Source organism: Chelonia mydas, chromosome 4 (assembly GCF_015237465.2).
Source record: "Chelonia mydas isolate rCheMyd1 chromosome 4, rCheMyd1.pri.v2, whole genome shotgun sequence".
In the NCBI taxonomy this organism is placed as follows: domain Eukaryota; kingdom Metazoa; phylum Chordata; order Testudines; family Cheloniidae; genus Chelonia; species Chelonia mydas.
In genome coordinates, this window is record NC_057852.1 from 113,548,189 (window position 1) to 113,620,277 (window position 72,089).

The following is a 72,089-nucleotide window of genomic DNA, read 5'->3' on the forward strand; positions in this document are numbered from 1 at the left end:
TCCCATTCAGATCTGAACTGGAGAGAAAGAGAAATACCTATTTAATACCTAGATAGATATGTCAGCTGGGGAAACAAAAAAACCCAACAACAATACAGAATTGAGGGTGATGAATATATCACTCCAAAAGCTAAGCCTATGCTTGCAAACCATCCATTTTATAAAAAGTGCAAGATTAAACTAAAACCCACGTGTGACGGGGTATACCTAGCCCTTATAGGCTCAGGCTGGAGGCCCCACGGTCCTACCATACCCTGCCAGGGAAAGAAGCAGCGAAGGTGGGTCCTCCAGGCCTGCCTGGAGAGGCTGCATAGAAACAGCCAATCAGAGCCCAGCAGGCTCAGATAAAAGGAGCCACAGAGCCTGAGCAGCTCAGTTCCTGGCTGGGGGAACAAGAGAAGCAAGGAAGGGTGTTCCTTGCTGGTCACAAGAGTTTGAGAGAGAACCAGAAGATGGGTTCTGGTGATATTTTACACTCAGAAAGGAGGAAGAGGCTCTGAGAACTTCAGCTCTGAGATAAGGGTGAAGAGAAGGGAGCTATGTGGGGAAATTCCCAGGGAATGGCATCAGAAAACAGGAGGGAGCAGTATACAGCAGCTGTATATAGAGTCCCTGGGTTGTGACCTGGAGTAGTTGGTAGTTCTGAGTTTCCCCATCTCCCAGTACTGGATTGGCCTAAGCTCCAGGAAGGGGACACAACTAGTTTTATAAAGTCTAAGAAAAGGGGCTAGATTTAAAGGATCCAGAGACAGGACTGAAGACAGTGGGGGCAGACAGTTTCATTGAAATATTTGCTACCTTCCAGAAGGGGTTCATTCAATTCTGATTGTGTGACTTAGCCTGAGGGCTGAATCACTGAAGACCCACCTAGTAAGGTCAACAACCTGCAGGAGGTGCCTGTGGCAGGAGAGCTTGCAGCATCATAACCAGCAGACAGGAGGTACTCATGAGAGGTGAGTGTCCCCATCACACCATAGAACAGTTTGTGAAAGAGTTAAAATTATTTGAAAAGAAAATCCCAATTATGCTGCAATGTTGTTTGGAGAATTTAGGGGTTGTTGTCAATGTAAATGTACCTAAAACAGTGGGTAAACTCCATGGTGGTGATGGAGAAACTATACACAGAAGAGCTAAATTTACCAGCTCTTGGTAGTTGTTGATCAAACTGGACTAAGAAAGTTCAATGTTGATCATGTTTAATATCTCACAAGGGAAGTACAGATTCATTAAGACCAAGAAGGATTTCAAAAGAAACCTCTGCTAAGTTTTGTGGGGTTGTAGCCCTGGTGGATATGAGGATATTTGGAGCTGTGGTGTAGGAACATGCTACCAACTGAGGTGCCATAATCTAGAGATTTAGGGGAAAAGGAGGATCAAGCTAAATCTGGACAAGTGGATCATCAGAACAATTAAATAGAGTGTTTTCACACCATTCTCTTAGCTTAAGGTAGCAAACCTGACCCTGCAAAAATCGTAGCTACCACTGAAATGAGGCAACTAGAGAGTCTTGATGATCTAGACAAGATATTAGGGCTGGAGACTTACCTTGGCAAGCGTATACTACACATGGAGAAGTTTTGGTACTTCTAACAAATATCTATAGAAATACTCAGTGTCATCGGGATGCCGTGCACTAATGCATTGCCAGTGCAGGCACTTTGACATCCTTTAATACTATATAACGAAAGAGTTAATAGAGGAGGAGGTTGGTGTGTCTAAGCATTGACCTGGAGCAGGTGTAATACAAGGAGGGAAGAAGGTGGTTCCAAATCTGTCAGATCCACACAAATAAGCTATGTACAGATACAAAAAGGTATACGCTGTCTTGTTTGGTTTTGAGTACTTCCATCAATACATACTGGAGAAAAGTTAGTGTGGAGTCTGGCCATAAGACTTTGAAGGCAATCATGAAAATCCACTATAGCAGCAAACACCACAGTTACAAAGGAAAATGTTGCACAAGAAAAAAAATGCATTATCATAGTTAATCTCCTTCTCTGGTTTGTATTTGTTCCCAGCAGGGCATGACAATATGGCGGAGTCACTTGAGGCAGAAGTTTGCTTAGTCATGTGCAGTTTGGTTGTGTCAGAAATTAACAGAACTAAGAGTTGTGGCAAAGCAAGCTCTCCAGTTATCTGAGTCAGTATAAACTAGCCTTACTGGTTCACCAAAAGAATTAAAAAATGTCTGCTACAAGTAACAAGGACATTCTGAGAGCGGTTAGTGATCTCATCTTTGCTGGGGAAAGACTAGTTCTTCAGTGATTATTAAATAAGAAAGAAAGACCAGAGTCAGTAAAAACAAAACACTTTGATTTTACTCTTGTCATGTTAAAAAAATGACTGAGCCACTTTCATTCACAAAAAGAAAAGGAGTACTTGTGGCACCTTAGAGACTAACCAATTTATTTGAGCATAAGCTTTCGTGAGCTACAGCTCACTTCATCGGATGCATACTGTGAAAAATACAGAGGATGTTTGTTTTTATACACACAAATCATGAAAAAATGGGTGTTTATCACTACAAAAGGTTTTCTCTTCCCCCACCCCACTCTCCTGCTGGTAATAGCTTATGTAAAGTGATCACTCTCCTTACAATGTGTATGATAATCAAGGTGGGCCATTTCCAGCACAAATCCAGGTTTTCTCCCCCCCCCCCCAAAAAAAAAACAAAACAAAACAAAAAGAAACCCCCACTCTCCTGTTGGTAATAGCTTATCTAAAGAGCTGTAGCTCACGAAAGCTTATGCTCAAATAAATTGGTTAGTCTCTAAGGTGCCACAAGTACTCCTTTTCTTTTTGCGAATACAGACTAACATGGCTGTTACTCTGAAACCTTTCATTCACACTTGATCAAAAATGTACTCTTAATCAAGGACACATATCAGTTCTTGAGACCTAATATTGTGTGGCATTACGTGTCCTGATAAGGGTTTGTCAGTACTCTCCATCCATGTTAACTAGAGCATCATAAGTCTGACACTGTAATTAGCATGTCAAATTCATTTAATGAGCAGTACTCTTTTGCTAGGATTTTTCCTAACAGAAAGAAAACATTCCTGGACTTTCTTTCTTGTCTGGCACAGACGCCAAAGCAGAAATGTTCTGTTTTGCAACAAATTCTCACTGTTACTTTAAGGGGCAAAAATAAATGTGTTTCTGAAACACTTTACCGCTTTTAAAGTGCTTCTGCATTTTAACTTGCCTCAGTATGACAAAATAAGAGGATATCTTTAAGTTTAGTAAGTCTCCTTTTCCTGTGTACATTAATTTATTTTACAGTCATTTAAAAGTGACTGTGTGGCACTCTATATATTGTTTTAAAAAAAAGATCACCCCTGGTCATGTCAAAAGTGAGAATAATTGACCCTGACAGAGAGGGAAGTAGTAATTGGAATGAGATTTGTTTAAATAACTGTTTAAATTTTCTTTCCTTACTCTCCCGATTATATGCACTATAAAGCAGGATTTCTTTTTCCTTGGTTGTTTCACAGAGTACTTTCTGTATGCAACATGCCCAGTAGCATAACTCAAGTAGGGAGCTCAGCTACATTTTGAATTATAATGTGAATGTAGCTCCCCAACGTACAAATATGCCATTCAGTTGGTACTAACACCATGTCTCCAAAATATGCAGTAGTATGAAACAGGACATGCTTAAAGCATCATAAAATATTTTTAAGTTATTATCATCCCTTTATTCTGAATGGTGGAAAGGAAAATCGGATGCAACACTTAAGGAGGAAAAACATACTTGGAAACTCAAGGTATGAATGCAGTTCATGTTCTGCTAAACACTCTCTACACTGTTAGCATCCACAAACGAGTCAAGTTACTATTTTTTCTTAGCCATTTCCCTCTCTGATATGTGTTGTTCTCAAAGATTACTTTGTTCCAGGCCATAACAGGTGTTCTAAATGATTTTAGGATATAACTCTGCCCATTACTCTTCTTGGTATTTTCCCACTGGTTACAGCTACATTATACAAAGAGTAAAATCTCCGTGACACTAGTACCACAAATCACATCTATCTTAAGGTCATAGTGCTTGATTCTGATTCAGGGCCGGCTCTACAGTTTTTGCTGCCCCAAGCAGTGAAAAAAACTGCCGCCGCGGATGGCAAAAGGGAGAAGATGCCGCCGATTTGCCGCTGCGACCGGCGGAACAGAGAAGCTGCTGCCGAATTGCCACCACCGCGGACACTCTGCCACCCCTTTCTGACTGCCGCCCCAAACACCTGCTTGGAACACTGGTGCCTGGAGCCGGCCCTGCTCTGATTGCATTTACACAAGAGTAAAGCTGCTGATTTCAGTGGAGTTACTCATGATTTATGCAGGGGTAACTGACAGTAAAATCAGGCCTAATGGATTTACATCAGTGTAATTCCAGGTTAAGTGCGATTAGAATTAGACCAATAGAATCTATAGATGGAAGAGACGTTTTATATTTTCTTCTTTCTTCTAAGGCTGGATGGGTTCCTTGTTGAACACTTGTTAGCGTTTTGTCTGGTCTAGTTTTAAATATATCAGTGTATGAGAAGGCTTATACCATGTCACTTAAGTGATTATTCCACAGACTGGTAGATCTCATTCTTAGGAAGATTTCCTGAATTTTATCCTAATTATAACTAATCAAAGTGTGTTTATATTTCAACAAAATTTCAAACAAAACAGAATAAATGTTTACATTTTCATTATTTCTCCCTTTCCCTCTAATTTTTCAACCAACTATAAAACTAGTTTTAAAATTTCAGAGAAATGTTGATGTTAAAAAGGGGAAACATATTTAAAAACACTGACTTCTCTCTGCCTTTTGATGACCACCTCTAATCCTATATTTTTCTTTCCATATTTTATCGCATTGCTCCTACATAATGTCTCTCCTACATTTGTGTTGCACACTCTTCAAACATGTATAGATTGAGAACGTCCCTCCGTTAGTCACTGCTTAGTTAAGTATATGGTACATATTTAGCACTTTTCATCTTAAATCACAATTCATTCCCTCCTTAGTCCTGAATATAGACAACTTGTTTTATGTTTTTCTGGTAATGACGAGGCAGATACTACTCTAACTACTCTCTGTGCAACTCCTCAAGTGGTATAAACAATCATCATAGCTCCATTGATTTGATTGTCACTGTAGCAATTTACACCAGCTGAGGATCTTCCCCATTGACTTCAAAAGGCTTGCAGGGATGTAAATCAGGCAGGATTTGACCTGAGGTGCCTAGAAAGGTCAAGTGACATTTGCTCTGAAATAATGTGAAATCAAACTTTTCTTCATTGTCACTGAAATCTAGGCCCACATTTCCAGAATAGCATGTGCAAAAATTCCCACAGAGTTTGCTGGTATTATTATCATTGGTGGGCTTCAGAAATGTGGGCCTCCAATGTCCTGGTATTTATTTTACACAGCAACAAATCAAATTAGGCAATGAAGTCAAGTGAACAGAGATTAGGAGTAAAAGCAAAGAACTGCTGTGTGCTGTTGTGAACATTTTTTGAGGACTTGCTATGTGCCTGAGTCAAAATTTTCAAACTGATTTAGGTCCCCTCAGTTTTTGGGTTCCCAAGCTGAGACATGGGCCCACTGAAGCCGGTGGTAAAATTCCCATTGACCTAAACAGTTAGTTCCACTATTCATATCTCAGGTTTTAACTAGATATCTGAATGCAAAATAAATTTAGTGAGGAGTACACAAACATAGGAATTGCAGTACCAAATCAGAACCCAGCAATGTCTGAGTTGCTACAACTCTCTTCCAATGTGCATTACCTTGCATTAGTCATCATTGAATTTCATCTGCTTTCATAGTGCCCATTTACCTGGCTTTCTTAGGTCCCTCTGAAGTTCCTCACGGTTTTATCTAGTTTTGTGTCTTGTGAAAATGTTGCCATCTTGTTACCCAGAGTTTTCAGAACCCAAAGCAATGGTAACTTAACTGGTTTCAGAGTAACAGCCGTGTTAGTCTGTATTCGTAAAAAGAAAAGGAGTACTTGTGGCACCTTAGAGACTAACCAGTTTATTTGAGCATGAGCTTTCGTGAGCTACAGCTCACTTCATCGGATGCATAGCATATCGTGGAAACTGCAGAAGACATTATATACACACAGAGACCATGAAACAAAACTTCCTCCCACCCCACTCCCCCGCTGGCAACAGCTTATCTAAAGTGATCATCAAGTGGAGCCATTTCCAGCACAAATCCAGGTTTTTCTCACCCTTCCCCCCCCCCCCCCCACATACAAACTCACTCTCCTGCTGGCAACAGCCCATCCCCCTTTGAAACCCCTCTTTATAATGCGCATGATAATCAAGGTGGGTCGGGGGGGGGGGGGGTGAGAAAACCTGGATTAGTGCTGGAGGTGACCCACCTTGATTATCATGCGCATTATAAAGAGGGGTTTCAAAGGGGGATGGGCTGTTGCCAGCAGGAGAGTGAGTTTGTATGTGGGGGGCGGGGGGGGGGGAAGGGTGAGAAAACCTGGATTTGTGCTGGAAATGGCTCCACTTGATGATCACTTTAGATAAGCTGTTGCCAGCGGGGGAGTGGGGTGGGAGGAAGTTTTGTTTCATGGTCTCTGTGTGTATATAATGTCTTCTGCAGTTTCCACGATATGCTATACATCCGATGAAGTGAGCTGTAGCTCATGAAAGCTCATGCTCAAATAAACTGGTTAGTCTCTAAGGTGCCACAAGTACTCCTTTTCTTTTTTTTTTTTTTTTTGGTAACTTAACTGTTTCTCTCCAGGCGGTGCCAGTAATAAATCAATGGGGATACAACTCCTCCGTCTGATAAATGATTGGTACAAACAAGAGTTCTTTTATCTAAAACTACTTTTTTATTAGGTCTCCAACATGCACATACATATATGCTATAGCAGTAGGTTCAGAGCACACAAAACATTGATAATTACCCAAAGTCTGAGATGGTTTTGAGAGATCAGCAGCCAGGCTTCTGGGGGCTCTCCTTCCATCCAGCTGCTGGGGAGCTTAGGTGTCAGATTTTTGCCCAAAGAAAAGCTTCTTCAGACTGCTCTGAGATATTTACTTTTACCTAATCTTTTTTATAGCTAACTTAAACAAAGCACACAACTCATAGTGACTCCTAGTGGGTCGCTATAGTAACCCCTAGTAGGTCACCAATCCTCCTAAGTTCATCAAATAACTGATTATCTCCTATCAAAGCATTTCTAGTCATAACAATAAAACTTATATGTCAGGGGCACTTAAAACCAAGGTTAGCTGTCCAAACATTCCCTCGATTCTCATAGTACATTAAGTTTTTGTCCCATCCTCCCATTCTGATTAGCAGAACTGCAAGCAGGCAGCTGTTTGGCCTTGCATCTCAGAGCCCTAAGATATTTCTAGCTATGTGGTATTTGGTTTTCCTCTAGCAGAGGCTGGACAAACAAAATGGCTAATGGCAGTAATGTCAAGTTCTGAGGTTACAGGAAGTAATGTCAAGTTCTGGGGTTACAATCTCACTGCTCACCCTCTTTTTCATGTCATGAATAAATATTAGAGCTTGTCAGAAAAATGGGAAGTAGTTTCTATGAAAAATGTTGACTTTCAAAAAAAGTTGAGAAACAATCATGTGTGGCCAAAAAATGAAAAACGTTAATTTAGTTTCAATTTTAGTTCAGAAATACCTCCACTGTGCCTCATGAAAGTTATTGTTCAGGAGCCTTATGCTCTTATTCTTCCTCTATGGGTCGGGCTCCCCAGCTGTAGTACCCCTCCTGTGATACACAATGGTCTCTTTTCAGAGTAACAGCCGTGTTAGTCTGTATTTGCAAAAAGAAAAGGAGGACTTGTGGCACCTTAGAGACTAACCAATTTATTTGAGCATGAGCTTTCGTGAGCTACAGCTCACTTCATCGGATGCATACTGTGGAAATTGCAGAAGACATTATATACACAGACACCATGGAACAATACCTCCTCCCACCCCACTCTCCTGCTGGTAATAGCTTATCTAAAGTGATCATCAAGTTGGGCCATTTCCAGCACAAATCCGGGTTTTCTCACCCTCAGCCCCCCCACAGACAAACTCACTCTCTTGCTGGTAATAGCCCATCCAAAGTCGTGAAGACAGTGGTCACTTTGGATGAGGCACCTGTACTACAACTGCTATGAATGTCAGCCTCCCAAGAGGTTCTTAGCTTCCCTTCTCATAGCATTATAAGAAATGGCTTGATTGGCACTGGTGTGTTGCATGTCTGTCCCTCTTAAAAGCTGAAGTAAGCCCTGAAATTCAGGAGCTGCTGGCTTATTTGGGCCAAGGTGCCCAGATGTTCGAATGTTTCCAATTTGGACTAAATATGTCTGGTGTTTTCTATGCTACAGATTGAGAATTCAAGTATAAAATGACACTGATTTAAATGGGTAGTTGCAGCGTAAGCAGCAATTGCAAGTGCAAGAAGCAATGATATTGTCTAACAGTCAGAACTGTTTGGGAGTCTCATTTGTTTTTCATTAGTTACCACAACAGTTTGAGTAAAATCCTGTTCAATCTCAGGAAAGAGTACTTTGGAAATGTTAGTCTGTTATTCTTTAAACAAAGTTCAATGGCTATTAACAGAGTACTTGTTTATGATCTTCTATAAATATTATGTTTCTGTACTTCTTTGAAAATGTGGGCTTTTTAATTTCATTTTTATTTTAGTAAAACCTGTAAAATTGTGACTCACTAGCAGCAGAGAGCCAAGACAGGATATTTCTCAATATATGGGCAAACAACATTTTTATGTATTTTTGTTACCAATCATATAAAAAACAGATTATTTTTGTAAATGGCTCCATAGGCCTCTGCCATAAAAGTTATATATAATTTTATCACGGTTTTGTGGGATTCTGGTGCCCATTACTTAGGAAATGTGAACTCTCGTATTCCTGAGCAAAGTACGCATTTAGTGTTCAGCAAAACCCACCCTTTTCATACACAAGTGACCACCTTTCTTCGACCCAGACAAGGGCTTACAACCAAGAAAGAAGGCTTAATTGGATGAAAAGAGAGCATGTGCTGCGATAAGGTTCAGATTCAACAGCCAAAAAGGAAGTTGCAAAATTAGCCAGGGATAAGTTATAATGTTTTTAATATGGGAAATACTTGGGTGAATATTCAGGTACAATAACCAATGAGAGAGTCTACCTCCCCATACATTTAAATACTCCACACATACTCGTGCCTTAAATTAGATTTTTGTGAGGGCCTTTAGTATTTTATTTGGATTATAAAGTGTATAATGTATATGTCTGTAGACCTCAGTAAGCTTTGTAAAAGAGAGATTTAATTGTTTATGTAGGAGTGTTGTCAGGTACCTTAAAAATGTAAGCTTGTTCAAACTTTTTTTTTTTTACCAACTCTTATACAGGTCTTAATTGAGAAACTGCCATTGAAGTCTGTGGGAATTTGTTCAATAAAGGAGCTCACCACTTGATCCAAAACTGTATGTTAATTATTTATCTTTTAGAAATTGGGTTTATACATTATGTTCTAAACTGGATTCAAAGAGTGATAATATAAAATGAAAAAGAGATAATGTAGCAGAAAGTATAAGGAAGTCCCTAAGAGGGATGGGCAAACTGCATCCTGCGGGCTGGATCCAGCCCACCAGCCATTTTAAGCTGGCCTTTGAGCTCCCGCTGGAGAGCGGGGTCTGGAGCTTGCCCCACTCCAGCACTCCAGCTGGGAAGCAGGGTCAGGGGCAGCTCCACACGGCTCGGCTCGTGGAAGCAGCCGCATGGCCCACTCTGGCGCTCTAGCTGAGGAGCATGGTCAGGGATCACTCCATACGGCTCCCAGAAGCCATGGCATGGGCCCCCTCTGGCTCCTCCATGCTCCAATGACCCCACATGTCACTGCTTCCGGGAGCCGCTTGAGGTAGGTGCTGCCTGGAGCCTGCACCCCTGAGCCTCTCCCCATGCCCCAACCCCCTGCCCCAGCCCTGATCCCTCTCCTGTCCTCCAAACCCCTTGATCCCAGCCCGGAGCACATTCCTGCACCCTAAACCCCTCATCCCCAGTCCCATCCCAGAGCCCACACCCCCAGCCAGAGTCTGCACTCCTTCCCACACCCCGACCCCCTGTCCCATCCCTGATCCCCCTCCTGCCCTCTGAACCCCTCGGTCCCAGCCCAGAGCACCCTCCTATACCCCAAACTCCTCATTCCCAGCCAGAGTCCTCACCCTTCCCTCTCCGCCCCCCAACCCCGCATCCCACTCCCCCAGCCCGGAGCCCCCTCCCGCATCCTGAATTCCTCAGTTCTGGCCCCACCCTGCACCCCCAACCAGAGCCCTCCCCCTCCCCCCACACCCCAACACCAATTTTGTGAGCATTCATGGCCCACCATACAATTTCTATTCCCAGATGTGGCCCTCAGGCTAAAATGTTTGCCCACCCCTGCCCTAAGAGCTTGTATGCAAATGCTAAGAGCATGAGAAAGACACAAAGTCAGAGGAGTGGTAAAAAAAAAATGGAGAAAAGTGATGGGTGAGCAGCTAAGCAAAATATGCCTGAGGAATTTGTCTTGGGGGAAGAAATGAGGTATATATTGATTGACTAATTTTTTCATCCTCTCATATATGAAATTGCTTTTATTGCTGAGTCTCTGAATAGGTCAGGTTTAAAAATTATGGTCTTAAGTACACTGGATTTATGACTTATTATAAGAATCTGTTCACTAACTCCCCTTCTTTTGTCCTATGACCACTTCAACTTGAATGGTCCCTTACAATATGTGTACTTATGCTAAACTATCTGTTCAATCCTGTATTTAGCTGTGACACTCTGATTACCTTTCCCAGACCTGAAGAAGAGCTCTGTGTATCTTGAAAGCTTGTCTCTCTCACCAACAAAAGTTGGTCCAATAAAATATATTACCCACCTTGTCTCTCAGGTTTAAAGAAAGTGAGACAGTCTATTACAGTAGTATTTGCAACATCAGTATATGTCGTAGATTAGAAATATATCTTTAAAAGTCAGTTAGCTAGATGAGATGCAATGAGTGATCTAGGGTATTAACCAAAGGGAAATCAGCCATAGGAGATAAGACCACTATCTATCTAGAGTTAGAAAGGGTTTGTATCTGATCATAGTAATGCATGAACTAGTGAGGTGTTAAAGGTGGGGAATGGATTAGGTATAAGAAGAAGCTTCTAGTATGTCACCTGAGTGCCACATCTGGAAGGACAGACTAGAGCCATCACTGACCAAAGTCAATCAAAATACCAAATGGTCTAAAAGGGATGGTTCAAGAAGATGTGCAATGTTCATGCTTCTACAGGAGAGCTATATCTGCATGAAGTACAAGGTGGCTGTCCCTCTGTAGCAGAAGTACAAAGACTTGAGTGTGAGTTGAAGACAATGAGAGTCATCACACTGTTGAACTCCTCTGGTTACGTGATCTAAGAGTCACTGGCCGGAGTCACACAACAGATGGAGACTGTGAAGAAAAATGAAGGAGATTGAGAGGGGTTCAGAAACGGGATAGGTAGGAAGCAAAAGAAGAGAACTTGATGCTTTGTGTCACCATGGCATTTTGGAGAGATTTAGATCTTGTCTACACTTAAAAGTTTTGCCACTTTCACTGTGCTCATGTAGTTTAAGTGGTAAAATTCCCGTTATACCAGTATAAAAGTGCTTTTATCAGTATAGTTCATTCCAGTTTGGCAAAGTGAAATAAACTATACCAGTACATTACAGTACTCTAGGGCTTTTACCAGCACTGCCATGTGAACAAAAGATCAAACCAGTAACTGACGTAGTGATGCTGGTAAAACTTCTAAGTGTAGACCAGGCTTTAGTCCTAGGTGATCATGGAGAGAAGAACTGCAAGAAATGGAAGTAGGAAATGAATGCACTAGGCCTTGTAAATGCTAGCTTCATATCCAACACTGACTCACTGCATTGCTTAGCTATTTTTTTCCCCATATGTAAAATAGGAATGATAATAATATAGTACCCACCTGTGGCTTGGAACACTTAGAAGCCTGGAAACATTAAATCAGAGCTATTTATTATTAAATCAAAGGTTTTCTAGAGCCACAATAAGTTCATATAAGAAATAGAAGGTCTCCACACAGGCTGAAATTAAATTCAGTACAGGAAGCTCACAGAGGCGCTAGTTAGGCCCATGTTAGGTGGGGCTTAAGTGTTGCCTAGATTTGTGTGAATCTTCTGGGCTGGGCTGAATTTCACTCCAAATGAATTGATAAAGTTGAAGTTAATTTAATTTTGAGACACAGCTCATTTTATGACCTTTCACTGTCGCCCCATTCAAGTCACCACTGTCAGAAGACAGGATACTGGGCTAGATGGACCATAGGTCTGACCCAGTATGGCTGTTTTTATGTTCTAAGTTAATTACATGTAGCAGTACCCTACCCCTTGAGGGGTGCTCGTGACATTTTGTTTTTTTGTTAAGCTACGAAATGTTGCTATGCCTAGCACCCACTCTTTGTCTGGCACCTTACAAGCCAGATATTATAGAAGTTTGAGCTTTCTTAAATATGCAATGAATACATCTTTATTTTTCTCTTGCTAAGTTAATAAAACAGGATGTAAAACATTAAAATTCAGTTTGGTTTTAAAAACTTTTTGAAAATCATGAGGCACCCATTCAGACACTCATTAAATTATAATTATCCCATTGCAAGATACAGTACTGTGCATGATTAGTTCAAATTACATTTGGCTTCAGTGCTTGACTCACGCACTGGATAATCTGATAGCCAGTTCTGGGACTAATCTTCATGTGCTAACAAATGGAAAATGTTTTGCTGTTCAATTCTGTTTAATGTTGCTGGAAATTACTTCCAGGACATATGATGCTACTGAAGTTTTCACCGGGTTTTTTGTAGCTGCAAACATTTCTGCTTTCTATATTTTGTTACTTATTCCTATAGGAGCCCTGCCCCTTTTAATGTCTTAATGTTGGAATGAAACTTGAGCTGGCTGGATCATGAAAAAGTCTGTTCACAATCAGCTTGCTGAATTTAGAAACTAGATTTTGATTCAGCTTGTTTGTATCCTGTATTGTTTAGCATTCACAAATATTTGTGTGGCTGAAGTTTGGTCCAATACACAGATCATAGCAGAGATTCACTTAATCAGGAACAGAAATTGATTTAGAATGAAATTCCTGTATGTGCTGAGAGCCAGCAGAAGGCCTAAGAACCGTTTAAAATAGAGTGCAAGTGGTGCATAGGTTTATATTAGCTCTCTGCAGAGGGGTTATTTTTCACCCTTACTGAATTGAAATATGTTTCAGACAAAATAGGAGTAGTTTATAAAGGTTAAGTCATCCAATGAGAACAGAAAGAGTACCATGAGGCGTAGATTACAAAACTCAAGGAACAATTCCCTAACTTAAAATAATCAGCTGAAAAATAACTATGGATGGTTCATGAACAATCCATAGCTCAGATATGTTCATTGAAACACGCATAGAACATACCAATTAAAGGACTTAAGATGCATTTTAGGCTATAACTCTGGTATGTACTTCTGAACTTGATGTTTTTATAAATAAGTTCAAATTTTCCTACACATTTCTCTGCTAATAATTGTAACACAGCTCAGGCATGTTGGACTTTTTGTATTGTTTTTCTATCTTATATTTACTGGATACCTGAGATGCAGTGGGTTTGAAACTTTTGTTTTGTGTGGCGTGGTACTGTTTAAGCGATTAGTGATGATTTTCAGCTTGTCTGAGCACAATATTCTGTGTCATTGATAAGTTATTTCTCCATCTGGATAGCTGCAATTATTCAAAAAATCTGAATACAAGCTCATCTTCCTTTTACAGCGACCAATTAAAAGTGGTGAATCAGAGAGAAAAAAATGGGGAAATGCAAAAACATTCAGGGACACTTAATTGGCTGAAGGGAATTCCCATCTTTTAAGAGCAGACAGATCCCATGATAGACGCTTTAACTTTTTTCTTGATCCCACTAACAATTGCCATGCTGCTGCTTGACTGGTAGTTATATGCTTCCACAGAGTCAGAACTGAGTTTTCTTTGGGCTTCTCTTCACTACCAGGGAGATCGATGCTGCTGTTATCGATGCAGCAGGTGTCAATCTAGTGAAGACCCGCTAAATTGATGGCAGAGAACTCTCCGGTCGACCCCGTTAATTTACTCTTCTTGGGGAGCTGGAGTAAGTCCACTAGAGAGCGTCTCCTGTCGATGCAGCACAGTGAAGACATCGGGGTAAGTGAACCGAAGCTACGTCGACTCCAGCTACATTATTCACATAACTGGAGTAGCGTAACTTAGATCGACTTACCTAAGTCGAGAAGACAAGTGCTTTCATGCAATCACATTTGCCCTCCTTTTTAATACATTCTGGCTTCAAGAAGAGGGCAAGGTGATGGCTGAAAGGATTCAGTGACACGATTATCATATGGCAGGATACAACTAAGTTCTGCTGGAATCTTTTGGACTTATTGGATCATGTAGCAGGACAACAGTGCCAGAAGCTTCAGCTCTCTCCGGTAACTCAAGAGGATCTGCATGTGGTAGTGCTACAGTCTAAGGCAGTGATCGGCTCCTGACAGAGCAAAAGACAGAGATAAATAGATCATTGCAGCAATGATTACATGGCTTTGAAACAGATCTTCAGAAATTGTCCTGATTGACCCAGAATCAATCCCCCCTCAGTTCTCACACTCAGTCTTGTCTGAGTTCATTCTTAATCTCAGAGTCAGCAGTGGTTCTGTAAGTTTTGTTTGTGTTCACCCACTTCCGTATGTGTTTTATGCATACTTCCCCCCCCCACCTTTGGGAAGAAGGGTATAAAGAAGTCAGAAGTCCATTTCATGTATAAATATAGTATTTCATTTTTAGAGATGATTAAAATAAATAGTCTAATAAATGTCAGATGAGTTATACATATAGCCCCCACTTCTACAGAGACAGCTTTACACTGTAAGGGAATTCTTGTTTTAGTAAATCCTGAGCTGAGCTCAGAACTGACTCCTACATTGACTCATAAGTAAGGCTATGATTCTGTCACAAAGGACAGAAATTCCATGATTTTAAGAGATGTGTGTGATTTTGGGCCTCTGCCCCAGGCAGCAGGGCACGAACTGGGCTTCAGCCCTGAGCGGCGGGGCTCGGGGGGGGAGTGCTACCTCCACTCCCTGACTCACCTCAGTGGGCCACCCAGCCTGTGGGTCAGTGTCAATGCCTCCGTGTTACACTGTAATATTTTATTGTTAAATTGTTACACATTTTGTTGCTATTTCCAGACTCTAATTTTGTACATTTTTAGCATGACTGTTCCATGAATTTTGCCTAATTTTACCATGACTAAATTGTATTGATACTCATAAGTAATGGATCCAACTTTATAGACCTCTTGGCTTCACCTCCCTTTCATATGTAGCCATTTAGCTCTCTTCAACCTTCAATACTTCCCTCCCCCGCCCCAGAAGGAAGGGGTCACCAACACCAACCCTCCCGGAAATCAGATACCAAACAAAAATTAAACCAAAACAACAAACTAATTTTGCAGTTTCTCTATTCATTTCAAGGGAGAAACTGCAATGCTGCATTCCCAGCACCAGGTGGTGGTACTGTGTCATGATACGAAAGGCAACACACCCTCACTTGTCCCAAAATGATACTCACTAGCATGCACATTTAGGGTTTTTTATAATAAAGGGAAAGAAACCCACTCTGTAGTTTCTCCAGTGTAGTTGGTTCTCCTTTATCTTTTCTGTTGTGGTTTTATAGTTTATAGTATATGGTTTCAGTGAGGTTAAATCTCTTCACTTGAGCACTCTCCTCTTCAGTGGTGGATTGCTCCATCACAACGCTGGACAGGTTGACTCTATTCCATCTGAACAGGAGGCTTGATCCTAGCTCCACAGAAATGAGTTTCAGTTGATTTCTCAGATTGATGCTGGACTGAATTAAGCCCTTTGAACCTAGAGGAAATTTCTCCTAATCTTGGTATCACTAACTCTGTGGCAAGCAGTGCCCTAGTACATTTTTACATCTTGTAATTCTCCCAGTTGCTGGGAAATGCCTCAGTAATTTCCATTTTGGCTCTTGCAACATTTCACTTTTTACAAGAGGTGATCTGTTTCAACAACACAACTCTAGACTCAGGGAATCAGACACAAGACCTTGTGTATGTCTAGCAGAGGCCTACACACTTCCACATCTCCCCCAAATTAATGTGAACTGTCTAGTTATCTTATGTTTTAGAGCACACTGTAATTATAGCCTGGTTTTACAGAGGGAAATTTTGTTTCCTTGAGAACAGAACTGTCTTATTGTATCAAAGCTGACACCAAGTCTCATTACTGGTTCCAGTGAAAGAATGCAAAATCTGTTCAGTGGTCATGAATCCGTCTAACATGAGCCTTGTGTATATGTTCACAACTAGATGGACTTGGGCAGATATGAATCCTTACCATATTAAAGGCCTACAAAGTTATGCAAACCGCTTCTCATGCAAAATATCCCAGTCCTCTGTTGAATAGGAAAGTCAATGTCTAGTTTGAACCCTAGCTTCCCAGTCTTCAGAGTAGGAATATGGCTGTTATATTTTGGCATTAAAAAAATTGCTATCTTCTTGTTTTCTCTTGGCAACATCACTATTTAGAAGAGGGGAAGCCATTGCATTTGTGTGGATTTTTTTTCTGTAATAAATAATCTGGTTTAATCCTACTGACTTTATTTAATGCAGTGACGGTACAACAGGCAGTCTCCATGCTCTGGAAATCTGGGTTAGAGGTTGACCACACAATGAATGAATGATGGAATGAAGCACAGTCCATGAAGGGATTAGCCATGATTGTACCACTACCCATCTGTGCTATATATACACATGATTAGAGTAAGGTCAAATAGGGCCAACTTTTCAGAAACAGACTCTAAATGTGTCTGGAATTCTGCAATAGCATCTATATATGCAAACAGAATTTGTACATTCAGATTGGAGAGACAGCTAAATGCCTAACTTGCAATAACAAACTGTATTTGTGTGTACCTTTTTGTACAAATAGTTCTGCATGCTTCACTGTGTATGAAAAGTTAGAAGCTGTTTGTTTTAAAAAAATTAGACCCCAAAGTACCATTTTAAATGTGTAATATAGATGGTGCCAACCTTGCAAAGGGTTCATGACTATTGGCCAATCCAACCCTCGTAGGTGCCAGCCAACCAGTAGGCATCACTCATAACTGGGCAAGGAGCAGCTTTGTTTCTTCCTGGCCTGCCAGTAAGGGCTTTTGGGATGGAGGAAGAATAAAGTAGTGATCTTGATTTTGCTTTTTACTCCAACCACATAAAGTTTTCTAGTGCTTTGTTCAATCCAATTTTAAAGCACCCCAGAGATAGGGCTGTGACCAAAGAATCAAGCCCTGTGGATGGCTATTCCACAACCCTAATAGTTTTCACCATTAGGGATTTTTTTCTTGATATTCAGGATATTCCTCTTAAGTTCTTCTTTGACCTCATTACTCCTAGTTGTCCACTTCCGCCACCTACGACCCTTGTGCATGTTCCGTTCCCTTGTAGCCAAAGATGATTTGAGGTACACTGAACATCCAGAAGTACCCCACAAAAATATTAGCAAATTTCCAAATATATGTAAAGATGACTATTAACATGTAAACTTACTTTGAATGCCCTCTGTCAATATAAGCCTTCAGTTTCCCATTCACAGCCTTTGAATGCCATATCAATCAGTATGTGAAGTCCTCAGGCATTAGACTTCTCTCTAAAGATGGTGTTTCAAGAATTATTAAGTATTAAAAGGTTAAAAACTAAGAAAACAGTAGCAAAAGAGAGAGAAAAAGTTCTCCCATCAGGCCAATTGATTCTAAGGGTAGGGTCACTGAATGTAGCATTATTTCTGCTGGTCATGTTTCTTTCCTACCAGAGCTCCAAAGTAAGCTAACTGTGTAAGCAGGATTGAAATACACAACCCCCTTGTGACTGGAAGCAGTAAAGCATTCTCCACTTGTGGTTTTCTTCAAATGAGCCTGCATGGAATATGTGTTTGAAAACAGTGAAACTCTTTATTAATCAAGTACTTCACTTGCCATGCCAGCATAAAGTTTCATTTATGTCAAAACTCCCTTTAAAATGGTTTGGAGTGGTGTCTTGTACTCAGAATTCAAAAGAAGAAATATTTTTGGAATTGTAAATAGAATAATTGAGGCAAATATTTGCACCATTTGAAAAGCTGCTGTAATCTCTTCAGTCTTCTGTTCTAATTCAGGCATTTTGTTTTGGTTTTCTACTGTGTGGAAATCAGCATGCTATCTAAGTCCTCATGTAAAACCCAGTGTTTAAATGAGCTATTAGAATGACTAAGGAAATGATGCTGCAGACCCTACCCAAACTAACTGGCAGATGAGAGATTTTATTTTTTCTTAAGAAACATGTCACAATAAAAAGAAATAATAACTTAATAGAGACATGATAGAGTGACAGCTAACGGGGAAACTCTTCCAGTTTAGTACACTGTTAACTTTAACAGGTTTCAGAGTAACAGCCGTGTTAATCTGTATTCGCAAAAAGAAAAGGAGTACTTGTGGCACCTTAGAGACTAACCAATTTATCTGAGCATAAGCTTTCGTGAGCTACAACTCACTTCATCGGATGCATACTGTCATCCGATGACATGCATCCGATGAAGTGAGCTGTAGCTCACGAAAGCTTATGCTCAGATAAATTGGTTAGTCTCTAAGGTGCCACAAGTACTCCTTTTCTTTTTGTTAACTTTAACTCTGCAATTTTCCTAGATTCCAAAGGCCAGAAGGGACCTTTGTGACCATCTAGTCTGACTTCCTGTATAACACAGACCATAAATGTATTATTGATAGAGGGCCAGGTTTTTCTACTCTTAGACATTCTGAGCATTGGCACCTTCCAATCCAGCATGAGTAAGGGGCAGTGTGTAGCTGTCCTAGGAGTAGGACGAGAACCAGATCACAACTCTGAGAGACACAATCTGGGCCTGCTTCCCCAAGGGGAGGTAAAATGCATCAGCCCTTTGCTAGCATAACTTACTTCTCCCTCCATGCCAGGTCAGCTGTGCTGCTCAGCGTGTTGGAGGGATGGAGACAAGGCTGCTCATACCTCAACTCCCTTTGCTCAGGGTCTGGCAATGTGGGCAGGAAGGGGTTCCTTATCTTTCCTTACTGCTTGGTGTGGGTGCAAAGCTAGGCTCATAATTGAGCCCTCAATGAGTAGTCCCATTGAAAGTAATAGGGCCACTCAATGAGTCAGGTACTATTCAACCCTACTAAGGGAGGCAGAATCTGGCCGTCAGCTAACGGAATGTCTTGTATACTTGCATTTATGGATTGTTTTCTTTTTCAGTGGCTGAAAAGGCTCCACTGCTGTCTGTTTATTCACCAGAAAAGACCTGCTGTTCCTTTGACAGGTACAGAAGAAGTTATTTTTCATGATGGTCTGAATAGTTTGTTTGTTTTACAAAAACACTTCACCCCAAAGCACAGGTAGGAATTATCATTCTTTTTATGCTTGTTCAGGTGCACTTTCTGAATTAGATACCCAGACCCAGCCAGGATACTAATGGAGTGATGACACTAACCCTACAACAATAGAGAGGACCTCCAGGAAACTACTCACCGAGGGGCTAAGGTGCAGGTAGGAATGTGCTTTTTAAGAGGGTTACAATTTGAAACATTCGGTGAAACTGACAACACTTTATCCCACCTCTGCACACTTTGGCTACATAAATAAACATGTGTACAGTATGGTATATCAGACCTTCTAGATGTAAAGTTACAAAGACCTGTATGTGGAAAACTTCCTGAAGACGAAATAGGTTTGCAGCAGAATTAGCCTCAACAGATATTTACTGAACAATTCTGTTATTGTGCAATTTTTTGGTTTATAGGCTGCATCACTAATCACATTTTTCAGAAATAATGCCTATGTACATTGTGCGTGTTTAGGTGGGATTGTGTACAGCAGTTCCACAGGCAAAATATGAAGTTGCCTGAGCAAATGGGTAACCGCAGCCTGTTTATGAGAAAGCAAAGGTACGTATAAAAAATAACTGTCGTAGGACAATGGCTGCATTAATGAAGGCTGAAGGCCCCTGTGACTTTCTCAGAGTATCTGAAGCATCATTACCCATGCAATTCATTTGGCAGTCATTCCTGGGCTTGTGCATCCTTCTGATTAAGTTCCAGTAGACCCACGTTGTGCCCCTTTGTTGATGTTGTTGCTGCACTGCAACTGTACCACACTCAATTACTACTTCATGCCCTTTGCCTTATTGAGGTCCTGATTCAGCAAGGTATTGAACACGTGCCTAACTTTAAGCATGCGAGTAGCCCCATTGACTACAATAGAACTACCCACATGCCTAAAGACAGACACCTGCTTCGGTAACTTGATGAACTGGGGCAATATATACCTAAAGACTACAAGCATGAGTGGATGTGACCAGTGGTTCATAGTTCTTTGTGCCGGTAGAGATGGTGCTGCTTCAGACTCTTCACGATAGTTAAATTTAAAATTCAGGATGGATCCTGCTCCTGCAACTTTAGAATGCCCTTCTAGAGCTGCCTTTGTTTTTGAATGTCTGAGATAAAGGTTATTGCTCTGTAGCAATTTGAAGTAGTCTGGAGAGAGGTATACTTACTGGGCAGTGTCCCTTTAATGATTTTAACTTGTTTAGCTATTGTTTTGTTTATATGACCTCTCTTTAGGTAGCGTCATGATAACGTCAGTTACAATAGAGGTCTCATTTTAGAATGCTCCAAGACAAATAGTCCAAAATATTCCGTTCCTTCTGCGGCTTTTATGATGCATTCCACTGCAGATTGAGACTGAGGTGGTAGCCAACATACAGAATGTCCATTTAATTTCCTAGACCTTAGAGCCAGTCTTTGTGAACTTGCCAGCTCTAGCGCTCTGCTTAGCAACCACCTTGATTGCATCATCAGCCATGATACAGTATGTCTCACGCCAGGCATGGCAAAATGACATACAAGAGAATAGAAGACAAAGAACTGTTAGACAAATGAATTATCCTGTGACCAGGTAGTAGCATGGCTGGAGTTCAGGGGTGAAATCCTGCCCCAGTGAAGTCAATGGCGAAATTCCCAATGACCTCAGTGGGATCAAGATTTCATCCCCGATATTTAGCACCTTCTTCCAATTAAGAATTTGGATCACTCTTCTCCTTAGCTCTGCACATGGGCAATTTTTCACTGTCCTCTCTCTCATTCTTTTTTATATCACCTCCTCAAATCTTCACTTATTGTAGTCAGGGAATTTTATTCTGATGGCTAAATGCCATCCAAGTAAGAAGTGTTCAAAGTTTGCTTAGAAGGAAGAAGCTCAGAGGTACACCTTGGATGAAAGATTTTTGGAATTTTACAAAGTAAAAGATTTGCAATTAAACAGCACAGCTCAGTAAATTGCTTAAAGTTTTTAATTGAGTTGCTTTTTTTCCGGTTAATCTGGATTTATAACCCACAATATAGGCACCACACAGAAACACCTCTCTAATCTTTACAAAATTGTAATTAAAAAACCAAAGTGCAAAACCAATGCAATAGCCACAGATCCTTTGTCCAGTATCTTCTCATTGTTACCTTGTGTTCCCCCTGTCCGCTTTGTATCAATCTGCTGTCTCTCATTTTATATTTAGATTGTGTGCTCTTTAGGCCAGGAAGCCCCTTTTTGTTATGTGTTGATATGGTGCTTAGCACAATACAGTCCTGTTGCCTGATTGGGCTCCTAGCTGCTACCACAATATAAGTATGGTCAGACAGATCATAATAGTCCCTTCTGGCCTTAAAATCTATAATTATAATAATGACATGAAAAGGAATTGAAAACACAGGAGTAACACTATACACCCAATTCTAATCTCAGAAAGAGCTATGTGAATTACCTTTGGCATATGTATTCAAATAAAAGGTGTTACAAGGAGGAGGGAGAAAAATTGTTCTCGTTAACCTCTGAAGATAGAACAAAAAGCAGTGGGCTTAAATTGCAGGAAGGGAGGTTTAAGTTGGACATTAGGAAAAACTTCCTAACTGTCAGTGGTTAAGCACTGGAATAAATTGCCTAGGGAGGTTGTGGAATCTCTGTCATTGGAGATTTTTAAGAGCAGGTTAGACAAACACCTGTCAGGGACGGTTTAGATAATACTTAGTCCTGCCATGAGTGCAGGGGACTGGACTAGAAGACCTCTTGAGGTCCCTTCAAGTCCAATGATTCTATGAAATCATCCTCTGAGAACAGAATTGAGACTTTGTATAATTAAGAAAAAGCATTTTATTATATCCAGTAATATGACTATTTACAAGGTACAATGGTGACTTAGTGGCACAAAAGATACATATATTATTGTTGTCCAACGTATATGCCAACAGTGGCTCAGTCTATACTTTTTAGGATTGTGATCATTAACTGTTCTCACAGGGAAGTTTGCAGATAGCGAGATCAAATTGGAGTGCTGTCACTTTGCAATACAGCATCATTAAAACATGATACATTATCATCACTTTGCAATGCAGTGTCCTCCTGTTGTGTTGCAACGTCAGAACAATGCAAAATATCATGATGGCACGAAGAAATGTTATGGCATTGCAACAAGTCAGCACAACATATTGATGGTGACATTGCATGAGTTCTGAAAGTTATTCTGGGGCATCTTTTAATATCTTGGCTAGGCAGCGCTAGCCAAAATGGGATGCACCCTTTAAAAAATGGGACATGGCAATTCTACTTTACAGTGTCACGCAAGTTTACTTCTCTCAAGACTGGGTCAGTCCAAAGTAGTACATAGTAATGTAATGACATGAGTTACACTGAAAGGACCAGTGTTTGGTGTCAAATTACGCATTATGTTAGGCCTTAAGTTCTCTGAATGTTCAACATATCACCATTTTAAAATCATTTATGTGGATCATTGGATTTCCTGTTTCTAATCCCTACAAGCATTCTGGCAATCCTCATAACTAACAGAAACCACAGTCCTGTTCTCTACTGGCATCACAAATTCGAGAGGCCACTCAACCTAAGGGCAAATTCCCTATTAGCACGGTTTGTGTCTGTCCACAGTAAGACAGTTTAAAAAATTGCTGGCATGGATGGTGATGAAGGTGCTCAGACACTGTGTGAAATGTGTCAGCAGTTATGTCATCCCCTGGAGGTTCAAGACCAGTTCTGGGTTTGGGTGTTTGTAGTTACAATAGGTCTCCAGAAACATGTTTGGAAGAATAACTCTGCTCCAAAAGCATTATTTGGCATTCTGCCTGTGTTGCTTTACAGGGACAGATGGACAATGTTAGGGCTGCGCTTATATTCCCAATGGCTATAAATCCCTGAGAAGAATATGCTGATACAACGGAAACATTACAGATTTCATTAAATATATACATTATTAACACGGTAATTTTCAGTTCTATCGTTTAGGTTAACAGTAAATATCAATTTGCAGGAGAAACAATACATTAGTGGTAGATGTCTCGACGCTCTGAACTTTCATGGGAATCTACGTTAGGGATGGATCGTCAAGGAGCTCAGATGTGCTACTGGAGCTCTAGGAGAGCACAACTCCTTCTGCATAAATTCAAAATTTATTTTTAGAAATGCCATGAAGTATTTGGAAAATAATTCTAAGTTTTTGTAATGCAGAATTGAAAGCCTAAAGGTGAGAGTTTAAAAAGTGCCTAAGTGATTTAGGAACATGGGGGGGTCTCCTTAAAAGTCAGTGAGACTTTTAAATTACTTAGGAACTTTTGAAGCCATCCCCCCTCTAAATCCCTCATTTATTGCTTAAATTATAGCTCTGCTCTAAGAATTAGCTTTGCAAAATTGGTATTGTGGTGTCCACATTTTTCTCTTGGAATCTCCAGATGAAATCTGCTTTTTGTACAAGTTAAAAGATACTTTTTATTTTAACCACTTGCAAACTCATGCAGAAATCTGAAAGTCATTGTGGGCTCACTTTGGCTCATGAATCACTAAAAATAAAGGTTCTGCAATTAGAACTTGCCTTACAGTTTTGTGGATGCACAATCCAGAATATAATATAATCCATCCTATATTTCCCCATTTATTTATTTTAGCTTGAAATAATAATTAAAATATATCAAGGGAATGAACGCTTGTGCTTATGCAGGCACAGACATAACTGAGTGCAACCCATAAGTAATTTTGATTGACAGCTGGATCACCTTACTATAAAGAGGTAATTTTGAATGGTAGCCTTCACATAAATATTTTGGTGTGTTGTAAGTGAGGTACACTAATTATTCTGGAGCAGTTGAAGGGAGAAACAGTCTGGCTATGTTTGAACACCATTGCTTTTTGTAGTTCTTGCTGTGTTCTGCTACCACGATCAATTGTAAGGTGAACTTTGTTTTTGTGATCAAATGTTGCTGTTCAAGAGTGTGCCTATAATAAATGAATTAGACAAGGGTATTATATGCTGTGCTTATATCAACTGGTTTCTCTTCCAAGAAAGAAAGAAATCCTTCCTGGAATCCAAATCTTCCTGACAGTTCAGAAACTGTGACAGTGCTTACCTACCTCACAGGGCTATGGTGAATAATAATTAGTGAATTAATTAATGTTTTTAGAATGCTTGGAACAATAAATATATAGTAAATTCTTTGGGGCAGGAACTGTCGCTTGTTTCTGTGTTTGTACAGCACCTAGCACAATGGGGTCATTGTCCATGATTGGGGCTGCTTGGCACTACTGCAGTATAAGTAATAACAATAGATAGTAAATATTATTTGTTAGTAATAATTTTGTCATGGACCAAAGCAAAGTTGCTACGCTCATGGTCCTGTAAATGACATAACAGATGGAGAAATAGTCTTTTTACTGCTAACTATCTGTTTCAACGTTTATATAGTGTCCGTCACAGCAGTACAAGAATGTCTCCAGGGTATAGGAGTGCCAAAGAGCATTTAAGATACAAACTTTCAGGATCTAAGACCCAAACCTCACACTGTGATGGAGCCATCTATTTCAGTTAAGATTTTCTCCAGAAGCTATCTGCAAGATGAACAATAAGCCTATGAAAACAAAGGTACTGACACTTTTCAAATAGGCTACAGAAGAGATTTTTTGCATCTTTTAAATGGACTAGTGTGATCTGACTGTCCACAGGAATTGGCAGCCTGATAGAGGCAGTGTAGTGCTTACACAGAGTCTGAGAGTAGGCACTACCCAGAAAGTGTCTCTGATTAATGGGGTGAATACTAGCGCTAACATTTAACTTTTCATTCAATCTCCCCTGGAAGCTTGGCTAGTTCTCTATATCCTTAAAAATGAAATATTTATCACAAACAATAGCAGAAATATTTTTCAGGATGAGGATAGATAGAAATTTCATGCACATTTCTTGTCAGCCTGCAGTAATCATAAACTATGGTCGGGGGAGAGGGGGCATTTTAATGAGACCTCTTCATTTCTTTTTTTGGTGACAATAATTAATACTTCTATTGCTTAAAAATACTCCTTCACCAACTCTTACTCAGTACTGGTTGGAAACTGGTAACTATAAGGGTTGGAATTAATTTGAATTATGCCTGGGATGAATTTGGCCCACGATGTTGCAAAAGACAAAATTCTGGCTTTTATAATTTGTGAACGCTGCAGCCAAAGCCTTTCTCTGTGCCTTGCAAGTAGACTGGCATATATATATGATTCTAGAGAACATTACCGCAGAATCAGGCAGACGCTGGAATGGTTCAGGATGGATATGGTAACAGCTTGTGGCAGGATGGCATAGAACATGTCAGCAGTCATCCAAGTAAGATTAGCAGATTTGGGCATCTTTTCCAAAGCCAGACGTGCAAGTTACATGTAATTAACCATGTCTCATATGATATTAAAAAGAATAACTGAAATCATTTGTGGAAAACTATACATGTATAATTAAAATTTATAAAAAGACTTTTCTACATGTCCACATTTTTCTTGCATTTCCTTTTGTTTTATGCCCTGACTACAGCAATTCTACAATATTATCCAGTGGAAATGTTATTTTAGGATCTTTATATTGTACTATCAAAAGCTCCCCCCTCCCATTATGAAATACTGTGACTAGAGAATTTTTCATATTGGCAGCCAAAGCACTTGCTCTCAAGTGACATGCTCAAGAAACTTCTGAAGGGGCACAGACGGTTGAAACACAGATTTTTCGCCAGTATAGTAATTCTTACAGAGTAGTTGCATAGAGATACAGCAATTTAATATGCCGTCGTCTGTTTTTTAAAGAAATGTCACCTTAATTTATTGATATTTAATACGGTATGGTGCATTTGTTATTTCCACATTTCCTGTTTTGTCATCGGTATCATGCCCTCCATACTTTAGTTAGAATTTAGCTTATCTGTCAAAATGCTTTGGATGCTCATAAACAGGAGGTGTCTGCAGTACACGTGCAACAGAATAAAATAGCAGCATGTTCATTTTAAAATGCAGACACATCATATCATGAAGCCATGCGCTCCAAAATGCTAAATGAATGTACATACAGGGGCATCATGATATCATTTATTATTGTGGTGTGATTCAATGAGTTACTTAATGACTTGGGGCCAAAGTCTGCAGTCGATAATGGAACAAGACTCCCATTAAAGCAATGGGAGCCTTGCTTGATTAGGGACGATGGCATTTGTACCTTAAAAAAGAATAAAACTTTTCATTAGGTCCAATTCTTCTGCTCAGCAGAAGCAGAAGTGGCTTGACCAAAGTGACTTCTGTGACCCTTCAGGAAACAAACAAGAGGGTTTTAATCTTTAATCACAGAGCATACCTGGACATACGCATTTGAGAGACATCATATTAGTTTTACTTTCATAACACATTGGCTTAAATGTGTCCCTGAATTTTAGGAGCATGAATACTTATTTATTTATTTTTTTACAGCTGATGTTTTCCCTTATAGAACAAATGACCGAAGGGCACAGCACAGAATTCAGACATTTCTTCTAATATCTGATTAAAAAATGCAGTAAAACCTCTCAGAAATTGCATTGTTAATGGACCAATATTTCCCCCTAGTGGTCATCTAAAAGCAATGCCCACCAACGTTAATAAATCATACCGTCATACTTTACAATGGTGCCTTAGGGTCAAATTCAATTTTAATAAAATCTTCTGTTAGACTTCTGTGGCTGAAGTGCATTCGTGGTCCCACAGGTCGCCATATTTGGGGTCGATCATCATATTTGGGGTCGGGAAGGAATTTTCCTCCAGGGCAGATTGGAAGAGGCCCTGGGGGTTTTTCGCCTTCCTGTGTAGCTGGAGAATTCTCTGCTCCTTGAAGTCTTTAAACCATGATTTGAGGACTTCAATAGCTCAGACATAGTTGAGAGGTTTATCGCAGGAGTGGGTGGGTGAGATTTTGTGGCCTGCATTGTGCAGGAGGTCAGCCTAGATGATCACAATGGTCCCTTCTGACCTTAATATCTATGAATCTATACCAATTTTTAACTTCGTTGAGGATATTTGCAAAACCCTGGACAGTGCACCCACCTGAAATATTATTCACTGAATCTGTCCCTGAGTGTGCAATTCTATCCCCCCAGTGGTAGCTGCAGAAGGACAGAACACAGTAGATTCACTGCACAGGACCAGGGTGACTGGCTGTGCAGAGACTACACTAGAGGGCCCACAGGCTCTTGTGCACTGAAAAAGAACCAGGGCTCTCTAATTAGTTTAGTCAGCTCTGTATTTAAACACTGAAGGGTCAAATGGTTTCTAGGATCCTTTAAACAGACCCACACCACCAAGTAGTAACACCTTGACATCACTACCTCCTACTTAGCTAATGAGTCTGAAGTTAGGTTCGCCCCCTCAGTCAGGGCATGCAAGTACAATCCTGCTGCCCCTGCCTCAGACAATAAGGATAACAACATTTCATTACCCGTGCACTCAATATGAAAGTGAATTTTAACCCGAAACAGCCAAAACTGATCACTTTGGCAACACAGGTCTGTCTGATCCCCTAGGCAGAGTAGGTGTGTCTGTGCAAGTACAGTCTGCTCCTGAGGTCTTTTCCCCCCAGTTCATCATTAAAGGTCAGGAGAGAGCTCATTCAGACCCAGCTTGCACTCCCATTTGAGAAGCTGGTTTGCATGTGAAAACTGTTAGATGGATTGCCAGCTGTCTGAAGCAGTGTGTTGGTGACTGAGCAAAAGGGAGGAGAAAGTGGTGTTGTGTATTGGATGTGACCCAGAGAAGGAGGTCTGAGTTGTGTGTGGAGGAACTGGATGAATGCAATGAGCAGTGGTGCGTGTGCGTGCATGCACACGCAAGTGTGAGTGCCTTGGTGAAGGAAGTGGGTAACTGGTGGATGCTCCTTGGATGAATAGGGTGTGTGTGTGTGTGTGGAACAGGTGAGTGGAGTGGTTGAGTGAAAGTGGTTTGGGTGAGATGAGACCTTGGAGTATAAAAGGCTGGGGGTTTTTGATCAGACAGTGTTGAAAATATTTTTCAGGCTTTTGTATGTGTGTAACTAGAAATCAAGCATGTTTAGACTGCTCCTCTTCTGATGATAGCCCCTTGGTATTTAAAATAATGTATTTTGCTATTGGGCTGATGTTGTCAGACACTACTGTATTATGCTGTAGAAGAGTCTTCCAGGGGAAGAAATGGAAGCCGCACTGTATAAGAAATTGAAAATTAGACAAGACAAAATCTTTCAAAATTAGTTCCAAAGAGAGGGGTCCAAGCCTCCAAGTTTGGTTCTGAATCTGTTAGGGGTCTTCACATTGAGGTTTTAGTCCAAAACAGTCTAGTGGTTGGGACTATTTGCAAAGGTCACCAAACTGGATCCAGACTTCACCAGATGCTCAGATGCAGGGTTTTAGCCCAAGCCCACATTTACATTATATGTTGTAGAGAGCAATAGTGCACTGTCAGGGGGATAGAGTAGATAACCACTTGATTCTATGGTTTACTGATGTTAGTTGACATTTTATATATTTTCTCTTAGCTATCATAATTAAAAGCCACTTATGTGAAACGCTGCTATACACTTGCTTCATAGACTATTGGCTAGACTGAGACCTCTAAACCGTAATTTGTGTCTATTCCTCTTTCTCAAATATAAAACCCCATAAATCTGTCTTCTTTAATGCAGTCAATGAACTTGCTCCACTTAACACTGTACATGCTTTCCCGTACTTCTGAGAAACACAGTGATGAACCTGAAGTTAGGAAGTGAATTGGTCATCATCTTGAAAAGCACTGACACTTCTGGCTGGTTCAATGTAAATTTAGGAAAATTTACCATGTTTTTATAGGGCCTAATCTTGGTAACACTGAAGTCAGTAAAAGGAGGATTTGGCCCATAGACAGTTTCTATGGTCTGTTAATTCTCAGATTTATGCTTCAGACATTGCCTGTAGTGCTGGAAATTCTTGTTTTGTTTTCTACCACTTATTTCCTTTTATTCCTCTTTCTACATCCTTTTTATATCACTAAATGCAGTTTATAGTTTGTCTTCACATTAAAAGCCCTGTTCCGTTCAGTATAGCAAGGGAAGTGCTAGAAAGCATTGATGTGGAATACTGTTAATTTAAAAGACAATGGAATTATAATAATTACTGTCTGTAGTAAGGCACTATCTACACATAATGGGCATTTCAGCAAATTGAGTAGTCTCTTTATATGGCTGTAAATGTAATGTCTTCGATCCTTCCTGTGATGTATGTTTGTAACAGTCACAACCGGGGCTTCAGTTCAGCCGGAGCTGTCTGGAATGGAGCTCTGGTAAATATGTTCAACCCCCCTGAAGTTTTTATAGCTTTGGGAGTCGGGGGGGAGATGAGGGGTGTGCAGGGTCTGAGAGATACTGTTTAAGAATTTAAGCCCTGGTCACAACCAAGGAGAAATTTAGCCTTTCTGATTTTTTCCCCTATACAATCTAATTATAACTAATTTACTTTTTCAAAGGCCTCTCTTCTTTATGTGGTACAACTGTTTGTCACCTACAATAAATTCTATTATAAGGCATTTTTCTGTGACTCTGTTCCACTCTTTAGATTTGCAAGAGAAAAGATATATACAGTGTATATCTAACACTGGAAAAACAAAGCAAAAGAATGTAGAAATATGTAGCCATCTGGCTGCTTGTCCACTTTAACACAGGTTATAAGGGTCACTGAGACCCCTCAGAGTGCTGTTGATACCAAACTCTGAAAGGAAACACTTTATCTGATCCCAACAGTATACAGATAAATGCACTCAGAGGTGTGTTACATCTTCACACACGGTAGCTGGTGACAAACCAAAGGAAACCTCTAGCTATTTCAAAATGCTCTTTTCACTGGAAACATGGTCACCATCACTTCGTGGTTGCCTGTGTGTTGTGGCCTAGAGATGGCAAGAATCCTCCAGCCTCCTTCTCCTTTCCCTGTTTGTTAGTTGGGGTAAAAGATGAATAAAATATAAAGCATGGATACATCATTATAAAAATTACACAACAACCATAAATCAAAGTGTGATAAAGCTTGTTTGATAATGGCGTTCCTACTCTGACATCAACTGGATGCCAAATTAAGGACAAGCTAAAAAATAGAAGTATAGATATGGCAGAAGCTGCAGGAAGAGCTAACCACCCTGGGTAGAATCTCGTCAAAGACCCTAGGCACATACCGAGGGTGGCTTGCCCCTGCCTTTGCTTACGTCACCACAGTTACACTTCTATCTTCATCTAACAAGTCAGTGTGAGTCACTAATAACTAGGGCCCTACCAAATTCACATCCATGAAAAACATGTCATGGACTGTGAAATCTGGTCTTTTGTGTGCTTTTACCCTATACTTTACAGATTTCATGGGAGAGACCAGTGTTTCTCAACCTGACCCAAAAGGGAGTTGCAGGGGGGTCACAAGGTTATTTTAGGGGTGTTGCGGTATTACCATCCTTATGTCTGTGCTGCCCTCAGAGCTGGGTGGCCAGAGAGCGGCGGCTGTTGGCAATACTATACCATGCCACCCTTTACTTCCACTCTGCTGCCTCCAGAGCTGGCCAGCCGGAGAGTGGCAGCTGCTGACTTAGGGCCCCACTCTGCAGGCAGCAGCGCAGGAGTAAGATTGGCAATACCATACCATGGCATCTTTACTTCTGCACCATCTTTACTTCTGCGCTGGTGCTGATGGTGGTGGTGCTGCCTTCAGAGGTGGGCTCCCAGCCAACAGCCACTGCTCTCCAGCTGCAGTGCAGAAGTAAGGGTAGTAGTACCGCAACCCCCCCCCCGCTACAATAACCTTGCACCCCCTGCCCACAACTCCTTTTTGGGTCAGGACCCCTACAATTATAACATGGTGAAATTTCAGACTTAAATAGCTGAAATCATGAAATTTATTACTTTTAAAATCCTATGACCAAAATGGAGCATGAATTTGGTAGGGTCCTACTAATAACCTTTCTCAGTTTCATAGTTTCCACCAACAAAATCTAACCTTTTGTAAAAACTTGCACAATTTTTAAAATAGCTGTAAAATGTCATGATAATGAATGTATGCAGGGTTGTTGTAGCCATGTCAGTCCTAGGATATCAGAGAGACAAGGTGGGTGAGGTAATATTTTTTATTGGACCAACTTCTGTTGGTGAGTGAGACAAGCTCTTTGTAGCTCAGAAGCTTGTTTCTATCACCAACAGAAGTTGGTCCAATAAAAGATATTACCTCACGCACCTTGTCTCATGCAAATGAATACACACTTTGAGTGAGTCAGAAATTTGCAAACCATTGACAAGTAAATGAAACACAAAAAAATCTGTTCAGAAGTTATTTTGTTTCTGCAGCAACTCTACGGCATTTTTCAGAACAGTCATACATTTTATCTTCTTCTTTGTCTTACTTATTATTGGCATTACTATAGCTCCTAAGAGCCCAGCCATGGATCAGTACCCCTTTATACCAGGGCCTGTACAAACACAGAACAAAAAGACAGTTTCTGCCCTGAGAAACTTACAATCTGAGTATAAGAAAAGAGACAACAGATTGATACAGCTAAGCAGCGGGTTACAAGGGACCAATAAAGCCGTATTGGTCACCATGATAGGCACTAATGTCAGCAAATTTCTATACACTAACTGCTGAGTGGACAGAGTGGTTTCATTAATCTACTGGATGAAGTCTAAGTTTAATGGAGCTGTTGACATTGCATCTTGACTTGTTTCAATGTGCACAAATGAAGATAATTTGCATGCAGACTGGGACAAATTCACAGGTGACATAAAAGGCAGTGTAGGTTACCCACTGGAGGTCAGCGTAAGCCCGTGTAAAGTGGTTACCATTACAATCATTTTGCTGCCAGTTACCACAGGGTGATATGTAAGGTATTGTTATTATTTATTGTGCCCAGAGACCCCTTCCAGGCTAAGGCCCCTAAACACAGAGAAGAAGGTCCCTGCTCCAAAAAGCTTGTAAGTGACATATAAAGATTGTGGGTAGGGGGGCGGGGAGAGGATACTATCAAATATTTAAAATTTATATATAGATATATAGATTTGTTTTCTGTTTATAATTATAAATGGGTTCAATGTCAACTATCGCCATCTACCTCTTTAGCCATCATTAACTTTTGATTTCATGTAAGTGCAGCAGCAGAGGGGGGTCTTGGGCCGAGATGTAGAGGAGTGAGGAGTAGCCTGATGGATCAGTTCAGGGAGGGCGTCTTATATGTAAGGGGCAGTTAGGGTTGCCAATTTTGGTTGGATGTATTCCTGGAGGTTTCATCACATGACATAGTCTTTAATTAAAGATTAATGTTTAATTTTTGGAGACTCGAGGACAATCCTGGAGGGCTGGCAGCCCTAGGGGCAGTGTGGAAGAAGGTAAAGGCATATTTATTTGAGAAACTGACAAAAATGGGCAAATGAAGCTGTTATCATGAGGAAGATGAAATGTTACAAGAATGTGTAAGCGGAGTGGGGGTATTATTGCAGTCACTTCCCTAATTGCAGTGGCTCAGATATCACTGTTTTGTAAATGTTAGTAAAAGCTGACTTTATAATGGCAGCCATGGTAAGCAAGTTGTCATGCTGTGGACGGGAAAGATATAGGGTTGCCAACCCTTCTGGTTTCGCCAGAAGTCTCCCGGAATCTGGCTCTATCTTCCAGAGGCTACTGAAGCCATAATGGGAGATTTTAGGCACTAAAAGTCCAGCGGTGCAGCAGAGCTAAGGCAGGCTTCCTGCCTGCCCTGGCCCCGTGCTACTCCTGGAAGTGGCCTGGAGCAGGGTGGCGGGGACCAGGGGTCTCCACATGCTGCCCCGCCCCAATTCTGCAGCTCCCATTGGCCATGAACTGCAGCCAATGGGAGCTGCGGTTGTGGTGCCTGCAGGCAGGGGCAGCGCACGGAGCTCCCTGCACCCCCCCAGGGGCTTCTGGGATGTGCTGGCTGCTTCTGGGAGTGGCATGCAGAGGGGGCAGGTACTGCACAGAGCTCAAGGGTCCTGCTTACCTCAGGTGGCTCTGGGTCAGTGGTGCAGCTGGGCTTAGGCAGGCTCCGCCTCTGCAGATCCCGTTGGCCGCAGTTCCTGGCCAATGGGAGTTACAAAGTCAGCACTTGGGGTGCATGCAATGCGTGGAGATCCCTGGCCCCCTAGGGGCCACAGGGATGTGCCAGCCGCTTACGGGAGCGGAGTGGGGCCAGAGCAGGGAGGAAGCCTGCCTTAGCCCCGATGCACCACCAACCGGGAGCCACCCAAGGTAAGTGCTGCCCGGCCGGCAGCCCATGCCCGTCACTCCCTCCCACACCCCTGCCCCAGCCTTGAGCCCCCTCCTGCACCCTAACTCCCTCCCAGAGCCCACACACCCTCCTGCACTCCAACCCCTTGCCCCAGTCTGGAGACCCTTTCTGCACCCAAACTCCCTCCCAAAGCTTGCACCCCGCACCCTCTCCTGCATCCCAACCCCCTGCCCCAGGCTCAGCCTGGAGCCCTGTCCCATACTCCGAACCCCTTGGCCCCAGCCCAGAGCCCACACCCACTCCCTCACCCCAATCCCCTGCCCCAGCCCAATGAAAGTGAGTGAGGGTGGGGGAGAGCGAGAAATGGAGGGAGGGGGGATGGAGGGAGTGGGGAGGGGCCTCACAGAAGAACAGGGCAGGGGCAGGACAGGGGTTTTTGGGTTTGTGCGATTAGATAGTTGGCAACCCTAAAGATGAGGGTAGCGGGAAAAGTGGGGGATGTCAAAAGGCACAAGATGGAGTGAGGTCTACATCCCATCTATATCTTCTACCCTATCATCATGTAAATTAACCAGTTAGGGTTATATAGGGATTAAGGCTGACCTAAAATGAGGACTTTGTATTTGTGCAAATTGGTCTGATTTTATTAGTCAAACAAAATTAAAGAAGGGAGAGCTGTTTGGCTGAAGAATTATTGATAGGGAGAAAAGCTCCATGGAACTTTGGTAGTATACACACAATTGAAACCAAAGGGGTTTGTGCTCCTAACTTCCTTTTGAAAATCCTGTCATGTGATAACTGTTAGTAAATGGTGACTCTTTCAGTGGTGAGCTTAGTATATTAATTTGCCTTCCAGGAGAATATATATATATATATAAAACTGAAAGTGGGAGACAACCAAACAAGGCCCTTGTCAGTTGTGGATTGCTTGGAAATATAAAAGGGCAGAAAAAATCCCAACTACAACATCCCTTTGGGAAATATTAACAAACATCCATTAGCAGGCATTATAGTCCATCGGATGAGGCACTAGTCTTGGAGTTAGGGGGACTGGATTCTAAACCAGGCTCTGCAGCTGATCTGCGGTGTGACCTTTAGGCAAGTCACTTCACTTCTATTTCCCCTTCCAGTCTTTGTTTTATCTATTTAGAATGTAAAATCTTCAGGGCAGGGATTATCTTTTGCTGTGTTTGTACAGTGTCTAGCACAATGGGGCTCTGATCTCAGCTGGGGCCTGTAGGCACTACTACAATACAAATAATAAATAACATTTTTTGCACCCACTCCCCCTCTCCACCCCTACCCACCTCCATCCTCCTGAAAGAGTTATTGCTAATCCAATGGATTAAAGCCAGCATTAACAAATAGATCAGAACCAGAAACAGGTACTACAGAGAAAGGAGACTTGTAAAGAGATGAGCCAGGGAAGTATGTTCATGATTTGAAAATTGTCTTTAAGAGGAAAAATTACAATAAAATCTTGAACAATTGGGAAGTAACAAAGAGCATGTGAAAATAGCTTTAGATACAAAAGTAAGTAATGGGCTACTTGGAAAGTTTGAATGAATACTGTGTAAATCTTTGTGTTCCAATAATGTGCCTCTAAGAGTGCTAATGGAAATAGCTAAATGAATCACTGGCAATTTTTTTTTGTACAATTGTATAGAACTCAGGGAAATACCAGTGGAATGGAGGGAAGTGAATGTGCTGCTGATTTTCAAAAAAGTAAAGAAAAATGTTAGTGTTAATTACCACCAAGTGAATTTATTCTCCGTGACTACTTTGAAAGTTGAATATGCCAAGGAAGGAGTATTTAGAATGGTGCAATGGGGTGTCATTTGGAGTAATTGGACGGGGAAAATTTAGGCTGCATATCAGTAAATGCTTCCTGGCTTTCTGATCTATTCCACAGCTGGAAGTGTAGAAGTTGTATCACTTGGGGACATTAATTTTAAAGAAGAACTAGAAAATGTACAATGGGGCAATCCTTCACTGGTAGGGAGATGAGGCAGATGAATTTAAAGGTCTTTTCCATTTCTACTTTCTCTGGTTCTTTGATAAGATATATCTTTTTTATTTAAAATAAATTAGATTTAACAATCAAGGCAATGTATGTCAGATACATAAAGCTCTTTGTGAAATAGGCAATCTTTTTTCTTGGGATAAGTACAAATGTAATTTAAGAAAGTTAAATTTGGAAAAATGTAATTCAAGTAACCCATCCAATAATCTGGGTGGACACACAAAGAAACATAGGCACAAAATTGGAGCCATTGCTGATTGCACTCAGACTGCACCCATTCAGACATCTAACCCTCATTTGGTGCAACCATAATTCAGACAATTATGTGTACATGCAATTTATGGCTGCAGTCATTATATAAATGGATGCAATTGCGGTTGCCATCTTTGCATTTAATTCTACAATTTATTACAATTAATTGTGTACCTGCAATATTGGAGGGTGGGTTAAGCCCCCTCCCTCCCTACAACTTACTAATTATATAGCAGGCTTGGTAATAATATGTATAGCTAAAGGGGAGCAATCAGACACATCTACTAGAGTTGTCTGTTTCTGTTGAAATGGGAAGGAAAAGGAGAAAAGCAGCAGATTAGAACAACGCTGTTTCTGTGAAAAGTTACAGTGTGTTAAGGGTGCTGTTCATAACCAGCCATGCCTGCCTGGTGATTTGATTAAACAAAATCTTTTCTAACCGAGGTAGCCAAGATCCCAATCATCTCTTGTTAAAAAGGCATAAAATGAAGGTTAGCATGAAGCCAGCAGGGCTCGTGTGATGGATTCTCTTGGCTCATCTTGAAGTGCTCCAGTGAGGTCTGGATTGTTTTGCACTGTTCAGGATAATTTCTTTTGCCACTCATGGAAGCCTCAGTGATTTAAAAATAATAATAGCACAAATAGAACACATGACCTCTAACCCATTCCCCTTTGATTAAGTCTCATTTTATAGCAAAACTATGACTAATGTCTCTTTCTTTGCCTTCAAGAAACTATCATATAATCTGTCTATTATTCTTAATATCCTCTTGCCCCAATAAGACATGTCTGTTTTGTTTGGATTCCCCTGAATGGGGTGAATATTATATCTATAACCTACTGGAAAGCATTTCTGCTTAGACATATTGGCAGTGCTAATTTTGTTTTTACAGGTGTTTGTACTTGGAAAGGGGTTAGCCACAGTCTTGAAGGCTCTACCGCACTGGTACATCAGAGGAGCACAGTGTGCTGTGGGTCCTGGAGCTGTTAACGGTAGGCAGGGAGAGAAGGCTAAATTAATCATTTATGCTTTATTTATACTTTCTCCTACTTGTGGAGCTGGACAAGCGGATGCCAGTTTTCCTCAGTTAAGGGTTGTCTGTGTGACATGAAGTTTGATAACTGGCAAAATATAATCACAAAATGTTATATTATAAACCAGAGAGAAGGAAATATACAGAAATTACTAGCAAGCAGAGCTGCTTCCCTATTTCTGTCAGCTCTACTGACTGAGAGTTAAAAGTTTTTGGTTGGAAGAACCTTTTGAATTAAATGAAAATGACCAGTACCAATATTTTTGTTCTTATTATCTTTGTCAGAGAGCTCATTTTTTAAAATTTTGTAAACTCATTTTGTTTACAAGTGGGTTCTTGTAAGCAACCCACAGCAGATTCTTGTAAGATTCTGGAGTGGGACAATGTTTATTTCCCCGAATCAAGCTGAAAAGCAGAGCAAAAATAGACAAAACTAGGTTGTTTTAAAAGCAAAGCCTCTAGGTTTTTTCAGATCAGCTAAGCCCTGTCCAGAAAAGCAACCATATGCAGCAAAGCACTTAATCACACACAACTTTAAGCATGAGCTTAAGTTCCATAAAAGTCAATGGGATTTAAGCATTTGCTCAGTGCTTTGCTGAATAGGAAGGGACTTGAACACATGCTTACGTGCTTTCCTGGATTGGATCCCCAGGGATGAGATATCCTTCTGTAACAAACTATGCTCAAGATGAGCTGAGATCACCAGACAAGCTGTTCATGCTGAAAGAATTAATGAAGCATTATGTGGAAAAGCAGATAGGCATCAGTCTATCTTGAGTGTACTCACATCTAGGATTTTAATTGCATATAAGGATTGATCATCTGGAATGGTTGAAAGAGCAGGGAACCAAACTGAAGCCGTGAAAGGCTCAATCATAACATCAGATGCAAAAGTGGAACAAACATTTTAGTATGTGCTGGTACATGTCTATCACCTTTCTCTTCAGCCGGGGCTAGTCTGTAGTAGATTTGTCAGTAGTGGCTGAAATGCCTAACCAATTTTTCGATTTCAGTATGCATAGGCAATGTACAAATACTTAATTAAAGACAGTCACTGCCCTGAAAAGTTTGCATTATGATCGGACAATAGAGGCAAGGGGTGGGGGAATACAACAACATACAAGCAAAAGATGGGAAACCGAGTCACAGAGAAGTTAAGGGACTTGCCCAAAGCCACACGGAAGTCCATGGCAGAGCTGGAATTCAACGTGGGCCTCCTGAGTCCTACTGAGTCCTTAACCATAAGACAATCCTTCCTTCCTAGAAGATCATAGGGCCTAATTCTGATTTCATTTAATGCCAGTGCGAATCAGGAATAACTTGTTTGTAGTCAATGGAGCTACACCACTGCACAACTAGTGGTATCAACGTAAAACCCAGAGTATTTAAATATGTGGACTGGCTCGCAAAATGATTGCAGATGTAGTGTTAATGGGGTTCTAGAGCTGGGCAAAATTGTTTCAGTGAACAGTAAATTCACCAAAAAATGCATTTTCTGGGGCTGAAACTATTAGCAAATTCAGGTCCAGTTTGGCAAATCGTTTTGGACTAAAAGATTTTTTTTTTAATCTGAAATGGTTTGCTTCGGCCATTTTGAAATTGCATGTTTAGACTTTTCATTTCCAAATGTTTCATTTTAACCATTTTGTTAAACCATTTCCACTTTTTTTATTTTGAAATGATATTTTGTTTAAAAATTTCATTAAAGTTTTTGGGGGGTGGGGGGGTTGAATGGGTGAAAAACACCTGAAATGAACTCAACAAACAAAAAGTGGTTTTAGGTCAAATAAAACATTTTGTTCAGCCCCAAATATTTTGTGATTGGTTTTTTGTTTTGGTGAGAAAAAAAATCAGTTTTGATTTGGCCCCCAAATTGCAAAATCAGTTATCTCTTCAGCTCTGTGATAGTCCCTTTTCTGGCTGGACGTAGCACATCCTAATTCGTGTTTACTACAATTGCATGCACAAACTGGGTTGCTGCATGTAGAAATGATCTGTTAGATACCTTCCTAATTATCTGTATACAAATGTGTGTCTACTTGCACAAACATTGCCATGCAAATCAGGACTAAATGCTCATGTCTCCATAAATGTTTGATAGACAAAAATGTGGATCTACCTTTGATATAAAAATCAAGACCTTGAGTTCTATTCGCAGATCTGCTGCTTGAGTTCTATTCCCAGATCTCCATATGGTCTTGAGTAGGCCACTTAACCTCTTGATGAAGCTGTAGTAAAATAATATATATTTACGTACCTCACAGGGGTATAATGAGAATTAATTAGCTAGTATTTTCAAACATTTTCAAACTGGAAAATCATATAAAAGTACTAACCTATTATTTTAGGATGACTGATGGCCTGGTCAATTATGTGTATACTGAGAACATTTTATAGTTCACTTTCAGAAGTGATGTGTTCTGCAAAAGTTTAATAATAGAATAGCAAGAGAGGGGGAATGTCAAGAACACTTCTAACCACTCAGTATCTTGATGGACATAAAGAATAATAATACAAAAATGTATCCTCAGTGTAATGTCATAAAGACTTCATATTGAAAGAAAGATCAGATTTTCAGAGCTTTCAAAATATAGAAGTGTTTCAGCAGAAGTATACCTCAGGCTTTCAGGGATGAAATGGTGCCATGCACTTTACTACACACTCCTAAAAGCGCAAAATATATGTTCTCAGGCAAATTTACTTAATTTTCCACTCCCTGAACTCTTACTTTTCCACTGCTGGAAACATCCTTGTTTCCTCTAACTAATACAGGATATGGACAAGAACTATTATGACAATGAGAAGTCTTTAAAATATGTTGGTTGATTACCCACTCTGCCCAATGACTATGACACTTGATGACTTTTTGTGTTCAAACAGTTTGCTGAATTTCAAGGGGTCTCTATGATAAGGGTTACTTAGGTTGTCTGTGGAAGACATCTAGACTTAGTGGCACTGTCTCTGATGTAAAGGGAATAGTTTATTCTTTAGCTGTAATAGATTGTTGAAGCATAATTTCCTTTTACAAAAGTTGTGTTGACTCTTTTGTGATCATCTATGTGAATGATAATTCTATTCTTCACTATACTTTCAGCCAATTTTCCTGAAGTTAGGCTTACTGGCTTGTACTTGCCAGGATCACCTCTGGAGCCTTTTTAAAAAATAGGTGTTACATTAGCTATATTCCAGTCATCTGGTACAGAATCTGATTAAAATGATAGATCATGTACCACAGTTAGTAGATCTGCAATTTCATATTGGAGTTCCTTGAGAATTCTTGGGTGAACACCATCTGGTCCTGGTAAACTGACAGGATGTAATTAGGAATAAAATATGACCTCCTCAGATGATTGCAGTACTCCACCTCAAGCAGCAAGACTTGTTCTTAGATTTCCTAAATTACATACAGATGATGGTCTTTAATTGTCATTATGTCCCCTTTTCCTGACTTTACAGAAGCCTGTCTGGTAGATTACCTTACACAGGTGAGAGCAGCAGAATCCTATTGGAGACGTGTTGGAAATATATGAGTAAGATGGATCCCATGAGCAGAAAAAGTGGCTAAATTTGTCTGATAAATGATTCATCACAAACTACTTACTGGATTGAACAAAGAATGAGAAAAGGCACTCCAAGGAGCAATTCAATGTTGTCAGGAAGAGGGACTAGATGAATTAATAGGTCATCTCATATCTTGATTATGGTATCCTTCCTCTTCTGGCCTTGTCAAGTGCAATCTTGTCCCCATTGAGTAAAATCAGAATACTACTGCCAAGATCATCAATAATGATAATAATGTTAGTAATCTTGAAAATTCCAAATCATGGTCTACAGTCTTGAAATTTAACTTTTGGTCATAATGCCTCTACAATTGTGTGCCTCATTGCCACTGTGCTACACACAGCAGCACTGTCAATATGACCTCTCCATTCCAGTATTTCTGGATTCTCACATAATATTAATGGCATTGACCCTGTTCAGCATTGCTTTATTTTAGTTTAGAATTTTGATTAACAATGAATTATATCCAGGAGCAGAATTTTCTAGATCACAAACCCATTCTGGGTAATATTACCCTTTAACTTCTTATCCACAAATGTAAGAATGTGTGTAAAAATCAACAAATTGTAGTGTGTAAAATCTCTTATGTAACATATCCAAACTCTTGGTAACTGGAATTTAAAATCCATGTAATTCCCAATGTGAAGATTTTTACTCCCTCCAGCAGCTGCTGGAACATATGATTGCCCATTCTTATTCTTGAAGAATAAGCTACACTGGGAAAAAAGTAATCTCACGACTCCTAGAACAATTAAACCTGTCATTTGTAGTCCACTGGTCTGGGTCGTGGTTTCAGTGTTGCTGAGCTGTCATTTTTAGGGGTATGCAGTCTTAGGATTTAACCTGGCAGTGCGGAAGGTTCTCAGTCAAACTGGTGCAGCTGTTTTATTAACACATTCACCACTCCACTGACCCCCACAAAAAAGCCCAAACTACAAAAGCCATGGATATTTAAAAAACAAACAAACATGGGAATCAGGAATCCATGACTCCTGTAACATCTGTGACACACATGCAGCTTTATTGTTATTTATCTCTATTGACCATACTTCCTGGATGCTCATTTCTAACACCAATTTCTCTGTCATGGAGTGATCAGCCCCGGTTCCTTACCAGCACTGTCCTTTGGCATCTAATTTGCATTCATTGCTCTGTCTCTCAAATTTTGCCCTGTGGCAAAACTCTCTGGCTTTGTCACCATAAACAATGTTTTCACATATTTCCAATTATATTAAAAAATCCCACTCACCTACATGAAAGAAATGTCTAGGCAGCATAACCAAGCACTCAAAAGTTAGGAAATGCCAGATTTACAGTTTCCCTTACAACCTTAGTTCTGCCTTCTTGTGTGTCCATCCTTTGCACTGAATGAGGGAGGGGTCCATGGGGAAAATGGCATTTGATCATATAACTGAAGACTGTACCATAATTCATATAAACCAGGGGGCAGAATTAAGGTTGCATGGACACCTATAAAGCATACATTTCCTGACTTTCGAGGATGTGACTTTGCAAGCTAAATGTTTTTATAATCGTTTTTTAACATAATGTCCTAGGGTTTTTTAAAAATAAAAAAGGACAAATCTATAACTGTAATGCCTCCCCCATATTATGTGGCATGAGCAGGTTTTGAACCCTGAACATTCTTCGCAGACTTCTGCCCCTTGAGCTACACTGGCTAGCAATGTAATACAATGGCTAGCAGCAAGAGAGGGGGGTTATTCTAGAAGTATGAAATGGTCTGATGGGGCTATATAGTGGGCCTGGGGGGCTTATCAAGAGGAATCTAACCCTAATTTCTACCCCTCCTATCTTCCTGAAGAATGCAAGTGAAAGAAGGAAATTGGTGATTTTTAACAGTTTATATATCAGCAGGAACTAAACAGAATTTAATGGGACCCAAAAAATAACACCTCGCGCCCCAGTATCACAGGCCTGCTGCAGACAATGGAGGTGTTAGAGCATCTCAAAAATGGTCAGGAGAACCTTTCCCAGTGGAAAGTGTTAAATAACCTAAACATAGGGTCATTACCGGTCCCTCTATAATAATTCTGGGCTTGAAACATTTAGCAGATACCTACTAGCTAGAGCAGAATACAAAATATTGGGGTGGGAGTGTGAAGGGCTCCTGAAACACTGCTTTAGAACCCCTAATTCCTTCCAGTGGGAAGCGAGAGGGGACTGCGTAAAGGGGAAGAGGATGCTCCATTTAGAAGCAGAAAGGATTTTACTTCCAGGTGTATGAAGCAGTTTCCCTGGGATATGGTTTTTACATGTAATGTCATGAGTTGTGGATCCGCATTAGAGCTGACTGCCTTACGAGGAGTTAAGGGGACAGTTTATCCCATTGCCCCATTACTACCTCGACTCCCACCCCCAGTTTCTAATCATCATTAAATAATTATCCACTTAGCTCTGACAATACCCTTGGCTCTGTATAGCATGCAAAAATTTAAAAAGACAGTGCCAAACCTACCTAGCTTACACTCCAAAAGGTGTATATATAATAATACAATATATATTGAGACAGTGTGCACAATTTTTTTGTTCTAGTTGAAACTAAACCTGTGGAGCTCTGTGTAGGCACAAGTGTTTGCTCATATATGTACAATTGCATGATAAGTGCTTTTGTTATAAGCTCATTTTTAAGGGCTACACAGAAGTAGCTTACTATTGGTTTCTTTTCAATGTTCTCATATCCTGTAAAGTATACAGTATGCTATATTGTTTATTTCAATATGACTATCTATTGCACGGCCCCTATTAATTTTATTTAAAGACAACATTTTATAAGCTTAGCAATCTACTGTTTCTGAAATCAGTGGCGGGTCCTCTCAGAGTCTTCATTCACTTATACTTACTCCTGATTTGCACTGGTGTAAGTGATTTGTGAATAAGGCCCCTTATCTTCAGCATGGCAGCAATCTCCACTGTGCAATTTTTGCAGTTCTCTTAGGAGCCAAGAAGCTGGCCAAAACAAACTCACTCTTTAAAAATTAGCATCAAATTTTCAATGTGCAAGAATAAATCCATTATAGTTTAAGCCAAGATAGAAAAGTGCCTGGCCAGTGAATGTATAGTTAAGGGTCTGTCTGCATTTCCATTAGAAACCCTGATTATTGATCTTTAATAACAAATGTGTATTAAAAATGGCTATGAAAAAGTAGCTGGTGCATGTGGTTAGTAACTGTTTTTATAGCTTTAGTACATAGTACCAGCCATTTCTTCTTTCAGGCAATTAGTTCACATTGTAGACTTATCCCATATAAAACACACTCATTTATAAATTCCAAGAACACAAAAAAAGCACTTAAAGCCAGTAAGTGTCTATTGTGTTTTCCTCACCTGCCACTTGAAAATGACCAAAGCAATTATGGAGCTATAGCAATTAAAAAGAAATTGCTTCTGGGTGAGCCCCTGAATGCCAAGTTTCACACTGTAGAATTTTTTTTTTAATGTATGAGTTTAACTCTCTGAAATTAGGTGGCTGTAATGGAAACTCTGGGTGATCCTTAACGATAGTGGCAATAGTGGGCAAGCCTATATAATGAGTGCTGCCTTACAGAACATAGGCTGTGTGATGCAGGGGCACTAAAAGGTAAAAGGAACAAGGCCTTGTTTTCATCCAGACAAAAATCTTTTGTAGGATGAGGATGGAAAGCTGTTTAAATCTACTAGCACAAACATAGTCTTTGTGTTTGAAAATGGAATCTAACACCAGTCACGGGAAAGGAGTCATGAATGAAACTCCACAAGATGGGAGGCAAGTGAAGGCTCAGGAAGGGGGAAAGCCCTAGTAGGGCATTGACAGGCTCATGGGTCTAATTCCCCAACATCCCCAGTGCCCAGGCTCTACTCAGACTTGGGACCGGGTATCTGGGTTTGTGGATTTGTGCCTGATTTCTGGATTTTGACTACCAGGACTTGATTTTGCTCCCACTGATGTCTATATAAAATTGCTATTGACTTCAGTGGGAGCAGAATCAGACCCTTAGTTTGTAGCAAGGTAGCTGATGTTCTTAGCTCAAGACTAATTCACATTGGTTCGACAGAAATCAGAAATTAATCAATCTATGAAACCAGTTACCGTGAGAACTTGTAGGTTCAGCTGGGCAGAGATCTAGTAAAATAATTTTCAAAGCAGCATATTCCTGGAACTGGAAGGAATGAGTAGGGAGTAGGCCTGATAAGCAGATCTCTTCACGAATCAGATGGATACACTAAATTCTAATTAAGTTTAAATAAAAAACCTCCCCACAATTTCCTTCTATAAGAGTGTATGGTCCAAAAGTTTGTCAGATAAATACAGTTGGCTTGTAAGATAGAAACATGTAAGTCAAGGCCAGATATCATTCATAAATGTGCAATTAATCTGTTGATCTGGAGAATTGATTGACTTGTTTGGAATAACTGGATATTAAAACTGTATATAATGCTGATTTCTGCCTGTAAATGAGTATGCTGTCCCTTCAAAACATGCCCTTGGTCCAGCACTACCGTTTTTCTAGTTTGATCCAACAACTGCCTTTAGGGAGTTGTATTAACCAGGGCTTTTGGGTTGTAGGCATCACAGCAAGGAATGGCAAGGGAGGGAGTAAATAGGCCTCTCCCATTTCTCAGCACAGGGGAGAGATCAAAATGGTAATGAGTTTCTCTGCAAAGAGTACTTGGGAAGCAAGAAGCTGTGGATTTCTACTGAGGAAGAGACTAACAGGGAGGGGAGCTCTGGGTCTCTCCAGTAAAGGAGCCTGCCTATGATCCTGAGAGGAGATTCTGAAACCTATGTGTGATTACTCTGTATGAGAGAGGGAGAGAGTGCACCTACAGTGTTTTGTACAGAATGTCTCTTACAGCCACTGGACCAAATTAATCCTTGCTAAACAGGATTTACATCTGGGATGAATTTGCCCAATGTAAACTCTCTGAGAATTAAAGAACTGTCATTTCTGAAACAAGAGGATTGTGGGTTGGTTTGTGTTACCGTGACACCTTCCAAGGCACCATGTTCAAAGGGATGGAGGGTAATCCTGGAAGTAGAAATTCAGTGCAGTTCAGCATAGCATTTTATGATGAAATGAAGTGAGGATTACTTGCCGTACCTGACAGTGGTTTGTGGCATCTCTAGGTTAAAATGATAAGGGCCATATTCTCAGCTGGTGTATGGTATAGCGCCATTGAGCTCAGTGGAGCTACACCGGTTTGCGCGAGCTGACGATCTGGCTCTTTAATCTATAAAAATCCCCATATAGGTTTAACATTAGAGAGGGGCCTTCTTGGTTAGGAAAATATGGATGCATTTGAACTTCCAGAGAGACATTGTAGGCAGGGGTTAATATAACGGGGAGTGGGCGGTGCACAACTCGCCCTCCTATCCTTGGTTTAGGGAAGCTGTTCTCCCTTACACCACCTCCTCCTCCTCTCTGGCTGGTGCAGTGACATCTGCCGGCCTATTTCAATCTACTTTAACCACTGTTCTTATGTTGTCCTGGGGAATAGTAGGTAGCCCACTTTTCTGAACCAGCAGTAATACAGGAAGAAGTGAACATGAACCCAATTAAAAGAACTGACTGCTTCATTCAGAGCAACTTCTTTATCGATGTCACACAGCTTCTCTGTAAGAGCTCTCTTGCTGACAGCCATTCCAGTCTGTCTCTGAGTGTTAAGTAAAATCTCTTACACTACTAGGCATTTGCTTAGTGAGGATATGAGAGAGAGTAGATTTTTTTTAAAATCTGAGAAACGCTTGATGTGCCCTATAAATTAGGTTTGCTATGTACAAACCTTATAGTAGTCACAAAGCTATTCCAAAAGTTCAACTTTGAATATGAAGGATAACCACATCTAAACATTGTAGATCGACAACTATTTCTATCAGATGATATGACTTTGCATAGTACCCACATCAATTCTGTGCATTTCAGGGGCCATATCCTTTATTAACTGCACTGCAGAATGTAGATAAGCTGTTGGAAAAATTGATCTTACAGCAGTGTGCAAAATAAATTCATAAACCATGCCCTGTAACCTACTATATAGCAGCTACAATGTTTTTAATAGATCTTATATTTAGGAATGTTGGCTGAGATTTTTAAAGGAGCCTATGGTAGTGAGGTGCCTGTAGCAGGGTGGTCCTGAGAGGGTTAAAAGCCAGCCCTGGGAGAGGGCTGGGGCTGAGAGCCAATAGGAAAAGGCTGGGAGGCAGCCAATCAGGGCCAGGCTGGGCCCTATAAAAGAGCTGTAGGGCCGGAAGGCAGAGAGAGTCTCACTCTAGCCTTAGAATGAGAAGGACCTAGCTGCCTGAGAGCACAGGGTATCTTGGGCAGAGCAGTGCTGGGGAAGGGCAAGAGGAGCTGGGGAGCTCGAGCCTGGCAACTCCCCAGGGTGAGGCCTTGTTAAAGGCCGGGGGAGGTACTGGGGCTGCAGGGAAAGGCAGCAGGTCCAACCCCCTTGCCAATGATGAGTGGCCATCACAGACTGCAGTTTGCCCCAGAGAAAGGGGGCTAGATGAGGACTGGCAGTAGCCACTGTGGCAAGGTGGGCTTGGGGGTTACCCTGGGAGTGGAGACCCAGAGTGTGGGGGTACTGCTGTGGGCAGAACCCCAAGGTAAAGGGCACTGGGGCCTGAGGCAGGAGAGACACTGGCCAGCAGGAGGTGCTCTGGGGCTGGACTTGAGCTAATTCCCGAGGCAACCAGCAGGAGGCACTGCACCGGTGTCTCTCTTGCCTCAGGCCCCGTGGGGTGGGGTGGAGCGGAGGCAGGAAGAGGCAGGGCATGGGTGGGGCCTTGGGGGAAGGGGTAGAGTGGGGACAGGGCCTGGGGCAGAGCTGGGGGTCGAACTCCCCCACCTACCCGGGACTTTGGAAAGTCATCACCTGTGGCTGTGACAATATGTGGTATACCTCATTTGGTACATTAAATGCCTCAACAACAACTATGTGGGTGAAACCAGACAATCACTACATCCTTGAAAGAACTCGCACGGAAAAATGATAAAAGACAAAAACTTCCAGTCACTGTGGGTGAACACTTTTCACAAAATGATCACTGTATATCTGAACTCTCAATCTTTATCCTCAAAGGAAACCTGCACAACACTTGCAAAAGATGAGTCTGGGAGCTTAAATTCATTACTTTTGGACTCCAAAGAGACTCAGTAGAGACACTGGTTGTATGTGTCATTACAATAATCTGTAACCCACTTACCCTCCCTTGTCCTATGACTGGCTGCAGAGGTGTTAATTGTCCACTTCATTTTAAATAATCTCTTGCAACATGTTAACTCCTTATTCTTAACAATCTGTTCCACCCTGTATTTAGCTGTGACACTCCTTTCCCAGACCTGAAGAAGAGCTCTGTATATCTGGAAAGCTTGTCTCTTTCACCAACAGAAGTTGGTCCAGTAAAAGATATTACCTCACCCACCTTGTCTCTCTCTCATTATCTGGGACCAATATGGCCACACAACACTGCAAACACTTTTGGCTTTAACAGCTTCTTCCAACTTACAAAAACTCCTAAGAAGAAAGTATCTGACCCAATGGGTATCAAATACTTGTGATATCCACTGTCCAAATTACTAATGTACTGGGGAAGGAGGCTTTCTGTATCTCCACTGTAAATCAGTAGGCAGCCAGAATTTGGCAGATATGAAATGCTTTTATTGTTAAGTCATACACCACAACAAGAAAAAAAATCTGAGCTGGAGCTCAGACTTCCTTCATTAAAAACACACTGAAACATTGTGGATTTGAAAATTTGACTTGAACACAAATATTATTGACTTCATGTTCTTTTTTAGGAACAGTACTGAGCTTAAAGAAGGCAAGAGGAGTTAAAGAGAAAAACAATTATAGAGAGACTGTGGAAAAAGGAGCAAAGAGACATTCTAATATGGTATAGAGTATTTTATATGTACACACAGATATTGTGCATGTATTATGTGTAATACACACAGAGAAATGTGTCCTCTTGTCATCACCTTCAAAACTCTTCATAAATCTCTCTCTGTTTATCCTCCCTTCTCTAGCTCTGTGTTGCACACAAACCTCTCTGCTCTGCCAGTGCTCCTAGATTTGTCTAATGGTTTCTCAGTTTTTCACACCTCTGTGCCATGTTCTATATGGCTCGCTGGGGTATGCATGATACAACTTCCCAGAGCTCATCTGCTGATCCCCTGACCTGTCCATGTTTAGGTCCCACTTAATGACCCCATTTCTGTCATTCTGACAATAGTGAACCAAGTTGAAGTGTATTTAAATTGTATATAATTTTTCCATTGCTGTTTCAATTTCCTTTCCCCTAACTTCTATCTATTTGTCTGGCCTAGGATTGTAAATTCTGCCATCCTTCTTAAGTGTTTTCAAAGTGTCTAGCACGCGTAAATTATGAAGTAACCTATAGTAATAGATGTGTTTTTCTCATAATATCTATATATATATTTACTGGAGCTATTTTTTTATATCCCTGCACCTGTGAAGCCAAGTGCCTTTAATTACTGTAATTCCAACTGTACAGAAGTGGTATCATACTCCTAAATACTGCACTGTAGTTAGTAACATGTGAGTGGGATATGCTCTTTCATTCTTTTCCAAAAGCTAACCTTTATGGTGTCAAGGAATATCATCTTAGCATGGGTGTTTGTTTTATTATGGGATCATAGTTCTGTAATATTTGTGTTGCAATTAATTCAACAATTGGGTGGGACATTCTGTTTTTTCATTCAGATCTAAATTTATTAAAATTAAATGAATTAATCTTAGAATCCATTAAATCTAAGTGTGACTGCAGGGCCTGTTTAGCTGTAAAAATGTATCTAATGTGATTTCAGAAAGAAAGGAGTTTGATGTGGTCTCTCAGTAGCTTGAACAGCATCCAGGACCATAGTTGTGACAAGAAGCATAAAAAATCATGGATTGTAGAAAATATCATTTGAAAGTTAAGATGCACTTTTCTAGGCTGTCATTTGCATTCTGCTACAAAGGATACTATTGAATTAGATAATATTTAATTTCACCACAATAATTCAGTAGAGGGAATCAAGTACATAACTCAGCGTACCAGTAATAGGAGCTATGGATGTGTGTTGAGAAGAGGTTAGAACCCTGTTGGAATATTCCAGTGAAATTAAATAGTATGTTTAAATATTAAGACAGTACTGGGCTCTAGCGGCTTCACCAGTGGCTAATATAAATTCCTTCAGCATTCTCCAACTTACCCCGAACACATACAAACCATCAGACATAACAGATGAAGTTACCTAATACTTGTATTACAAACAATAAAGAAAAATAGCCAATCTCACTCTGAGCCAAATCCAGCAGTCCTTGTGCAAGGACTACAGACATGGGGTCTGATTTTCTTTTCACTCATGCCACCTTTTCACTAATGTATCTATACTGACTTCTAATTGCTTCAGGACCACGAAATAAAAAATTCAGACAATTCAAGGGGGTTTCACATCAGAGAGATTCTTTTTGCCCAGCTTCATGATTTTCATGATTAGCAGAACAGTAAATCTGTATGTCATCAGCCCAGAACAGCAATTTAATGAATGGCTCTCCCCAGAGGCAAGGTGCACATGCTAAAAAATATACAAAGTACTGACCAATCCTCTATAGATCCCAATGGGACTGCACAGAGTATAAAGCATTATAGCAAAACTAGGATTCCCCATGTACAGAAAGTGTCTCAGGGAAAAAGTGAGGCTTAAAAAGGCTCAAAATAGGATACAAATTAATTGCTCACTTTGTTCATGCCTCTCTCTCTCTCTCTCTCTCTCTCTCTCTTTTTCTTTTTAGAACAGGTTATACTTGTTATTGACAATGGGACAGATATTGCTTTAGGCTTCCCTTCTGGGGAGCACTGAAAATCAGCCACTGATATGTTTATTTGAGAGCTGAGGCTGGGGCAGAAAAAATAAACACTGTCAATATGTTTGGTGTTAAGGTGAATGGCATCAGGTCCTCTCAGTTTGACTTGTAAAGTCTCAGCAACTATGTTGCTGCACACTGGTGTTTTAGTAGGCCTTTGCCTGGCCTCTAAAAGGAAGGGAAAAGTACATGATGTTTGTACAGCTGAAAACAAGATGAAAAACCACAGGCCTCCTCTCACACTCCATTAGACCCTAAAGTCCATGGAGTACTGCACTCAACACATAAACACTCAGGTTGTGGAAAACTTTCCCAATGTGTGAAAGAAAGGAACAAAGCCATGAGTAAGAACAATGAACATCTATGTATGAAATGAACACTCAGTGCAAAATGCAATAGAGATCCCCAATTAAACAAATAGCTGATAGAGGAACACATTAATAACCACAAATAAGAATTCTGGGGGGTTGCAGGGTGTAACTGAGAGCAGAATTAGACACATGCAATCAATAAATTCTGTGGTCACAATTCTTTTCTCACTTACAGCCGTGGAAACCAGGAATACCTCCACTGAAGTGCATGGAATTACACAGGCCCTGTGTGTACTATATAGTTAACACTACTACCAGATTATGTGGTATGAGTATAAGGAATGTAATTCAGCAAGTAAACAAGCAATCTAAACGCTAGGCTGTCTATACAGCAGTATTCATCATCTTGTGGTAGTGTTATACTATTATCCCTTGTCATGTTGCACTGGCTTGCAGGAAGATGCATGGTCCATCACTTGCACAGAACTAATGGCAGCTAGAGTCACTAAACTCTGTAGTGTCTCAAGGAAACAGGGATATTTTTAATGATGGCCAGAAAGATCTTTCTTTCACTGTCTGGTTCTCCAAATCCTTCTTCTGGAACATCTTCTACCAAGTCCCAGAAATCTCAGAGTCTAAATGGCCTGCACATTTTGTCTCAGCCAAGCGTAAAGATATTAAGCCATCCATCATACAAAGTGTGTCCAGACATGATGGGTCAAATAAGATGAAAATAAAAAATGGGGAGATGGAGGTTGCATAGATGGAATGCTCCTGCATCTCAAAGCTCACAGAGATGCCGTCTTATCCAGCTTCTCCATCTGGGTTACCAACCTGAACCAAGAGCATTTCCCCCAGATATTTTTATTAAGTACAAACAATTTCAGTGCTGTACAAAATACAGCTATAAAAGTAGCCCACTGCTCTGGAGACACTACATCCCCAAACAGATAAGGTATTATCTAGATAAGGTTGCTGGAGAACTGTTGGGAGAATATGGCAGATTAGCTGATGAATTTGAATGGTCAGATGTCAATGGAAAGAAAAAGAGTAGAAGTTCATGAAACACTGTTTTATGCTCAAAAAGCACATCACCTAATTTTTGTGTAACAGGTGTGGCTGGAGTAACACTAGTATATAGCCTGTGTGGGAAAAGAATCAGGCCTTTAAACTGGCTGCATCAAAATTGGCTCAAGAGGTTCACAAATCTTCCAACTCCATACGGCTTGTCCATCCTTAAAGTATATTCCACAGCCTGAGTCCCTGGTCCTCCTTTGTTTTTTCTGTACCACAGATCATCCATCCTTTTATCTTTTGTCCTTCTCTTGAGTTCCGCTTCTCTTCTCTTACTTTCTCCCTCACTACATTTTGAATTTTAAAGTGAGTTTCATTCCATAAGAATGTTGTTTAGTTTTCTGATGTCATATTTATAATCAGTTGTTATAAGCCCAGAAGACCTGAGTGGTCTAGTGGCTAAAACAAATAATTAGAGAGCTAGAAAGATCCTGAGTTTTAAACCCCATTCAACTGATTTCTCATTTTTATAACCTTGGGAAAGTCACTTGACCTACTTCTGTTTCAGTTAACCCAAGTGGAAAACTAAATAAGAAGGACTTCTCTGAAATCCAGATGTTGCACGTCAGCTGATATTTCCTGGATAAATCAAAGACAAAAAAAAAATCCCAAATCTTCTCACAATCTTCTGGTATCATAACCATTTCTCAGGTGGATCCACACTGAAAATAAATTTAAAGTATATTCTTTAACTAAGAAACTGTTTAAGATTCAAGCTTAATTAATATATGTCCAGGATTTCCAAAATTTTCCCCAATCCATATTTAGCTATCTAAATGAATGGCCTGACTTTCAAAGGTGCTAACTTCCATTCCACAAAGGTTCTGTTGACTTCAATAAGATCTGTAGGGCTCTGCCAGCATCTTTGAAAATCATGCTACTCATGGAAGTGCCTAACCATTGATTTAGCCAACGTAACTTTAGGAACCCATTTTTGGAAAACTTGACCCTTGCCTCCAGTAGCCTTGGTGTGATTGTTCTGAGGCCTGTGAGGAAGACTGAGTCTGAAGTTTTATAGGGGCACCACTTGCTGAAGCTTTAAACATTGTGAAAGCTAAAGTCCAAAAAAAAAAAACCCATTTGGGGATATAAATGTATTATTCAGCAGGTGTATATATATATATCTGCTCAATAATAACCCAGAGAGTGGTGTAAGGTATAACTCAAGATAAACATTTTCTTATTCTTTCCTAGTGCATATTTTTTTCAATGGCTATTAATACAATCTGGTCACTGTTTTTAGTTCATCTCCTGAAATGTGACATAGGGCTCTCTTGAAGTCTGGTCCCTTGCACATTCAGAGATACACAAAGTGGCTGGAAACTGGTTGCAAATGGCCAGCAGAGAATTCTTCTGACACAGGAGAATTCCATGTTGGTGCAAGTATCCCAAATCCAGGTAGGGTTGCCAACTCTGGCTGAAGCTATTCTGGGAGATTTTTTTCCCACAACATGAAGTAATGTCATTTTTCTTAAAATATCCTGTTAAAATCTCCTGGATTGCTTTCAGTAGTGACTGGGAGATTGAAGCCAATTCCAGGAGACTCCAGGCCAATCCTGGAGAGTTTGCAACCCTAAATCCAGGCCTTTCACCAGTTGCCTTCCCACTTTTGTGTAGGGGAAATATCAGGGAGGGCCAGAGAGCATAGGGAGCTCTTCTGTGCCAAAGCTCTACTGACTTAGGTTCTGTTAAGGACCCACAACAGCTCTAAGTGGCACTGAGGCCAGGAATGGCTCAGAATCAGGGAGGTTGGATTGGCTTCCTGATGCCCCCATCCTTTCCTGTTCTGAGCACTGCTCTGGTGTGGCAAAGAATCTGGCCCTGAATGTTTATTTTTTATAGTGTTGGCAATTCTCATGTTTTTCTTGTGAATCTCCTGACATTTGTTTTACTTAAAACCCCAGCTACTGGAAGCATGTGATTATCTGATAATTTTAGCTTAAAAATTAGTTTCTAGCCCTCATGGTTGTGGAGAAAAGCTTGAAAACATGAACGCAAAAGGCTCAAAATACAGAAGACAAATAAAAATAATTTAAAAATCATTCTTTTTAGACTCTCATGATTACAAAGCCTATCTCACAATTTGGGGGAGGGAGGTGGGGGCCTGACTCATGATTTCTGAACGCATGCGATTGTCAGTACTGCTTTTAATGCTTGTTCTCTCAGGACTAGATTCTGCCACCCTTACTCAGATTGAATAGTACTTTTCTCTGTGAATAGCACCATTGATTCCAGAAACAGTACATATTAATTACACTATAAAGAATTATTTCCAGAAGTTTAAAATGCCATTTGGTTTTTCCTGTTGCTTTTGGTGCAAACCCTTTTTTTCTTTAGTACAAATTCATTATATAAAGGACTAATTAGCAGCAGGCCTCTTCAAAGGGTAGATTAATTTTCTGTGTTTCTAAGGAAAATCTTCAAATAAAAAGAAAGGTAAAGTAAATATTAGCTGGAATAATATACATGAATTCTAAGTTTCAACCCACATTTTCACATTTGCAGTTTAGGATATATATTTTTGTTGGTTAAGTTCTCTGCAGAAGAATGTAAAGAAATGAGTGGCATTTGCTGAATAATGTTTAAACATTTTTGTAATGTACCTCCCCCCATTTCTTTCATTGACAGTATTAAGTCTGTAATACAGAAATCCTCACATTTTCCAGATGGTAGCATAAATTTTCAGGTCAAGTGATATTAAAAATAGATAATAGCTTAGACCTCATGAGTCTCTACAGAAAGACTAAACAGTCACAATAGGGAATATCGTTGTTTTGGTTTTCTTTATGAGGTTTTATGTACTCAGCTGTTTCTCAACCATGCTCTCAGTGCAGTGAGACCCTGCTCATTCTAAATTCCAGTTCCACCTCACTTCCTACCCTTTATACTTTCTAAGCCCCATGCCACACAAGTCAAGGGAAATATATCCACACAGCTGCACCATAAGCTCCTAATGTGCTCTCCACTGGGCAATACTTCTGCTCTTCACTTCAGAGTACTTATTACAGATAAATGAGTTCTTGAATAACCCACACTTGCAAATTCTTTAGAGAAATGCTGTACAATTTTAGGCATTTCTACTATTATTAATGAATGGGACTTCTGTAAGAAATCATTGATAAACATTCTTAATGAGCTCTTTTATGAGCAGGAAGCTTTTAATCGTTTAATCAAAGATGCATCATATTTTGTACGCAAAATTGGCTTTGAAAAACTGTTATCCCCAGCTGAAAGGATAAGCTAGTCCTTAATAGTTCCTCTACTAAATCCCTCAGGGAGCTGAAGATTTATAAGAAAAATAAAGGTAGGGCTTGGAGGTGATGCAAGGCTCCTCCAGATATTTATCCTTTCCTTTATCTAGTCCTATGTGGGCCAGGCCTTACATAGATTCCTCCAACTCATGGAAATGGCTATTTGACGTTCAGACAAAAATAGCTTTTCAACCATGAAGGTCCTTTTCACACTCAAGTGGAACTGGCAAATAACCAAAACATGTGCAAGTTTGATATTTACACACTAGTAGCATTTTGGGGACAGAAAGAGGCTATTGTTGCTCATCAGTTTCCTTTGACCTATATGCCTCACACTTACATCTTGTAATTTTTTTCTAAGTTCATATTTTATGTACATGGGGGGGAGGGATGGGAAAGCGCGGAGCAGCTAGTATGGAATAGATACTGCATACTAATTACTTTGCACTAACTCTCCATGTGAACACTCCTATTCTGCATTGAGTGCCTTTGGGCTTGTCTACTTGGTAAGTTACTGCACTGCAAAGCAGGGTCTGAACCTACAGTGCAGTAGGTTGCTGGGCAGTAATGGCCCATGTGGAGACTGCTACAGCACACTGAAAGCCCTGCAGTGTGGTGCCAGTGTCCACATGGGACATTACCATGTGACAAGCTGGTGTGCTGTAGATACACCCTCTGACATGCAGCACAGCAGCTTGCTGTGGGGACAAGCACTCTGTGTGCTCTAACTTAATACACAAAAAGGCACTCTTACTGTGGAGTAAGGGTGTCCACATGTAGAGTTAGTGCAGAGTAGCTAGTGCACTTTACATTCACACCATATCTTACTCCATTTAGACAAGGCCTAAGCTAATGGCCCCTCTCCCATAACGCTAACTATCCGTATAACTGACTTACCATTCATACATTTTCCCTGCCATGTGCCCTTCAGTATTGTCTGTAGTGCCACCAGCTCTCTTCTCCAAGAGATACACGCAGAGTTTCATCCTATTGTATGTGTTCAGGAACTCTGGTGATGGCCAATTTTTAATACAGAGAGATAGTGGCATAAAATGGGAATAAAATTCCTTCCTGCATAAGAATTAACTTTGTTTTTTTAATTTTCAAAATATCAATTATCATTTTAAAAATCTGTATCTTCCCTGTCTCGCCTAAGGGGAGCCAGTCCTGGGTTGCATTGAGTCGGAGTATTGGCTTGGCAAAGTATGGAGAAAGGAAAGCTGCCTGCCATGTGTACTAGCTGGGTTGGCAAGTGCTGTGCTGCTGGATGTGGGAGTTGCATCAGTGAGCGGAATGGACAAAAGCAATGTATTATGTGCTGGTAACTCTGAGGTACAAAGTGTGGATGGTAGTTGATGTTATCAATGAAAGACAGTGCCACTCTCCTACTGTGATAAGAGAGCTAGACTTTTAGAAATACATGTACACTTGCAATTTTGGTTACTGCCTAGAGTGCCTACCTGTGTATGGAAATGTTTCCTTTCCTGTATGTACCTGGTTTTATCTTTCCCTCTGTCCACAGCTTAGAATCATAGAATATGAGGGTCGGAAGGGACCTCAGGAGGTCATCTAGTCCAACCCCCTGCTCAAAGCAGGACCAATTCCCAATTTTTGCCCCGGATTCTTAAATGGCCCCCTCAAGGATTGAACTCACAACCCTGGGTTTAGCAGGCCAATGCTCAAACCACTGAGCTGTCCCCACCCCCGTCCCAAGCTTCTTACTTTGGAATCTCCCCTTGAATCGTTTTCTGCCACTCACTCTCTTTGTATTAATTTTCTATAACAGTCATGTTCCCAATAGCAAGTGGCCTGCTCCTGCTCCCATTATCCTTTTTGGTGCCCTCTGTTGTACATGTTACAGTGCCTGTTACATGAGGCCCCAAGCAGTGTGCAATTTTCCAGGTGTTGTCAAATCAGCCCTTTGTACAATGACATAATTATCTACTTTGATTTGTGTTCCGTTCCTCTATTTACACATCCCGGTGTTTTGTTTGCTTTCCTAACTACTACCAGACATTGAGTTGATGGGTTTTAAGTATCTGTCAACAGACATCACCAGATCCTTTCTCTGATCAATGTTTTGCAGCATGTGACTAAATAGAACAGAATCTCTATTGTGTTTTGTCAACCTTGTTCTCACGATTTTATGCTTTTACATAATAAACTCCTTAAACAGCTTCCTGCCCATGCCCTCATTGTCTACAGGTCTTTCTGGATCCTGTCTCCCTCCTTGTTGCTACTGGCCCAATCCTCCCAGCTTCATCTCATTTTCATATAGGCAAACCTTGTCATATATTCCTTGAGGGTACATCTACATAGCAAAAAAGACCTATGGCAGTGAGTCATGTAGCCTGAGTTAACTGACTCGGGCTCGTGGGGCTGGCACTTATGGGCTGAAAACAGCCATGTAAACTTGCGGGCTTGGGCTGTAACCTGGGCTCTGAGACCCTCCCTCCTCACCAGGTTTTAGAACTTAGGCTGCAGACCCGAGCCTGAATGTCTATACTGCTATTTTTAGCCCTGGCATGTAACGCAAGTCCCGCTACAATTGACCCAAGCTCTGAGACTTACCGCTTCAGGGTGAAGGGTTTTTTTGCTGTGCAGACATACCCTGAGGGTGAGACCAACACTGGGGTCAGCAGTAATCTCTATTACCCATCATCTCAGTCTTACTTGATCTGTAACTCTGTGCTAGCCCTTTTTGGCCTTGTTACCTTTTCTATCATTGATGCCATGCCCGTCCTTGTTCTGCGTATTTCTGCCTCTGACATGACTGTTTTTGACAGCCAATAAAACAAGTGACAGTACCTTGGCCATTCCTGACACCTCAAATTTCCCTGTCTCCCATGAAGCCAGATTTGCAAAGGAGGAAAGTTCAAGTGCCATGTAACAGTGGGGGGTTTTAAGGAAGAGGGTTTTTTCATGGTGCTTGGCATAGGGAGGATAAATTAATTGTCTGGTGATGGTGATGGTTGTGGTGGAAGCCTCCATGGCTTGAGATAGGTTTGACAAGCACCTAAACTTAGGGATACTTATGCAAACTGAATTCCAACTCTTAAAAGGTTTCTCTACTGCTAGAAATGCATATATTCGGTATCGTAGGCCTATTTGACTCTGTGTTCGTGAGCAGCTGGACATCAGTATTCCCACCAGTCAACACTGCAAAGGTTAATTACAGCCGTTCATCTTCAGCTCTCCACATTCTCTGTGATATTGGAATGCATGAGAGAACTGTAGAGAACAGCTCACCAATGAAAATGAGCTATTGCAAATTGCCTTTTTTTCTTCAGTTGCATATTGCCACGGTGTTAGAAAAGTAGTACATGATTGGAGAACTGATGAAATTTGGATACTGAAGGAAGATGAAGGCCAATGTTAAATAGAGGGTCAGGACCCAGCAGTATGGGGAGCACTAGTTCTCAAATTGACCCCCTTTTGTGCTAAACTCAATACTTAGCACAATGTGGCCCTGATTCCTGGATTGGGGACACTAGAGACTTCTGCATCTAAATTATGAGAGCTATATAGATGGCGGAAAATCTGTGTTGTAAAAGGATTTTGAGATTTCAACATTTAGCCTCATTCTGAATTGGAACAAACCCCCCAAAATTTCAAAGTTCTCCATGAAGGAAATCTCTGGGAAAAATTGTTCTGAGTCAATCAAACATTTTGTTTTTTACTTTTTTTTTAAAATTGTATTATATAGTATAATACAAGGTGCAAATAAATTTAAAACAATGAAGTTGTATCAAAGTGAAAATGGGACACTCTCAACTTTTTTTTTCTTTTCCTTCTAAAACAAAATTCTGGAGAAATCAACCTGATTTCATGAACCCTTTTGATTTGGACAGGACTGCATATTCTGAACAAATATAGTTCCATCAATGATTTTCCAGCCAGCTCTACAAATTATAAGTAAAAATGTAGACAAATTAGTCATATTAAATGTCTTCTGTCTCAACTCCTCTGGCTGATGCAGGTAGCATATACACCAAATACCAAAGATCAAGGCCTGGATTTTCAAAGTTGCATCCTTTAAGTTACTATATTATTGTTTGTTTATTTAGATCATGGTAGCACCCAAAATGTGGTATGTACTATCCAAATACAGAGGAAGGACTGAATCCCTTCCCAAAGACTTGATGACTTCATAAAATAGAGTAAGATAGGAAATAGAAATAGATACAACACTCAAACAAACTGGTCAGGGTGATGGAAGAAACGTGTCTTATTTACAAGTGTGTTTGCTGCTGTTTTTTCCTAGTAAAGTGTTCCACGGTTCATCTCACTTGTCTTACCCAACAGCAATCCCAGCTGCACTTCCAGTGTGTCTGAATCCCTAAATAAGTGACCAGATTTTGCCACTGACTTCACTAGAGTATGCAAGTTTTCAGCACCTCTAAAATTCAGGCCACTTAATTGGAAGACTAAATATGGATTTAGGTGACTGACTTAAAGCACCCAAGGTTGAAAGTGTGGGCCATAGTAAATGGAGATATAGAAGTCATGCAGGTTTGAGAGGATATCTGCTGACCCTAATACATGGAGCCGGGAAGTGACTGTGATTACTCTTAAGCAAACAGTATGCCACATTAGCAAGAAGTCAAGTGATCCTGAGGGATAAGCTTGGTGATCAGTAAAGGGAAGTCCAGGTAAGCAATTTGATAATACCCTTAAATTACTTGGTTTTTAGACTGACAATACTCACAAGATAGTATTAACGTAAGACCGGTAGGTCAATTTTGAAAATGTTAGTGATTTTAAAAGGTCTGTGAAATAGTACAAAAAAAAATCAAAGTTGCAAAAACTCAGACCTCACAACTTGAGCAAATATCAAAAGTCTGCAAAACCCTACAATACTGATACCTCCTGCAAAGAGCCAAGCAAAACTCCTCTGATATAAAAATTATTATTTGAAAACTGGTTTCAAATTGCTTAATGTGTTAGAACTTTTTGTTGTTTGAACTGGAACCCTTTTCAATCATAACTTCATTAAGTTTCACTTATCCTTGATTTGCAGCACCTGTCAAGGATGGACGAGAGAGAGAAGAGAGATTTTAAGAGACTCGAGGGGTGAAAATATTAGTTGCTACTAGCTAAATGTTACAGAGCAAGATTTAGTACAGTCATGACACCTGAAATGTAACACCCGTGCTGAAGGATGATCAAAACATTTAAATAGTTATTCCCTGTTAACTATATGTGTAAGGAAAACATGTCTCAGTTTAGCCTATCATTGTAAAAACCTTCACTGTCATACCAAGGTGGCTCTGAAGCATGTACTCATCCCCATTAAAGGCACTGGGCCGCAGGCCAGGTGTTGGTTCACATGTACATGATATAAATGCTTATGTCCAGTTATAAAACCAAAGCTTGTGGTATCAAGCAAATGCCACCTACAATGTGTACATGGAAAAAGTTTTCATCTGCTTTCTGTTTTAATACTATAGTCTATATTTTGACTCCAGAGTGTGATGACTGTATAACTTTTCACATGAATTTCATTTTTCCTGTTAAGGCACATTATTTTAAGGGTGACAATAACTTGGCTTCAAATGAGGTGAAACCATCCTGGTGATAAATGAGTTTCTTGAGGAGGGAGGTTATATCTTGGGAATACACTTGGAAAGACCACACACCTCTGCTTAACCAACCTTGTTAGCTTTACAACACATTACAAATACTTGTTCTAATGCAGATGGCAGTGAAGAGACCTGAGCACTTGACTTTCGAAAATAGAGTGTTTACTGCATGGTGAGATTAGTCTTGATTTTCACACTGGCCTTTTATGAAGGTCTGCTGTTTAACAGCTAAAAGCGGTCTTTGGTCTCCTCTTTGCTATGCAGACTTATTTTATTTATTTATTTTTAATGTCAGATGCAGGAAAGATAGGTCAGGCTTTGACACACAATTGTTTTCTCTGAACGTAAGAGACAGCCTAATTTTATCTGTCTGAAAATCATATAGCCTCCCCATCCACCCCCGTGCAAAAAAACCCCATAACAAGTAATATAGACTCTTAGAATGGGGGTTCTAGAAGTAATTTTCCCCATTAGTGGAACAAGCTCTGCACAGCCTGTTCAGCATGTGATCTCTGTATGCTGTCTCTGTGGGGCCACACTCGCATTGCAATTCACCTAGCACTGAAATGCTGTGAGGAGACCTTCAGCATAATCCATGGGCATTTAATTGCACAGCTCCCATTCTCTATGGCAAACATCTGCATTATGTTGAAAATATATGACTTATACTTCAATACAAAGATCCCATGTATGTACTAATATATAATTGCAAATCTTTGACTGTAGCATCAAAGAATGCTGATTTTATGCTTTTGTATGCTATATTCTACAGCTACAGATAAGTAAATGAAAGACAATTAAATGAGATATTTTAACTTTCTTTATTTCTCCTTTCAGGTGTTATTGAAGGATAAGGTAACTTAGTTTCCTAGCCAACAGAAGCTCAGATAATTGCAGTGCTGGTCTGAGTAGATGCTTTCTTCTTTTCCTCACTATTCCCTCCACTTACCTTGCACAGCAACAGTGAAGTAGAAGACGGGAAGGATTGAGGTGTACCAAGACCCATCCCCTGCAGAGCAATCCAAAGATATCTCCTCCCTTCTCCTTTTCCTGTTCATTGTGAATACTCCATCTCCCCCTGTTCGTTTAATCTCTTTAGAAGAATATTGTCAAGGCTTACAGGCCAAAACATAACCAATTTGGAATGTTTTAAATCACAGGAACATGCATGTGTCCTGTTGATTTTTCAGTGAGACTTAAGCTCTTAAGTACTTTTTTGAAATGAGACTTAGTCTCTTAAGTCACTTACACACTTTTGAAAATGTTACCAGCTGGGCTTAGGGACTGATTCCATCTCCATAACCACAGTGGTTCCTGAGAGTTTCTCTCATCTGGAACCATGAAACCCTCTTTCAAACAAGTGAGGTTTGCTAGAGCAGGGGAAATAGTTTTCTCAGTAGCTTGGAATTGCCCTCTAGCAGAGATAATGACAGTACAGATATTGCCATCTTGAGGAACAAATGCAAAATCCATCTCTGTGCAATATCATTTCCATTACATCCATTCCCAAACACTTTTCATATGTTGCAGGAGACTATCAATATGAAGGTTTGTGAGGAGAAGGAAAGGAAAAAGAAAGATGGGAAGAAATTCTTAAGTTATATTGTGGAAAGGAGTGAGAAAAACCAAAGAGGATACCTTTTCGCGTTGCTAGCTGTATCTATAGTGAATTCTACATGTACTTGGAGCTGACATGATATTACGGATATAGAAAAGACAGCTGTTTGGCTTCCCGAATTCAGCCAAATAGTTTTGGAATGATTTTTGAGTTGACAGATACTTGGGTTATATATCCAGCTGCTGGAAAATATCCCCTTCTTCCAGGTTTCAAGCATGATCAGCTCACTTTCTAAATGTCACTGCCCTATATTTATTCTTACCATAGATGATGACACCTTCTATCTGGATGTTAGAGTTAGTCTTTGTCATTTGTTTGTTCTCACTAATCTTTATCTGTCCCATTTTTATCATCACTCTGTTTCTGAATCCTACTTTTCTCTTTTTCTTCAGGAGCCTCATGCCCTAAATGTAGTTGGTGGAGGTGAGGAGATTCTAGTAATATCATCCATAGCTAGTTTATCTAAAGAAAATGGCAAATACTGTTTGTTTTAAGAGACTATTTGGGAAAAATCAATGCTTCAGAGAGCTGAAGTCGCACCGTTTTCCCAGTCTGTTCTGCCCTCTGCTGGTCATTAGTAACATTGTATGCAGGGTTGTAGCTGTGCTGTTCCAGGATATTAGGGAGACAAGGTGGATGAGGTAATATTTTTTATTGGATCAACTTCTGTTGGTGAGAGAGAAAAGCTTTCGAGCTTACACAGAGCTCTTCTTCGGGTCTGGGAAACTTACTCAGAGTGTCACAGCTAAATACAACATGGAACAGCTGTACGCTATGATTAAGTTTCCCAGATCTGAAGAAGAGCTCTGTGTAAGCTTGAAAGCTTGTCACTCTCACCAGTGGAAGGTGGTTCAATTAAAGATATTATTTCACCCACTTGTCTCATTAGTAACATTGTGAGAATTGGAAAACAAGCACTCTAAAATGTAGACAATTTTTTCTGATTAAATTTGTTCAGGGAACATATATTTTAAAATAGAAATTGTTGTAAAAGTATTTTATTAATGCTTCAGCTGAGACATTTCATTTCATTCTCATTACACCGCAGACTCCATTTTGCTCCCTGGATGTGTTTGCAGAATAGGCTGGAACTAGTACACAAGAGTAGTTGAAAACGGGCTGGGGAAAATCTGAACTAGACCAAACACTTGCCTTTCTAGTTACACAAACTATTTTTTTAAATGTAAACTGCATGTGAATTTAGGGCTCACAAAAGACAGCAATGATTTGTGCCAGACATAGCATAGGCAGGGTGCGTAAACTTCCCAGTACAGCTCTGTCAATGCACCTCAGTCCTGATTTGCTATAATCTTGGGCCTCTCATGATACACTGAATGGTGTTTTTATTAAGTGTATAAATGCCGATTAAGATCAAGTCACATTTGTCATAAGCCAGGAGGTGAGAGACAAACACGCTAATGCACTCTGTCCCCTGTCTCTTCCCATTAAACCCAGTCAATTAGTACCTGCTTTTCAGACCCCAGGCTCCACTTGTGCTCAGACATGTGTCTATGGAAGGACTTTTGGTGCGCTCACACCTGTTAACACAAGAGTTAGATATCACATCCACAGAGTAGACAAGGCTGAGATGAAGCTCCATCGTAAGTAAAGCCTTGAATAATTATTCTACCATGTTTAATCACTTCATGCTGCTTAACAGTTGTGACACGGGCAACAAAACTGGGCTGATGACTGTCTGTAAGTAGCATTAACAAATGCCAAAACATTTCCTGGGAAATGCTGCTTTAGAGCACCAAGAAAGTTGCTGGAGAAAATGCCCCACAGTCTGAGCCTCCTAAAACTTGTTTGGCAGACAAATAAAAGCTGAAATCTAGAAGCACTCTCCAATTAATTATTTCTGAAATGTATTGTTTAATTGTGGAGCTAGGTGAATTTTAAGTGACATTACAGATACAGCTGCAAAGTACAAAGGACACACAGACACAGGATTTGCCACAACCCACTGGCAGGGTGAGCAATATTGCAGCTTCCTCCACTAATTATCCCTCGCCTTTTGTGTGATGTTAACTCTTTTGTCACTGGAGTGTGTAACACACTGGTTCATAATGGTAAGATGGTGAAGTAAAAGGCCTGATTTTGCAGGGTGTTGAGTGCCTAGTGAGGTGCTGAATACCCTTGAATCCCTTTTAGCTGAATTGGGAGACAAGAGTGCTTAGTCCCTTGCAGAATCAGTCCCAAAAGGGTGGGGGGGGGTGGGGAAACCATGGGCCAGTATAGATGAGTATGTTGCTACCTTTAAAGCACTGCAACCTATCTTTAGCATTATGTAAATTGTAATGATAGGGTAGTGGATATCTAACCGATGAAAGTGTAATATTATCTGTTTTCTCCCATCTAAGTACAATAAAAAGCTTTTGAGACATTAATACGTTTTTTCAGGTACTAAGCATGAGTCTATGACATCCACCCCCAGGACCAAAAACTAGGGGCTAGAGGTGAGTTCAAGGCACTGGAACAAATTATCTTGGGAGATTGCGGAATCTTCATCACTGGAGTTTTTTAAGAACAAGTTAGAGTTGTAATGATCTTGCAGTTCATTAAATAACAAACCAGTGAATGAGACTGAAAGAAAACTTTAATAAAACAAACTGGAGAGCTTCTGTAGTGAGCTGCTGCACATAGCCATGCAGTGTTACCAATCCCTGTCTCCAGGGCACATCTCCAAATTCCCACACTCACCACACTGCCCCTTATGAGGGAGCATCTCCAAATCAGACTTTCATAAACATATCCCTACATCTTCCCTCTTACAGAAAAATTAATTAACTCTAATATACATAAACACTGGACCCTCGCTAGAACGTGGGATTTGGGATCCATGTGTGGTACCGTGTTAAAATGAATTGCAAGTAAAGTAACTAAATTTGGGATCCATAGCCGCGACCACGTTATATGTGAATTCGCGCTATATAGACATACGTTCTAGTGAGGGTCCGGTGTATATACAACTAATTAATAGCAAATACATTAAATTCTCAACCCATCTAGTACATTTCCATAACCAAATGTGTCAACTACCTAGAGAGGAGAGGTTACCAGCACATCACTATCAAGTAAGTCTTTACCACTCACTTTCCTGAAATACCCCTTCTCCAGGCAGGTTAGTAAGTCTCTATGAGTCTTTCAAACATTTAATCTCCTGCTCTGATCTTCTCAGTATCAGCCTTTCATTAGAGTCTGAGGTGTTCTCTTGTTCCTTGACAGATTCTCCTTTGTGCTTTGATGATAAAGGAACAGTCACATGGGAAATGCCAGAGTCCACATCTACTGTCAGTGTGTTATAACTTTCTGGGATTACCAACACACTAGGATTCTGGATAGACTCCTCCTGAAGGTCGAAACAACAGACTGGACTTTTACATAAAGTGCTTCCGCCGATGTGCAAGGGCTGAAATTGTGGAAAAGCAGCATCACTTGCTCCATAACCTCAGCCGTGCAGAAAACAATGCCATCCCACAGCCTCAGAAACAACTCTGACATCATAATCAAAAAGGCTGACAAAGGAGGTGCTGTTGTCGTCATGAATAGGTTGGAATATGAACAAGAGGCTGCTAGGCAGCTCTCCAACACCACATTCTATAAGCCATTACCCTCTGATCCCACTGAGGGTTACCAAAAGAAACTACACCATCTGCTCAAGAAACTCCCTGAAAAAGCACAAGAACAAATCCGCACAGACACACCCCTAGAATCCTGAGCAGGGGTATTCTGTCTGCTACCCAAGATCCATAAACCTGGAAATCCTGGACGCCCCATCATCTCAGGCATTGGCACCCTGACAGCAGGATTGTCTGGCTATGTAGACGCCCTCCTCAGGCCCTACGCTCCCAGCACTCCCAGCTATCTTCGAGACACCACTGACTTCCTGAGGAAACTACAATCCATCAGTGATCTTCCTGAAAACACCATCCTAGCCACTATGGATGTAGAAGCCCTCTACACCAACAGTCCACACAAAGATGGACTACAAGCCGTCAGGAACAGTATCCCCGATAATGTCACTGCAAACCTGGTGGCTGAACTTTGTGACTTTGTCCTCACCCATAACTATTTCACATTTGGGGACAATGTATACCTTCAAATCAGCGGCACTGCTATGGGTACCCGCATGACCCCACAGTATGCCAACATTTTTATGGCTGACTTAGAACAACGCTTCCTCAGCTCTCGTCCCCTAACTCCCCTACTCTACTTGCGCTATATTGATAACATCTTCATCATCTGGACTCATGGAAAAGAAGCCCTTGAGGAATTCCACCATGATTTCAACAATTTCCATCCCACCATCAACCTCAGCCTGGTCCAGTCCACACAAAAGATCCACTTCCTGGACACTAGAGTGCTAATAAATGATGGTCACATAAACACCACCCTATACCGGAAACCTACTGACTGCTATTTCTACCTACATGCCTCCAGCTTTCACCCTGACCACACCACACGATCCATCGTCTACAGCCAAGCTCTGCGATACAACCGCATTTGCTCCAACCCCTCAGACAGAGACAAACACCTACAAGATCTCTATCAAGCATTCTTACAACTACAATACCCACCTGTGGAAGTGAAGAAACAGATTGATAGAGCCAGAAGAATTCCCAGAAGTCACCTACTACAGGACAGGCCTAACAAAGAAAATAACAGAATGCCACTAGCCATCATCTTCAGCCCCCAACTAAAACCTCTCCAGTGCATCATCAAGGATCTACAACCTATCCTGAAGGATGACCCATCACTCTCACAGATCTTGGGAGACAGGCCAGTCCTTCCTTACAGGCAGCCCCCAAGCTGAAGCAAATATTCACCAGCAACCACACACCACACAACAAAACCACTAACCCAGGAGCCTATCCTTGCAACAAAGCCCGTTGCCAACTGTGTCCACATATCTTTTCAGGGGATACCATCATAGGGCCTAATCACATCAGCCACACTATCAGAAGCTCGTTCACCTGCACGTCTACCAATGTGATATATGCCATCATGTGCCAGCAATGCCCCTCTGCCATGTACATTGGCCAAACCAGACAGTCTCTACATAGAAGAATAAATGGACACAAATCAGACATCAGGAATTATAACATTCAAAAACCAGTTGGAGAACACTTCAATCTCTCTGGTCACTCGATTACAGACCTAAAAGTTGCAATTCTTCAACAAAAAAACTTCAAAAACAGACTCCAAGGAGAGACTGCTGAATTGGAATTAATTTGCAAACTGGACACCATTACATTAGACTTGAATAAAGACTGGGAGTGGATGTGTCATTACACAAAGTAAAACTATTTCCCCATGTTTATTTTCTGCCACTACTATTCCTCACACGTTCTTGTCAACTGCTGGAAATGGCCTGTTAGGATATAGATATTCAGGCCTGTCGGTAAAGTCCTGCACTCGAAGAATTTAGGTGTTTTCTTATCACTTGGCTAGTTATAGAAGTATAAAAGAAAGAATCAAAATCACTGTCTGCCGGTGTAAGAGCCTTCTCTCACTGTTTCAGAGTAACAGCCATGTTAGTCTGTATTCGCAAAAAGAAAAGGAGTACTTGTGGCACCTTAGAGACTAACCAATTTATTTGAGCATAAGCTTTCGTGATCTACAGCTCACTTCATCGGATGCATACTGTGGAAAGTGTAGAAGATCTTTTTATACACACAAAGCATGAAAAAATACCTCCCCCCACCCCACACACCTGCTGGTAATAGCTTATCTAAAGTGATCACTCTCCTTACAATGTGTATGATAATCAAGTTGGGCCATTTCCAGCACAAATCCAGGTTTTCTCACCCCCCGCCCCCCACAAACCCACTCTCCTGCTGGTAATAGCTTATCTAAAGTGACCACTCTCCTTACAATGTGTATGATAATCAAGGTGGGCCATTTCCAGCACAAATCCAGGGTTTAACAAGAACGTCTGGGGGGGGGGGGGGAGGGTAGGGTAGGAAAAAACAAGGGGAAATAGGTTACCTTGCATAATGACTTAGCCACTCCCAGTGTTTATTCAAGCCTAAGTTAATTGTATCCAATTTGCAAATTAATTCCAATTCAACAGTCTCTCGCTGGAGTCTGGATTTGAAGTTTTTTTGTTGTAATATTGCAACTTTCATGTCTGTAATCGTGTGACCAGAGAGATTGAAGTGTTCTCTGACTGGTTTATGAATGTTATAATTCTTGACATCTGATTTGTGTCCATTTATTCTTCTACGTAGAGACTGTCCAGTTTGACCAATGTACATGGCAGAGGGGCATTGCTGGCACATGATGGCATACATCACATTGGTGGATGTGCAGGTGAACGAGCCTCTTATAGTGTGGCTGATGTTATTAGGCCCTGTGTTGGTGTCCCCTGAATAGATATGTGGGCACAGTTGGCAACGGGCTTTGTTGCAAGGATAGGTTCCTGGGTTAGTGGTTCTGTTGTGTGGTATGTGGTTGCTGGTGAGTATTTGCTTCAGATTGGGGGGCTGTCTGTAGGCAAGGACTGGCCTGTCTCCCAAGATTTGTGAGAGTGTTGGGTCATCCTTCAGGATAGGTTGTAGATCCTTAATAATCATTGGAGAGGTTTTAGTTGGGGGCTGAAGGTGACGGCTAGTGGCGTTCTGTTATTTTCTTTGTTAGGCCTGTCCTGTAGTAGGTGACTTCTGGGAATTCTTCTGGCTCTATCAATCTGTTTCTTCACTTCCACAGGTGGGTATTGTAGTTGTAAGAATGCTTGATAGAGATCTTGTAGGTGTTTGTCTCTGTCTGAGGGGTTGGAGCAAATGCGGTTGTATCGCAGAGCTTGGCTGTAGACGATGGATCGTGTGGTGTGGTCAGGGTGAAAGCTGGAGGCATGTAGGTAGGAATAGCGGTCAGTAGGTTTCCGGTATAGGGTGGTGTTTATGTGACCATCATTTATTAGCACTCTAGTGTCCAGGAAGTGGATCTTTTGTGTGGACTGGACCAGGCTGAGGTTGATGGTGGGATGGAAATTGTTGAAATCATGGTGGAATTCCTCAAGGGCTTCTTTTCCATGGGTCCAGATGATGAAGATGTCATCAATATAGCGCAAGTAGAGTAGGGGCGTTAGGGGACGAGAGCTGAGGAAGCGTTGTTCTAAGTCAGCCATAAAAATGTTGGCATACTGTGGGGTCATGCGGGTACCCATAGCAGTGCCGCTGATTTGATACATTGTCCCCAAATGTAAAATAGTTATGGGTAAGGACAAAGTCACAAAGTTCAGCCACCAGGTTAGCCGTGACATTATCAGGGATAGTGTTCTTGACGGCTTGTAGTCCATCTTTGAGGGGACTGTTGGTGTAGAGGGCTTCTACATCCATAGTGGCCAGGATGGTGTTATGCAAGGTAACCTATTTCCCCTTGTTTTTTCCTACACCCCCCCCCTCCCCAGACCTTCTTGTTAAACCCTGGATTTGTGCTGGAAATGGCCCAACTTGATTATTATACACATTGTAAGGAGAGTGATCACTTTAGATAAGCTTTTACCAGCAGGAGAGTGGGGTGGGGGGAGGTATTTTTTCATGCTTTGTGTGTATAAAAAGATCTTCTACACTTTCCACAGTATGCATCCGATGAAGTGAGCTGTAGCTCACGAAAGCTTATGCTCAAATAAACTGGTTAGTCTCTAAGGTGCCATTAGTACTCCTTTTCTTTTTTCTCTCACTGTGACAGTCTGAGGCCCTGTGCTTAGGCTAAGGCCTTTGGCTAAGCAACAGAAGCAGCCATAAGCTGGGAAGCGACCGGTCACATCCTCACATTCCAAACTAGTCACATTGAAATAAGGTGCTATTGGGCTGTTAGGAATACAGTCCTGTCCTGATAGTGCCTATCACCTCCAGAGAAAGAGAAGTGCCTAGAAAATGTAAAAGGAAACTTAGTTTGATAGCATCCTGTTTGGCAAGAACTCACTTATCAATAGCTGGGATGTGAAATCCTCACTTCCGTTTTGTTTTGTCATTATAGTTCCCACTTTGTGCTATTGTTTGTCTGTATAATCTCTGTCTGGTTCTGTGATTCTTCCTGTCTGCTGTATAATTAATTTTGCTGGGTGTAAACTAATTAAGGTGGTGGGATATAATTGGTTACATAATCATGTTATAATATGTTAGGATTGGTTAGTTAAATTTCAGGAAAATGATTGGTTAAGGTATAGCTAAGCAGAACTCAAGTTTTACTATATAGTCTGTAGTCAGTCAGGAAGGGGGTGGGTGTGTGGGTGGGGGAGATGGGAACAGGGAATGGGGGTAAGGAAATTGGAATCATGTTTTGTAAAGGGGTAAATGGGAACAGGGAATGGGGGTAAGGAAATTGGAAGCATGTTTGGCTAAGGGCAGGAATGGGAACAGGGACACAGGTGTAAGGCTCTGTGGTGTCAGAGCTGGGAAAGAGGATACTAAGGAAGGAAATTGGAATCATGCTTGCTGGAAGTTCACCCCAATAAACTTTGAATTGTTCGCACCTTTGGACTTCGGGTATTGTTGCTCTCTGTTCATGCGAGAAGGACCAGGGAAGGAAGTGGGTGAAGGAATAAGCCCCCTAACATGGCCCACTTTGATTATCACTACAAAAGGTTGGTTTTGTTTTTCTCTCCTGCTGGTAATAGCTCACCTTACCTGATCACTCTCGTTACAGTGTGTATGGTAACACCCATTGTTTCATGTTCTCTGTGTATATAAAATCTCCCCACTGTATTTTACACTGCATGCATCCGATGAAGTGAGCTGTAGCTCATGAAAGCCTATGCTCAAATAAATTTGTTAGTCTCTAAGGTGCCACAAGTCCTCCTCTTCTTTTTGGGATTACTTGTAGATCCCTTTGATTATGTTGAAATGTGCCCCCCCTAGTCTGTCTGGGCTACATAAGACCTTGGATGTGGCTGTTTTTTAAAATTATCCTTTGGCCCGGAGTATTAGAGGTGTGATTCCTCAGGCACACTCTGTCACCTGGGTTAAGAGATGGGAGATCACGGACCCTTTTGTCAAAATAATGATTCTGCTTCCTCTTCCGATTTTCTTTCACCTTCTGTTTGGTTTCATTGTTATGAGATTTCAGCAGGTTATCAGTAATTGGTAAATTAGATCTGATCCTTCTTCCCATTAACAGCTGGGTTGGAGAAGAGCCGTTCTCCAGGGGTGTATTTCAGTAACGGTTTATACAAATCACTCCCACTGTCAAAAGTCTTTTTCATAAGGTTCTTTACTGTCTGTTTAGACCTTTCCAAAAGTCCATTTGATTGGGGGGTAATTTGGATTTGATGTTTTGTGATGAAAATCCCAATCTATGGCAAATCTGCACTGGAAAATTGCAGCCCATTATTGCTAAAGACTTCATCTGGAATTAGGGTGACCAGACAGCAAGTGTGAAAAATTGGGACGGGGGTGGGGAGTAATAGGAGCCTATATAAGAAAAAGACCCAAAAATCGGGACTGTCCCTATAAAATCAGGATATCTGATCACCCTATCTGGAATTCCATGTCTGAAGAAGATTCCCTTCATGCCAGCTATCACTGACTTACTATTAGTACTGTGCAGTTTGCAAATTTCTGGATACAGAGAATAATAATCTGTGACTATTAAATAATCCTTTGATTACAAGATAAATAAATCAGTGTCTACCTTCTAAGGCCTTTGTGGAACTGGATGAGGTCTCAGTGGCTTTGTCTGTTGGCATGGCATGTATTTCAAGCATGAAAAGCTGTTTCCTACCACCTTAGCTATGTTGTGATTGATCCACAGCCAATACAGCACCTCTCATGCTCGTACTGTAGCGTTTCTTTTCTGGGGCTCACTGGAATTACAAACCT

At 40.8% G+C, this 72,089-nt stretch overlaps 1 long non-coding RNA gene across 5 annotated transcripts; it reads left to right on the top strand.

Annotated features, from left to right (window-relative positions):
- Positions 1–377: 377 nt before the first annotated feature.
- LOC122465387 lies at positions 378–48,443 on the top strand. Of its 5 annotated transcripts, XR_006290192.1 has the most exons (8): positions 378–522; positions 806–953; positions 9,381–9,455; positions 14,049–14,218; positions 19,350–19,413; positions 19,523–19,640; positions 36,858–36,957; positions 48,359–48,443. It is a non-coding gene; the product is annotated as an uncharacterized LOC122465387 (long non-coding RNA). The 5 variants fall into 5 exon arrangements; XR_006290193.1 differs by lacking the exon at positions 36,858–36,957 and having other exon boundaries at positions 48,359–48,435; XR_006290190.1 differs by lacking the exons at positions 36,858–36,957; positions 48,359–48,443 and adding an exon at positions 24,886–26,273.
- The last annotated feature ends 23,646 nt before the right edge of the window (positions 48,444–72,089 follow it).